This window comes from Pagrus major, chromosome 9 (genome assembly GCF_040436345.1).
Source record: "Pagrus major chromosome 9, Pma_NU_1.0".
NCBI lineage: Eukaryota > Metazoa > Chordata > Actinopteri > Spariformes > Sparidae > Pagrus > Pagrus major.
In genome coordinates this window covers 25885467-25957555 of record NC_133223.1, presented here as the reverse complement: position 1 = coordinate 25957555, position 72089 = coordinate 25885467, and the positions used below count along the sequence as shown (strand labels likewise).

Genomic DNA, 72089 nt, shown 5'->3' with positions numbered 1-72089 from the left:
ATATAGCCCCTTAAACCGACAATGATGAGGTATTTGTTTTTAATGCCTCCTCTGTACACTTCAGCACCTCAAGTGCACTGCGGCTGAATTGTGTAATTAGTATATTTTTCTTTGGAGATGAAGAGAAGGAGGGAGTTGCCACACGCAAATGTTTTATGAGTCACATAATGATTCAGAGGGAATATTAGTCTTCACTTGAACAATGTAGCTAAAAGGTGAAAGGTAACAGTGAAATTTTAGCAGCAGTCGGTGAAGCGTCCTGTGATTCTAGGTTGCTGGAGTGTAAATCCTTTGCCCTCGGTGCAATTATCCCCTGTGTGTTTGTAGTAAATCTGCACGCATATGGCCCTGCCTTTGAAGACGCAGCTACTAATCCCGTAACCCTGTCAGAGAAAGACAGAGAGGGAGGAGAGAGAAGGCAAAGAGAAGGGGGAAAGAGACCAAGACAAGGGGCAAGAGAGCACTCACTTGTAGCTCTGTGAGGATGCCTTCTCATATTTAAACAGCTGGGCAACATAACAGGAAAAAATCAATAAAAGTGAGCTGCTGAAAGTGTTCCAGCAGATGTGTTTCTGTTTTTATTATTTTGAGGGATTTCAACTGATTCTTCAATATTAAACACAAATAATGGAGCGCAAGATTGTGATTTTTTCTTTTCTTTTATTTACACCACCACAAAATGGCACGCAAATAAAGGATAACAGAAATGGCCAAAGGGGAAGGCCAGGTCTTTAATATTTGTCAGGAGAGGGAAGCCACAGGGAGGGTGTTTCCCTCTGGCCCAGGGGCCGGTGCTGTGGTGACCGCTGCCTGCCTGCCGGGGCCGCCTGTTAGCAACGATGTTTGATCCCGGGAGCCCGAGATCCCTGAAAAAGCTGAACTCCATTTGCCTGGGTTGGTTGACTTCTGGAAGAAGAACAGTCAAGTCAGCAGCGGATTGGCCCCGATTCTGTGCAGCTGCTTGGAGAGCGAACACCACGAGAACCGCTCAAGGAACCGCTCGGGGAACCGCCACGGAACCGCGTGGAGAACCTCGACATGTGTCATAGCCACAATTTACAGAGTTGTGTGTTGTGAAACAGATATATGATACCACGACACTTAACAAAGTTATTTTGGAAATGGTATATAAGTCCTACCGACTATGAGCTTGGCTGCAGCCATGTGGAGTTTCTCATTAAAAGCGTGCTCTCCGCTTTCGTTCACATGCAGTTGCAGTAATTTCAATTTATTTTTTGCAGATCACACTGTCACAATGCCTTAAGTTCTTACCAAACAGTGCAGAAACAGTTATATGTCATGGATGAGACTGCTCTGTGCTAGTCTACCACACTTTAATGGTCACTGTATTAACAACACGGGGGTGCTCTTGCATGCTTGCAGAACATGGTCGAATAATTCACTCAAAGTCATGTTTACATGTTGAATGTAACTATTTTTTACAGTTTGCATCCGCTATGGATCACTAATACTTCTCAGGATAGGTCAGCCATACCGGTCTGTGGTAATACAAGACAACACAGAGACTGCATGTGCGTGTTGTACTCATAAATTACTGATTATTGATGTTAGACACACTGGCATTGTCGAGCCTTTTGTTGTGAGTGTCTGCATATGTTACTGACAGTGACAAAACATCTCAAACTGAAATTATAAAAATCAATAAAACAAAGTGAAATGGGAGCAATTAAGTTAACTTAATAATACGAACAATGTGTTTAGTTTAAGGGGCAATAAGCAGTCATCCGGTGATTATGACATGGGATGTCATACCCACCTCTACCACAATGAACACAAGCTGTCTTTGAGTCACGCTGTTGCTACATGGGCAAACACAACACAACTAAACAAAAGGAAAAACAATGGAATTTATTACGAATATTTCCAACTTAAATCAAATCAGAAATGCTGTAAGACATAACAGTTAAAGGAACCAGACATAATTTGTTAACTGTGTGTCCTGAGAGACAGAGAGAGAGAAATAGGCGCCTACGGATCCTGTTTTACATCTGTTCCCCAAAAATGTAATATATGACATATGCCCCTTTATCAAGAGTGATGCTAGCATATATGTTACCTATAAGGCAATATATGATTATTACTTACATGTATCCTTGAATACATGGGGATACAAGTTTATAACATATATGAAATACCCATAGTAAAATGTGTACATCTAAATATATATAAAAAAGTCTATATGTTGAATTTCTTTGTGGTATTAAACATTGAGGCCATACATGTTAATTTGTAATTCATAAATGTCAAGATATAAGTTAATAACATACCTGAAATACACTTAGTAAAAATTGTAAATGAAAAAAGTATATATGTTGAATTTTTATATGGTATTGTATGCTGAGGCCATACATGTTAACAACATATATGTAATTCATATATATAAAGATATACATTAACAACATAAATACCCACAGTATAAACTGTATATTTACATATGTTAGTTATTATCTACTACGGCCATACATGTAAACAATATATATATGTAATTCATATATATGTAAAGATATACATTTATAATGATATATGAAATGTATATAGTAAAATTTGTATATGTACTGTAGAATATATGTAATTAATTTTTCATTTATGTGTACATACTATTCTATGCATATATGTATAGTTGTATATAACACATTTATACAGATAGAATCATAAGTAATTATATACATGAGATATATGCCAACATATGTAATTTACTTACCAAAACATACGTATTTGTATGGGTTGGAAATATATGTCAATGTATGAAATTGTTTCTAACAGGGTTCATATATGTTTTTTTTCTTTACATATATGTACATATATTTCATACATTACATTTACGTACATATATTACATTTGTGTATGGTAGAATTTGCATGCGTTTTTATTGTGTTGCATTTAATGTCTATAGAAACAATCCCAACACATGCTGTCATCAGAAGAAAGTGAAATTCTGATAAAAAAACAAAACAAACATCTGACAAACACATGAACATACGAGGAGAAATCCATATGAATACAGTAAAAGAGATATATTCCCAGGGAGATTGATTGCGATGGCGGTGTACCATTGGGGGTTAGCAGGGCAGCTGTTCCGAGTATCACAGCAAATATTCCCAAGCCATCGTCATGACACACAAATACATAATGATCAGTATGGCCACGTCGGCCCATCAAAAATCATACTGTAAACACACACATGCACACACACATGCACATATACACTCGTCCACAAGGTTCCCAGACATTCTTGGTGATGCGTGGAGCCTCATGCCCCCATCACCATGTGTTGAAGTAACGCAGAGGCGACCACATCAGGGTCTTTTGCCCCACCCTGCTCACCCACAGCATCCAACACAAACACAAGCACAAACACACACACACACACACACTCCTGTGAGCCTTTTGTAACACAGATGAACATTAATATGCAAGTACAACACACACTGACAACAAGTTTAACTGTATACATGCAAATACACTCTCAAACCACATAAACACAGAGAAACAGATGCACACTCAGGCTGACCGTCGACATATGGAACCATGCAGGGGTTCAAACCAATAATGTTTTTCCTGCGAAGAATTTATGCTGGTTGAATCTGGTTGATGTTACTGTGGCTTTGGTTGTTTCTTTAGAAATTTTAGGAAATCTAAAAAAAATGCCGTGGGAAAGGAATGCAGCTAGAATTTGAATCATCATCAAAGAAATGCGTAAATACCATTTTTCAAATGTTTAACAAATGTTGTTTTGTGTATTCTGCAGCTGTCTCTGCTACTGTGTTCTTTTTCTTGACTCAGTGACAGAAGCTCTGTTATGCTGGACTCGCCAGTCTTTGCATTGTTTGTAGTCTTACTCAAGATCCTAATGTATCCTCGATGTTATTGGGGGACTTTGGTTTTTGTTTGGTTTGGTTTTGGTTTATTTGTTGAAGTGTTTTTCTTCTTACGCTTCTTTTTCTGGAGTGGCAACACCTTGTCTGTTATTGCACTATTGGATGATGTGTAAAAAACTTAACTTAACCAGAACTGACAAAGTATTTGAATCAGTCAAACTAAGCATACAGAAATACAAGGTGTGTTTTTCACCTACAGACCACCCAGGGCCTCCTGACCCACTAATTAATGCTACTAATAACTATTTTCAACAGCAATAAATGCTTGAGATGTTACTGTGGCATGTAGCTTTTATATTAATTTACATGCATTTGTTCATGAGCTTCACTTTATATCAAATACTGTATTCCAAAACACCCTTAGACCAACATTTCTTTGAAACAAGCTCAAAGTTTTCATTTACGCTCTATAACGGAGTCCAACTATCTTCATTTTCCTTAATGTCTGAGAAATTTACAATCATTAATCATTTATATATAAATTATATTGATGATGGATTTAGCTTCTGTGGACGTTTTACACACTTCAAACTCAAAAGCTCTGAGGCTGTCCGTCCACCTCAAATTCCCAGGCCCTGAACTCATTTTGTGAAGAGTAATGGTGACCCTCTCTGACCCTGCAGAGGACCTGCAGGGGTCATACCTATTAGAGTGGTTATAAAATCTTCCTGGTATTCTTTCTGTCTGTAATTAAAGCTATAAATTACCTGCTGATAGTGGCAGGGTGTTAATGGTGACTTTGATGGGGCCAATAACATGCAGGTGCTGCCTTTGGGCAGTTGTAGATGTCTCATGGACAATGGTTTTCAAGCACTAGTGAAATTATTTTAGATATAGTTTACTTTTAAATCAGTAGTAGTTACTTTATTTACTAATTTGTTTAGCTCCAGCCCACATACCTACATTACCCACAATGCAACTTAGATACTGAGTGACAACACTTGAGCCGATTTATCAGATTACATGCAGCTTCCTCTGGAGCCATTACAAAAGGCCTTATACTAAGTTTTTCACATGTAGCAGTACTCCTCAAGACCTGCAAACACACTTTAATGTGTAAAATTGGTGGAGTTACCCTTTAAAATAAGCTCTATGAACGAATATACACAGTAATTTATGAGTTAAACTCTTGAGGAGATAATCATTGTAATCTTTCAGATAGTGTTTCTTAAGAAAATATTTGTATAGTGCAGAAAAGATTGAAGAGGAAATGGAGAAAATAATGAGCTGAAATGAAAACCACAACTCTAAACTATCATAAAAAATGGTTGTTGACTAATTGACTAATACATGTTTAAAATAAAAAACTATTTTACAATTGATGATGGTGGATGATTAAATTATCTGCAAAATATCTTTTGACATAAACACATAAAACCGACATTCTTGATTCAAACCCGTTTTTATTTTCTAAATCTTTATGTAAGTGTATGATATATGCACTGTCTAATTATTATGCATGTTTGTTTTATATCTACTCGTAATAATTAAGTCCTAATTATTATATGTTCCTCAATAGATTTCGGTATGTGTCTCTGTCAGCTGGCAGCACTCCAGGAACAAAGCCACACTAGACGGTAGCTGAATGTCAGGCCAGTGTAGAGTGAAGTAACCGTTTGACTTAATGGAAATATTGACCAAGTTGTCAACGTCTCACCCCTCAGTCTGGACCTCTAGTCCGCTCGATAAAACCTTCCCATGATACCACATGTGCACACACACACACACACACACACACACACGGACACGGACACACAGCCATGATCACATTTTCATCAGCGTCTCTGTCTTGTATGGTTGCTATGGCTATGAATGGCCCTGATTTCAACCGTAACCAAACCTCACAGAGGTCCCAGACCAAAAAAACATCATGATAACCAGTGACTGTATATTTCAGAGACAGTCAGCTTTGTTCTTCTTTCCAGTGCAGTGATTTAAAGTTCAAAATAACACGAGGAAATGAGAAAAGATGGAAATTACGCTAGAGGGCTGGCTCGTTGCTGGTATGTTTTACTCCAAGTTAGTGCAAAATATCTTTTTCAATGGAAGGCCTACATGAGAAATAATGTTTCGTTCTGTCCCACAGTGTCATCGAAGGCATCATCATTATTTTTCCTTCCATTAAGGGTCGATATGTCTACTTTCTGAATTGGACAGGTCATTTTCAACTCATCATTATGTTTGAAGGCTCCATTTAGGCAATGAAAACAACTTTGTTGAAAGATACGATGACAGTTAGGAACCCAAGACCACTTAAATCATTTGTTCAAGGTCAGGGTCGGGGTCAACTGCATTTCTGAACAGCAACTTGAGTCACAAGAAAGATGTAGATGCTTGAGGCAACATGAAACATCAATCCATTTTAATTTTACAGCCTTTTCACTCTGCTTTCTTGGTGTCCACATTTTTCTTTTGTGATTGATAAATCTTTTTGCACTTTTTTGTAGCTTTGACACAATATTTGCATTTCAATGCATTCTGCTCACAGCATGAAAAATAAGGTGTCAGTTGCAAGGAAATTGTAGCTCCAATGACACGTTTGGTTTAGTCAGAAATGAAAAAGAATCATCCAAATCAGCCGTACTACAAATCTATGACACAACCTAGGCAATGTTCTCATAAGAATGATTTATAGTACTTCAGTATTTCAAGCTAATGTTATTTTCCACTCCACTCCACATCAAAGGCAAATGTTCTACTTTTTACTCCATTACATTTGTCTGAAACCCTAAGTTGTTAGTTACTTTCCAGATTTAATTTTGTCATACCATTTCTCTCCTGTGATAACCATGTACCTCCAAATTTGGTGTTTTTTAATTTGATGTCTTTCTGATAAACTAAACGTTAAAAGTGTTGCTTTATGTGTTGAGAAAAAGTCCACCTAAAAATGAAACTTCTATGGACCCTCATGAGGACTGTCTGGACCAAGCAGATCATCCAGTCTGAGTGAGAAAGGGCAGTAGCAGTCTCCATCCCAAAAGAGAAGAACTCCAAGACCATCAACCAATTCAGAAGTGTAGCTCTACTGAAGATTTTCTTCTCTGTGATGGCAAGAAAGATGACCACCTACCCGATGGAGAACAACTATATTGACACCAGATGCCAGGGTTTTCCAGGCTGCATGGAACATACCTCAATGATTTGGGAACAGATCCAGACCGCTAAGAGGGACAAAAAAGACCTACACGTCTTTTGGCTGGACTTGGCTAATGCATACGGGTCAGTACCACACCAGCTTGTTGCCTTTGCACTAGACTTCTTCTACATTCCATGCATTATCATGGCCTTGGTAATGAACTTCTTCCTGGACATGCACATGTGCTTTGTGCTGCAAAAGTTTACCACCAACTGGCAACAGCTGGAAGTAGGAATTGCAATAGGATGTAGCAGGATGGATGCTAAAGCCAACTCTTCCATCTGCAAATGGCAAGGGCTCCCTCGATCCTTCTCAGCAACAGGCCTTTACGGGTGGAGCCCACTCCATCTACCCCTAAAATCTATCACCCTTGGGTACAGACAAGAAAGGGCAAGACTGGTGATGGAATTAAGGGACTCCACCGACAGGGCAGTGAAGGACATGCATGCCCACGTAGTGACTGGACGAAAATGGAGGGCTGAGGAAGAAGTCCAGAAGGCCATGAGCAGACTGCAACACCAAGAGGTGGTGGACAGGGTCCAGACTGGGCAGGTGGGCCTCGGATGGGACAACCCACTCAGCCTATGGTCCGGAGCAGACAAGAAGAAAAGGACCTAGTTGTTGCAGAGGTTATCAGAATGCAGCTGGAGCAGTACAAAGTACAAGCTATGGCACAGAGGCGTTGGATGACATGCAAGGGTCTCGCAGGTCAAACAATTAGTTGGGCAGACTTCTGGAAATTGCCACAGGCCTGACTCAGTTTTCTCATTAGGGTTACCTATGCCACCCTACCCTGCCCTCACAACTTCCATCAGTGGTTTGGGACAGAGCAAACCTGCAACCTCTGTGGGACCATCAATGCCTCCCTCCAAGTCATTCTGGCAGGGTGTAACATCGCACTGACGCAAGGTCGATTTAGATGGCGGCACGACCAAGTGCTCAGGAAACTGGAAGAGGTGGTGGAGAAAACTAGGCAAGAAGCTAACAACAGGAGACAGGGGAGTCCAGCAGGGAGCCAACGGAGGATCGAATTTCTTAGGCAAGGGGACCCTACATCCAATATCAACAGGAGACCAGCACCCAAGGTCCTGACACCAGGCCTGGAGTGGAAGATAGAGGTAGACCTGGGCACACAGCTCCATTTTGCCAGTGAAGTCACCAGCACCACGCTGCGTCCAGACATGGTACTGTGGACCACAGCCAGAAAATCAGTGCTGCTAGTGGAGCTCACAGTGCCATGGGAGGAGGGGTTGGAGGCAGCCCAAGAAAAGAAGAGGGCAAAATATTCTGACCTGGTCACCAAGTGCAAGAAAGGTGGATGGAGCATGCGGCTCTACCCAGTGGAGGTGGGTGCTAGAGGTTTTGTGGGAGCCTCAACACCACAGTGAAATAATGTACTTAAAGAAAGAGATTTGTGGTTCTCACAGGACACCAACGCTACAAACATATGATGATCTTATAGAATAATGATGTGCTGTATATGGGGAACAGTTTACTGTTGATACTTCCTTAAATGTTGATGATAACACGTATGTTTACTCAAGGTTTTTAAATAAAGGACTTTAACTTGTAGTGGAGTACTTTTACTAAAAGTAAAGGACCTGAATATTTCTTTCACCACAGCCTGATATTGTAGCATGGGTTCATTTGTTTGGTCAACAGATGATGAAAGCCTAATAATGCTGGTTATCTCAATCAGAAGCTGGAAGCTAACGGTCAGTTCTATGCGTGCATGTATAAAAACAAGTAAAAAAAAAGCTGCTGTGAGAAAATACTTTAAGAGTTCCTCCCCTCCATCACAATCATCTGGAGACAATTGTGTCATTACAGCTGACTCCTGTCTGCGAGTGAGGGCCTGTTAAATACCCTGATGATAAGGCTTTGCTTCAAACTGAGCTTTTATTTTCTCAATCCATTCCCTACTTGACCCCCTGACTCTCTTCCTCTGTATCCAATCTCAGGAGCCACACAAGACGCTTGCCAAATACAAGAAAGGAGGTCGCTCCAAGCGAGGCAAGTGGGACCTCGTTTGACCTTTGACCTCACTTTGTGACTGCCTCTAGAACGGTGACTCAACACAGACACAGATAAACACTTACCGTAACTCAAGGCTCTTGTTCCCGTAACATTTGCAAATAAGTGAGACAGCTTGATTCTGTGTGTAGCTGGATGTCAGAGAGCAGCTGCAGGAGTTTTACTGGAAACCCTAATGAAAAAGCTGGTTTGTGTAAAATCACCTGGTTTCAAATATCTATACATCAAGAACAGCGCATGGTCTTTACTAGAGTGCAGCATAATGATTCCTAGAGTGCAGCTTTTGAGAAATAGTTTATATAGACCAGAATCTTCTTACCATAATGCCTGTAATCTTGACTTTAGTGAAAAGAGACAGGGTGCTATCTATTCTTACCAGATTGGTAACTTTAGCAGAGAAAATGACTCAATTACTGCAACATAACTATAGAGATTTTCTCATTTTCCCTCAGCGTGTTATGACTGTGCGCTTAAAGTGTTCATTTCATGCAAATTAGTGCGACCATATGGGCACACTTATGTTTGTGAGTACATGTGTGTGTGTGGATCATTTAACAAATAATCTTCTCTTGATCCCCAGAAGTGACAACCACTCATTCACCTGATCTGGGAGTCAGCCTCACCCTATTATTTAGCTACAGCAAATAGCCTGCCCCCTCAAAGCCGGTCACTACTAACTTCTTCATCTAACGACTCCCAAGTCATTACTTAGTCCGCCCCGAGAATCAAAGACTTCATCCCACATGTAGAGACAATTTATAGGCATTTCAGATGTCTTAACGGTCAGAAAGATTTATACTGGCGACCCGTTATAAATATGGCAAAGACTGGTCAGCCAATAAGCTTCGTAAACAAAGCAGACAAGCAGTGTACAGAAGATTTGTTTTTCACAAAGTTTTTCAATCTGGCACCTATATTTAGGAAATACAGTCTCATCCTGGGACGCAGGCTCATTGAATCATACAGTTCATGTGGTGACCCACCAGACACAAGCCTGTGACTCATTTTGGATCTTGGGTAATCCAGTGGGGTGGCTGGTTGTTCTTTGTTGTTGCTTTTTATCAACATTCATTTAAAGTGTATAGAATCTGTAGATTTAATGAAATATCTGTACATTTTTTCTGTCATTGTCGTCCTTGTGTGATCAACATGTATGAAGCTTTATGTTACAGACCTATTTGACCTTTTTTGGGGGGATTTACTGGAGAACTGCGGACATTTCCAGGACCATCTCCGTCCCTGATCGTGGTGACCAAAACAGGTATTTTAAGCCAAACCGTTATATTTTCCTAAGTGTTTTGTGCCTATAACCTAAAAGCATAAGCACGACGTTGTGACAAGAGAAAAAGAAGAGACATAAAGAAAAATTCAGTTTTAATCTGTGGTTTAGCGGAAACGTACATTATTCTGGCGATTGGGTTTTATTTTTAAGCTAATTACAATGTATTTTAATTTGAAAACATTCAAATGTAACCAATTGCTCTTATTCTTACATATAATACCACCACACTTTATAGATATACTTATTAATCAGATCTTTGTAGCAGCTAAGCTAGCTGGCTGTAGTTGTTGCTAAAAATAAACCCTTTATTGTTGCGTTTGTGTCATGAGTTGTTAACTCGTGAACACAATTTACTCATTTTTACGCTAGTGGTAAAAATAAATTACTACTACTACTACTACTACTACGGCTGACACTGGCAGGCTTTGTGAAACAGGCATGCGAACATCAAATGAAAAAAAAGTTTTTCCTGTTTCCCTCCTTCCTCTTCCCAGTAGCTCCTACTGCTACTGATTAACAACATCCTGATTTCTGCGTGTGTGTGTGTGATCAGTTCTGGTGTGGGATGACAAGGCGACCGCTTTGATCTCACCGTCACCTCCCATGAACAGACACAGCTGGTCACGGTGTGTGTGTGTGTGTGTGTGTGTGTGTGTGTGTATTGTATGTGTGTGTGTGTGTTGTACATGCTCCGCTTGAATGAAATTTCAATGGAAGTCTGATACATAGCGTGGACATGTTCTAGTAAAGAGGGAGGGAGGTTGGCGGGGGCTCATCCCATTGATTCTTTACAATGTGATGTTTTTCAAACGTTGGAACGGTGAAATTGAGGTCAGATAACAAACGTGTGATTCAGCACGACCGTTTCAAAACATTATGCTGCACTGATCCTTGTCGACATTCATATCATAAACCACAAAAGCCTCAAAACAAAGCACGTTGCAGTCAACTCATTATTGATTTGTGCCTCTTGGCATCAAGGAATCAGGAGTAGAGGTACTACAAAAAAAAAGTACAAACGTCTCTCTGCTTAATTTGCTTACGACTAGTGAGCCGTTTTGTTAGCCTTATCAAATGTTTTCTTAGTTCTGTATGGTCAGCTTGCATTTTGCCCCATTGATTCAGCTCTTACAAATCTACACATTGTTCTACCACTGTAACCAGATACAAAGGTCTCTGTTGCATTGTAAATACTGTCCTCAATGCAGCATTATGCCGTTGGAATGTGGAATAAGCTACACAGTGCCTGACAGAAAACACACACACTGCTGCTCACTAGGTTTTAATATTAAACATTTGGTTCAAAGGTCTTTTATTCCTTAATGTGTTATCAGGAATATATATGACAATATATTAAGTCCTGTTACTTCTTTCATTCTGCTGAACAAGACAATACATTTAACGTTTAACACACTTTTCAAACTTGACAAATCTGTTGTCATCCGTCTTTTTTGTTCCAGACAACATGCATCTGCGTCTGCCCTCCTCCAAGGCCAAAGTGTGGTGGTAACACACTTGATACTGTTTGGTAACTGCCACAAAACCTGCAAGAAGAAATACTTGTGCGCTATAAGCAGTTTAGGTACAACCATGGCCGCATTAAAGCCACACTCCAGACAGTGTTAGCTACTTTCCTTTTCCTGTTAACCTTCTTTCTCAAACAGAGAATGGGGTTTAGATAACAGTCGGACTTAATCCATTACCGTGGAAGCTATATTTCTGTTCCTGTTTGCATGTCATGGTTAACAAAATGTGCATGGATAGCAAGAGTGGTCAATGAGCTAACCCAGAAGCACAATAGGCTAGCCTCCTCTGCAACAGATTCTAGTTCAGCAAGCCATTATCTTCTGGTTTTGCCATCGATGTTCCTGGTCAGCTCTGCCTCAACCCTCTGCAATTCAGTTTCCTGATTTACAGATAGCTTTACATGTTGGTAAAGAAACTGCTGCTAACTGTAGCTTCCGTTAGCTAGTTAACTGACTTAGCTGTGCAGCTAGTGGTCCTCCAGGGAAGCATCAGGGTTCACACGCATGATTTTGACGTTTAACCGCGTTGTTTATTCATAAGACTTTAAAAGCTAAGAGAGCTTGTGGAACAAAGCGAACTCGCCACTCGCATGCATTTTTGGCAACAGTGTCCAGGAATAAATATGAAATCAAAAATAAAATACACTAGAGTGTGGTTACAACGTTCAAAGATGGCCACGTTCATTCATTCCTTCCGTATTTTTGGACCGGTAGAGAAAGCGCACTAAAGTCTTTCCACAAGAAAGCCAGTTGAGAGTTTGCATGTCCAAGACTTCCTTTGTCCGAGCCAACTTCCTGTGAGCGAGCCACACACATTAATGGGCTAAAGCAATAGCACATGGCTCTGTTACACTCTCCAAATGTCACTGGACAGATGGAATTCTGATAATACAAAATAGTGGGTTCAGATTTGGGTTGTTTGTGTTTTTATTTTCTTTTAAACCATTTTGCTGCTCCTTGAATGGGAAAAAAATTCATGTTGGGCCGGTGTGCCATGTGACGCTGCTGGAAGTTTCCAAGTGTGGTCATTACGCAAAATCACCTCACAGCTGAGCACAGTTCCCGAGGGCTTGGTTACAAAAACAATAACAGTTTAGATAGCTTGTTGCCCATCAATTATTGAGAGAGAGACAGGTTTTTCCTCAAAGGCTCTCAGAAACAGCTATATCACAGTCTACAATGCTACAAACAAGTAAGCAGTTCTCACAGTTCAGCCATAATGAGAATTGTTGGCCCCTGTTAAAAAACCTTTTGCTGCCACCGCCAACCGAAGGCGATGTAGAACATATGACAGATATTACCCCGCTTTCTTTATATAGACCTAGCCCTGCCCAAAGCTTTCCTCATGGCCCGAACCTGAGAGGCAAAAAAGTAGGAGACAGAGAGAGAGAGAGAGAGAGAGAGAGAGAGAGAGATGCATTAGGAGATGGAGTAACTAATAAACTGTTTCTGCGAATGACATAGTCGCTAAAGACAGCGAGCAGGAAGATAACTGACGGGGAGATCAGAGAAGGGGAGTGAGACGGACAGAGGGAGTCTGGATCAGAGCTCTGTAGAGGAGGAAACCACAGAGAAAACCTCTGTGGCCAGAGCATCCATCATCCTCATGTTACTGCGATGGGAAGAGATTGCTGACCTCACCAGCAGATGTGCAGCCTGCGAGCTGGGCTGGGCTGGGCTGGCCAGGGTTGGGCAGGGAAGAGTTGGACTGATGCATTTACATGGATATTCCCATCCAAGTTCTTCAATGGACATTTAAGCTAGAGTGCTTATAATTGAATGGTCATCTTACAGGAACGCTTATGATTTAACGGTCAGCCCGTACTTTGATGCTGAGGGACGTGATTATTTTCTTTGTTAGGGTTGTTTAGGGTCTGGAGCACAAATAGCTGAGGCTAATGAACCGGAAAAAATGGATGAATGTGTTCACAGTCGATGTATTAGATTTGTTCTGTTCACAGTCATGTTTTGGAAACTCAAATCACTTTAATTTTATGTCAATGGTCGGGAACGTTTGTGGTTTGATTAAATATCTGAAGCGGTCAACGCTGATTTGAAGCAAAGTTGACTATTTAATTACTCAACCAACCCCTAACCCTAACCACTCTACTCTAACCTTAACCAAATGTTGCTGGGATGTAGGACTCAAACCTCTGTCGTCCTGCCAGTTCTTTTTATACAGCCCAATATCACAAATCACAAGTTTGCCTCAAGGGGATTTATTATCTGTACAGCGCACAACTCCCTGTATCCTCAAGGTATAAAGACCCACTGAAGGCGGATCGCTTTGCAAAGGCATCATGGGATTCACTTGGCGGTCTACTCACCAGCAATACAAATACATCTGAATGAGGTTGAACATTTTTAACTTTAAACAGGTGGAAATGCAATGGGAAACTTTATACTGCGGAAAAAAGGACAAAGAAACAGTGATGGCAGGAAGTTTTGAGTTAACATATAGTAAATCAGTTGATCTGTCTTTATTCTTTCTGTGGCGGCAGTGATGTTGCTCAATTTGCTTAAAAAAGGGGTCTATTCCATTAGACCCTCAATTCAGATGAGGAAACTCAAGCACACCATTCGCACAGGAAGCAGAGGTCCAACAACCGCAAAAAGGGAGTAAGATACAAAGACTACACGCACAAAATGTAGAGAGACACTATAGAAGAGGCTGAAATCTCCTGAAGGACAAAGATCCACATCTGAACATCTGGAATGAGGCACCAACAGCCACGGGGAGTGTCAAGGTCCTCTGTTGGAAACAATGGCCAGGATCAATATGTATTTGCTCTGTGCTAGAGGATGTAAGGCTAATTTACAGTATGGAGTATATTATCACTGAAACCTGAAGAGATAAGTTATGACAACAGAGAAGATCAGCTTCTCTTGAGATCTGTGCAAGTACTAAAATCAAGAGGATAACACTTGACCCCTAAAGGCCCAGTGTTCATAATGTTCTGTATACTGATATCTTTACACATGAAAATGATAAAATCTTCAGTCAGTATCGTCAGATCTGGATTGAACTCTGCAAGATCAAGAAACTGTTTTCTCAACAATCCGGCAATAACTGAATGGTGCATTACATTCAGTTATAACTCCTGAATAAGATATTATTTGCCTCAGTTACAATCTACATTTCTATCTATTCTATTTTTACCTACATTTATTTAGGCCGTCAGCTTGGCAACTCTGACTTCTGCATTTTGTTCATTTCTGTTTATATGCCATCCACACGGTGTAGTATATTAATTAAATAATAATAAATATTGCCTTAGATATGATCAGCATTTGCAGACAGCTATTTTCGCTCATTTTCAGGCCAAATTATGTTCAAACTTTGATCAAAATACTAAAAGTTTTTTATTTGTCTCCCTCTCCATGCTTTTGCACTTTTCCTTCAGTTTCATCTGCCATACGTTTCCGCCGTGCCCTAGTCTCCACTATCACTGCAACTTTTCCCCCTATTTTGTTCTTTCTCTCATCATGCGTCTTTAAACCACCTTGCATTCTCTCCAGACTTCCTTTACGTCCCTTTATCTCCCCCCATCTCTTGATCCCACCGCTCTCTCTTGCTTCTCTACTGGAAATTCCCCAGAGTGTAGCCGTGCAGCAGGAGCACCAGGAGCTGCAGCAGCAGTGTTTGGGTCACACTGGTGAGGGGAAGGCACGCCACTGGCAGCTGGCCTACCACATTAGAAGACTTTGGTGTATGCATGTGTGTATGTGCATGTGTGTGTGTGCTTGCATGTGTGTGAGTGCATGCATGTGTGTACAATAATAAGAGCCCTGCTGCCTGTCAGCCACAAGGCAGCAGCTGCTCAGGCCCACAGATTAGAGGCTTGCACTGCACTGGATGCCCTTAGTGAGTGGTTAGATGGATGGATGAGTGAACGGATGGATGGATGGATGAATGGATGGATGGATGGTGGTGAGAGGCTGGGAACTTACCGTTCGCTAAGACACCTGCCAAGCTTTGCATTCTAGCACAGCATGTACGCAATAATAATGGTGGGAAATTTACCACTTAAAATTCATCATGGTTCTTGGGTGCCTTGTTTCAGACAGAAGAGGTAAAAGGCAGATTTCTCAAGTCGATAATTTTGCCTCAGTTGTTTCTAGCGAGATATTTAAACTTTAATTCCATTAGTTGGTTGAAATCTTCATCTTCAAAACACATTTTAATGTAACCAGCTGACTATTTTAAAAATTACAACCTGCTGATGGGTACGTACATAATATCATACTAACTCAGCCCTTTTTAATGGTGCATTAAAAGACATGGAAAAATAATAAGCAGCATTACTTTGTATTGCAGGGTAGAACTAGTCAGCTTTAGTTTTATTACTTGCTAGACTTCCCCAGATCCAATAATAAGCAGGATAAAGTTGCTAATGTTAAACTCTGACATGGGGCAGGCCAGTCCTGAACAGGGCTTTTTTCAATAAAACCAGTAATGCACTCAAACCAAACCCTCTAGAGGGATAAATAGCGCTACAGGTAAGAGGAAAAAATATGTTTTTGATTTGGGGTTGAACTGTCCCAGCTACTTAGCTGGATATGCTAACGTTTTGTATCAAAGTGTTTTCAAGAATTCGAAGGTTCAACGGACCTGATGTCAATACAAAGTTTTTAACCTATGATTGGAAAGTTGCTGCATAGGTAGGGGCCAGCCAAAACTATTCACTGGGAACTGTAGGCACAAGAAGAGTCATATGATTGTATTACATGTTGGATTCAACATATGTTAAAATTATTGCATCTTTAAAAGGCCTTTGGGAGGACCAGTCCCGTTTGACACCATTTCATTAATCGTGTAAAGTAGCAGCTGACAAGTGACATTCCCTTTTTCTTTCCTTTCCTCTTTTTTGACTTCTTGACTGTCATGAACTGCACTGTCAAAGCACGTTCAAATTTTCACTGACAGCCACAATGTGGTAATTATAGTCCATCATCGGCTTTTAAAAGTGTCACTTGAAAATTGGCCTCCAGAGGATGAACATCATTGTTGGTCATTTGTTCAAATGCTTCCAACAACCTGTGTTTTCCTGACAAGCGACTTCTTGCAGTGTCTTTGAACCATGACACAAAGACCAAAAGGAGGTTAGGGTGCACACTTGCAGTGGGACACTCACGTGTACCGTAACAGTGATGTTTTCCTTCCCCTCTACCACAAATATATTACATGATATTCTTTTTTTTTTGGCATTTTTGTCTTTATTGGACAACATTAAAGGAGAATTATTCTTTTTGCTTGGGTTGAACCTTTTTTTTTGCTGACAGCTTTAGCAATTTTGGATTTTCACAATTAGAAAATTTGATCAGGCGAATGTCTAAACCAAGTTAATTGTTTGTTAAAAGTTGTCTTTATTTTTTGTACAATATAATACTAAGAAAGTGATTTGCGTAACTCAATATCTGCCGGCTTTCATTGAGGTAACTTGCACCTTTATTGGAATATCTTCCTGCTCCTTGAAATAAATTAAACACAGGGTAGAGCTTCAACATCTGCAAATCTTTCTTTCAAATTTTGGGGATTAAAAAGTGGATTTATCTTCACTCCTGTTTATCAACCCGACTGCAGCAGTGATCCACGGAGGTGACCGCCGTTGTCGGATGTTACTTCCAGAGAGGAGTGGAGAAAAAGAAGAGAGAGAACCGGAGTCTCTGGTGAGTGCTGAGTTTAGTGATTGACAGTAATCTTGCTGTTTGGGGCGAATAAACACAAATGATCCCACGGTTGTATTCACTTTGAGTGAACACACCACAACAACAGACCATTGCTGATAAAAATCTACCCGAAGTAATTCAGGCACAAATGTTCACAGAAGAGGCAATGTTTTAAATTTGTATTCATATTAAGTTTAGCATCATTCCCTGACTTAATCCTCACTCTCTCTCTCTCTAAGCCTGGAAAAATATGGAACAAATGGATGGATTTCACCAGAGAGGAATTCTTAATTGCTTTCTTTCATCTTGCAGCAGCAAAAAACAGCAAAGCTTCCTCTTGGCTTGCATATTATCTGTACCTCAGCTTGACACAAAGACCCATTCTATTCCTCTACCACAAAAAAACAACTAACACGGTGTAATTTCTTCGCACAGGCTGACTGCCAAATGACTAAATGACTAAACCAACCCACAGAAGTTGAATAAAAGACTTGCTTCACACATGGCAGTATAATTATACCAGAGCTCCAGGTCATACGCAATTTTAGGTGAGATGAAAATCCGCCCTCACTTCAAATTTTTCATCATTAATTTCAGACAGTGCCGTCTGTTTAAATGTCTCAACAAAGGCTTGATTCAGTTAGGAGTCTAATCCGCCATTGCTCATAAAATACTGTAACTGCAAACAAATTATGACAATGTAAGTGAATGGGAAACATGCTTAGTGGCTCATTTGATGTTTGAGCTTTTCCACACAAATGTAATCTTATTTTGGTGTAGCGCCAAGTATTGATATAAAATGGCTCAATGCGAGTAAAAGCATCACTATAAAAATAGGACATAACAATCCACAAAGACCGTTTCTCACTCATTTTGCTTTGATGACATAGCACAGCAGAGTCTTGTGTAAATGCTACCAGGCCAAATACCTGTAATTAAAAGCTGTTCCTTTGGCTTACTGTCATTGCTGAAGTCTAAAAAAGCTTATTATTTCCAGCCAACAGTTAAAACTTGGATTCTATCACAATTATTTAGACTAGCGGAGATGAAGTGGATTCTACCAGCAGCCGAAGTCAAGTCGTCACACATCAGCTGCTCCTCTGCAATGACAGCCCAGTCACCAGAGAAGAATGTTGGCTTTGTACATTCAATTTGTACCTTTAATGTTAAATATCATGTCACCGTTTGTACATTTCATATCATATTATGTTCAGATTACATGCATGGTCTCTCTTACGGCTGCCCCGTTAGAGATTAGTGTTCTCTTCCAGTATCAGCTGGTAATTTTAGCAACCATCAGCCATGTTTTTGGTAACAAAACCAGATATTTTTAAACGAGTTGTCGGAGCATTTTCCGGCTGTGTTTGTGATGACAAAACAAGGTATTTCAAGATCCGTTCTTACTTTATAAAAGTGTTTTTTACTGCCTGTCCTCATCAGAAAAACAACCATATATGTCGACTGTGAAAGCAGCTATTTATAACGCATATTTACACTTCTTGTTAGGCGGAGACCGCTAGAGGCTGTCGTAATTATTATAATTTCAAAGGAGGAAGTCAGGTAAAGTAGTATAACGACTGACAAAGTCTGCAGAGGAAGGACAATGGGGTCGGTTGGGTTAAACAAACAGAACTCACATCCAGGAGACTGCTTCTCGTGCCCGGTGTGAAACCAAAAGTCAACTGTGGGTTATTTAACTATACGTCACAGACATAACGTAACTTAAATTTGCTATAGACAAGTTTTCTGCTTTAACGTATCCTCATGACGAAAATGTTGATTGCTCAATGTAATGGATATAGACTAATAAAACCATCCACGGTTAGATTGGGTCCCTTGAAACCTTGCTTTTACTCAATTTTGTCTGCTACAGTGCACGAAATCTCCCAGGAAAAGGAAGGTTAACTGCCAATTTATTCAGGTTGGCAGCCTGGCACCAATTCTGTCTGCTTTCACATTTCTATTATAGACTAAATGATTGAATAAACTCAAGATTTGTCCTGAGTTGTCTTTGCAACGAGTAGTTATCTGCCTTACATCCCACCTGTGCATAAAATCAGTTTTTAGGGTGGAATTCCCCTTTAGGCGGGCGGTATCCGTCATGTGCCAGTGAGGTATCCCCCTTGATCCTCTGTTGTGGTTTCTCTGGGTGAGATGAAGGCTATTGCTGTGACACTGGGAGGTAGGCGAACTCTTAAACGCTCCCTCCCTGTGTCTGATCTCTTTGTTCCCCACACACCGGCACGCGCGTACATGAATGCAAATCCACAGACACCAATGAACAAATGTGAGTACCTGCGAGCGCACACAAACTCGCATAAACTCGTACACACGCTCATGAACACACACGCCGTTTGTTGATCCCTGTAAGAGTATACTCTTTATGTCATAACCCCAATAAAGGCACAGCCCTCCAGATGTCTGGTGTGTGTATCATTGTATTGGGCTGATCACGCAAGATGAATGCCCACTAGTGACATCAGACACACACACACACACTCACACCATGCTGCCAGAAGGTGCGATCATCGGTGGCTGAGAGGTGGTGAGATACCTGCAGTGGTTGCCTCATACAAAAAGGAATGCTGTTCATGAGACATCTGGTGCAGGTAGGTAGGTAACATGGTCAAAAAGTGATGTCATCATGTTCAGGTGCTGGCGATAAAGAAGGGGGATGTTTCGTACACCTCGGGCTTCTCACTCAACACACAATGACATAAATAGTCTTATTGTCTTCGATATACAAGCACGTACATGAAAGCCCTGTAGATCATTTCTACATGTAACATTTTGGTAATACAATGGGTCCTGTTTTAGCCATGCCAGCAGCAGGGCTCTAACCCCTTGATTCCACTGGTTTTGTTTCATCCTCCACGCGACTTCATATCCCACCTGGAGTGTTTCAGGAGTGGAGGGTCATGCCTGCCTGATGTTGTTGACTTGCGCAGATTGTGTTTATTTCATCGTCTCTCCTTGATTTTTGTCTGTTTTTAGTGTGTGTTAATATTTCCGACTCCGTGGTGCTGTAAATCCAGAGTCCGCACAGTGTGTTTTATTTTGAAAATTGACCGGATGCACTGTTGTGTTCCACTGCCTGACTTCCTGTCTGACTTCCTGTGCTGAATGATGTGAGAGCCACTTCTGGAGCGCTGCTGAGACGAGCAGTTTGATGGAAACATGAGCATCGTCTAGAACAGCCGTGATCAGCTCCGGCAACCGTATCGCCCCCGTAATATGGGCGTAAGGCTTTATTCAAACCAAATCAGGCGCAGGGTCTTTTCTTTCAATTTGAATGTGGGGAATGCTTACTGATAAAATGCAGCAGCCCCGTGGCAAAAGGTAGAAACATCTAAATACAGCCTGCTTCTATCACACCGAAGGGAAGTTTTTCATGTGTTGTCAAAAGTGCTGGATGACGTTACACATTTGTTGTCAGGGTGAAACAGATACTGTCATATAGGACGATAGACCCATGCGCAAACGTTCAGGGCTCTGCCAAATTGCTCCAAGTTTCTATTATGTTGATTGAGGCCTCAAATGACATCTTGTTGCCACAAGGCCACAGCCACAGTGGAAGAGAAATACTCAAACTTGCTGTGGATGTTGAAAGCCTCTTTCGAAGACAAGTTGTTGCTCCCAAGTCGGAAGCTGGAAACTGGGCACTGTCCATTTCTTGGACCAAATCATGATACTCTCCCAGTTGGGTGACAAAGTCAACTTTTGTCCTGACTGAAATGTCTAAACAACCACAGGATGAAGCCTATTCCCCTCGTTAATCTAAAACCATTAGCAGGTAAAAGTTTTTACTGATCCTGTGAAAAATGTCTATTAAATTGGCACAACATTTTGTAATATTCATGGTTCCAAGATGATGAATCGTAACTGAAATGATCCCCTTGACCACCATGAAACTGACACCTTGTTTAGAGGGATATATCTCCACACCTTTTGGATTGATTGCCATTGAATGTTGTACACACATTCATTCATTGAACTATGATCACTATAGTTATCCCGACCATTCATCCTGCAAAACCAATGACATTCCCGTTAGCCTCAGATGTTTCTGCTAACACGCTAAACTACGTTGAACCTGATGCGCAAACTTGCAAAGCATTATCAGCGTGAGCATGTTAGCCTGCCGTTTTATGGTCAGCGTATCTCTGTTTATGCTGGAAGTATGGCCTCACAGAGCCACATAGCTGAAGTGTTGGCATGTAATAGCCCCTTAAACTATAATGGCTTTTAAAGTGATCACAGTTGGGGCCCACACAAAGTTTGTTTCTTAACATTTGTGCTACACAACACCCACTCCATGAAGCCATTATAACCTCATTTTCAGAAAACCTTTGTTTTTCCTTGTACAGTCCAACACAAGCTTCACAAGCCTCTCACCTTCAGATTTCAGCCTCATTTTGGGGGTGGATATGAAGGATTTAGTGTATAGAAGGCCAACAGAGAAAAAGACAATACCTTGACATATTTAGCAACTTTTGTGTAGCTATTAATGACTATCATTAATGACAACCCTTATCCAAACACAGATTGTGTAGAAGTCTTTGCCTACTTGTGGCTCAGGTCCCATCCTCCCACTGGGAGGTCTGCAGGGATACATTCTTGTAAAAGATTGTATATGTGTGTACATGTACATATACAGTACATGTGCACACACACACACACACCCGCCTTCAGCATGGGGCAGGTTTGAACACCGCGGTAGCACTGAAGCCCTGGCACTCCCCATCTGACATGTTCAAATCTGTCCTCATCACTGATTCTCCACTTAATCTGCACCTGATCACCTCAGTCTGTCACATCAAAAAGAGCAGGGAGGAGTGTCCCTCTATTATTTAATACCAGAGGTCAATAACCTTTGAGCTCGCCCGATAGAGAAGGGCGCAGCATGTGCAGGTTAAAGTGGTGGCGGTTGCGGTGGGGACATGAAACAGGAGTTGTGAGCGCCAGTCACACCTGTACGAAACAGAAGGTGAAAGTTTTAAGCTACATTCCTTTACACTCTCCCCTTTAGTTAAAGTGGAATGTACTGTATATGCTGTATGCATGCAAAAAGGGAGAAGCTGTATGTTTAACATAGTTAGCAATTAGAGGCGCAGTCATGCACGTTGCAGCCCAAAGATAAGTTGTTTCTGTTGAAAAAAGCAAAATATAATAATAAAAAATAAGTTTATTTTAATTGGAAAATTGGACAACTATCGTCAGAGATAGTGATGTGTTCTCAGACGTCAATGATTAACTGCATTTCTCAGCCTCAAACTTTGAAAAGTAATATAAAGATTTACGGTTTTATAAGTAGAACCAGTGAACGTGTGTGGCAAAGATAGACGGAGCTGAGGAATTTAAGCACATAGTAAGTAAAATAAGGCCAAGTGATCCAGCTTGTTCCTGGCATAGCTACCCACGTCGTGCACCACAGTCTGCAGACAGGGTTGCCCTGCGGGATCATGGGAGAGAAAAAGGAGGGATGGACAGGAGGGAACGGAGGAGGGAAGAATGTGAAGAATGAAGGGTGAGCTCAGACCGGCAGGTCTGTGCAGAGACAGCATGTGCAGTGAACTCTATGTAAGGTACTAGAAATGGCCTCAGGACACATCTTTGCCTCCGCCTTGACACAAAGAACTTGCTACTGATTAACCTACATCTAATCAGCTCCAACGCCCAATGTTCGACACTGTCTCCGTCCGCAGCGCTCTCATTTCGACTGTCAAGAAAAAAGGCGGGTGATTTATCTGTCTGTCTCGACAGCACTAAATCAATTTAAGAAAGAATGAATTAAAATGTACTGGAGGGAAGGTTGGGTGCTGTACTTGCTCTAAAGCACAATCATTACTGTAACTTGCAGATTATTTTAACAACATGTCTACTAGAGGTGGGAGAAAATATCGATACAGCAATATATCGTGTCATTTAGGTATAAAGATGCGTTGGAAGTCCACGAGAAGTCCGCGAGTTTTGAGGGCTGTCCAAACCCACAATTTATCCAGCCCACAAGGGCTCTCAAGTGCACTTTCTACAGACTTCCAGAGAGTCCACTTGGGCAATGGACTTCACCGGACTACGGCTGTGACAATGTAGAACTTATATATAATCTGTAAAACAATTACTTTATTGAAATGTTACTTAATCGTCTAGGCCAGAAATAATATTTAACCGCATCATGATAATATGTAGAAGTAAAGGTTGTAGAGGTTTTAGGGCTACAGTTAACATCACGGTGGGTACAACTGAAGTCCAGGTCCAGGGTGGAGACTTGGATGCAGCCAAATTTGACCAGTGTTCTGATTTGTTGAGGAAGCTGTCGCGTTTTATGCAAAAACAGACCCAAACACAAGACACACACAGAGGCAGGAAGGTAAAGGCACAAAAAAGTGAGGTTTAATGTTGATAAGCAAAGTCCAAAATCCAAGTAAAATAAGGGCAGGCAGAGGATAATATCACAGGAATGCAAAAGACTAAGGACAAACAGGCACAGGAGACAGGTGGACAGAAATGGGAACCAACAAAGAATGAGGGACCAACACTAAACTAATGAGTGGATGAGGTACAGGTGGAGGGACACTGAGAATAGGGCAGTGCTAACAAGGCTAATTAAGGTGATGCAGTGCAGGTGTGGAGGGAAAACAGCCTGGGGAGGAAGACAGGAACACTGGAAACAGCACAAGATAACACAAAAACCAGAACACACACGAAACACAAATAAACGAAGACAGAAATGAAGGACCATAAAACAACCTTGTGGTGGAGCTGACAGTACTTATTGCATTACTTGCAGCTGACAACTGATTGTGATTAGGACTCAGTGGCAAAGGAATCCTCTTCAGAGCTGCAGTTTTAATGCTTAAAAGCTTGGAGACCTGGAGGAGACCAAACATCAACATCGTTTTAAAGTCGAGCTTAAGCGGAAGATGGTTTTCCTTGTTGCTACAGCACCCGATGTTGCAGCGACTACTGTAGCAACACGTAAAGCCATCTGTCAGCGAGGGTTCAGGCAGAGCAGCTAGAGGATATTAGAGGGAAAAACCAGAAAACAGTTTCCATTTTTGATATACAAAATACAAAGAAATTACATTTTTGTATGTCATGACAGTAGGGCAGTGGAAGTGATCTCAAAGGGTTAAAAAGGCATTTTTCATTTCAGCTCAGCTTAAAGAATACAGACCCTGATTTTTGTCAACTATGAAGACAAGGAAGAAAACTTTCTTTTAAGTCCTCATCAAGGCCATGTATACAGCTGAGAACAGTTTTGGTAATGACCGTGATTGAGGCCATTGTCGTGAAGTCAACGATAAAGAGTTTGACCTTCATTGCAACGGATAACTGGAATTCCTCTGCTGTGTTGATCTCCAGCAAAACTGCACCATAACGTCTATATGGCACCGTCCTAAAAAGATCAGTTGGTATGACGGTGTCCTCGCTTATCTGTCTGATGAGGATGTGAATTAGTTCAATTTAGGGTTTTCAAGGTGCTACTATGAACAAAATCTAAGCAAAACAGCCATACGTGTGGTTGGTTTGCATGTTTATGGTTGCATATAGATGGTTACATGGTGTAACTCTGGTTCCTTTAGCACTTGGAGCTCACTTACTCGTGCTAAACAGTCCAAAATATGCAATTTCTGCTGGATAAGCCAATCATGCCAGACCACCAACTCTGCACACACCACTGAGTCACTTTAACTCCTCCGTTGATCCTCAGAGTTCATTATTGTCCTTTGATGCACTACAGGTCACAGGAGAATAAGTCATTACAAGGCTACAAATGAGAAATCACCAACAAATGCAGTCATTTGGCTAACCACTGGCTGTCAGATCTGTCTACAGAACCATACACACCCTTTCTCTGAGGCTTCAAGTCTGGTCTGGTAGAAGACCGTGGGCTGCAGTCTATCATGGGTCAGTAGAAGTAAAGAAGAAGGTAGGAGGTGGAAAGGAGAAGGGACATAAAACAACCCTCTGAAGAACTGAAGATTAAAGGGTACCACTGCTTGTCCCTCGTTGCGTTATTAATGCCGAAATTACTAATTATACTGTCTCAGATGTTTTTAAGGCTCGGTTGATGATGCAGCAATTTAGCCTGTTTGGGGCAGATAAGTGATCAAAGCGGGACGACCGCCAGGGTCGTACAGGGGAAGGCTGTGGTCCATACAGCTATGAGCAGAGAAAAAGAGAGAGAGAGAAGGAAGAAGAAGAAAGAAAGAACCTGTAAATGTATGAGACAGTTTAGTTTTCAGGGTAAAGCTGTTGAAATTTCTGTTGTTTGTAGAAGATTTGATTGCATCATTAATGTGAAGTCAAGGCATCAAGAAACTGAACTTAAAGCTTGAGAAGAAAGGGTTTTTTTAAGCTAAAATGTGCTTAGCTGAAACGAGAGTCCGGTACGTTTCAACCTGGGGATTAATTGTGGCCATTCTGACTAATGGAGCTGGTTAACTTTGCATTCGTTACTTGCATTGTACAGATTTGTGAAATGCCAAAACATCACACCACAACCCTTAAAAGTTATGACTTTGGTTTAACTCAAGAAATTACTGAAATTAGATTGGATTACCTTTTGTGGCTACAACTACAATATATCTCCGGGGCAACTTGTGGCTAAGCAAGCTTACTGACTATTAATCTGCAGTAATAACAAAAACTTATTGCATATTATTTCATACATAGCATGCGTCAATTTCATGAGGTAAGTAAATGAGGACCAGACTTCTGAAAGGATTTACGAGCATTGTGTGGGTTAAAGTGCAGCCAGGCTCTGTCTTATCTTTCTGGCTAATTCTGGGGAGGCGAAGCATAGTAACCACTGAAATGGTTATCAGAGCAGCAAATTGTTTTTTGTAACAGCTGGGATAACATCAAGTCTTAGAAACGGGTTTCTTTTATGCTTCTGAGCTTTGGAGAGCGATGACCACAGAAACGTCACACACAAATGCACGTAGTTGAAATGATATAGTGAGGTAAACAAGCTTTGGGAGTAATATACTCGTTTTGCTGGAGGAAGTGGCAAGTGCAAAGAAAAGTATAGTGAATGCACCAAAACTATGTGGTTAGGTTTAGGAAAAGTTCATGGTTTGGGCTCAATTAAGTACATCAGTTAGGTAAAAGTTATGTTACGTTCATGATGTAATTTATGAGCGTTTAGTTAGTAACAAAACAAAAAAATCAGTGTTGACACGAACAGCGGTCTTCAGGGTCAAAGTCCTGTGTTTGTTTCCATCCACCCCACCTCCTCAATCTTAAAAAGTTGTTCTTTATTCTAGATAGTCCGACGTCCTCCTTTGCTACCTTCAAAAGTACTAGAGCCACTAGAGGTCGCTTCCTAGGAATAAACGTTAATATGGAATTAAGACCTAAACTAAAAAATATCTGAATCGTCCTTTAACTGCAAAGTTTTCCCCAGAAATAGTTTTGTGCTGAAGTGGCGTTACCTGAGACATGCATATTGTCTACCTGTCAACAGTGTAGGAGGCCAGAGGGTGCTTTTGCCTGTTGACTCACAAGTTTCTAAAACACCCAAGATTCTTGAACATGAATAGCATGAATAGTGTGAGATTAACACAGAAATGTCAGTTCAGCCCTGTCCTGTAAAATATTAAAAAGCCCACTTTAGATACATAAAAAAAACAGTAGATGGATGTTGATGAGGGCTTTAATGATGCCCAGAGGAAGGTTTCCAGCTATTCAAGTGAATGCATGACAGATGAGGAAAGAATGTAGAGATAAAAGCCCAAACATTAATGACCAAACATCAAGTACATTCCTTTGTTTGCGGGCAATAATCAAGATATCAGTCTCAGATGTTTGTTGTTTTTTTTTAATTCAGCTGAGACTTGTCCTCTAAGGTCAAAGAAATAGTTTGACATTTTGAAAAATACACTTATTAGGTTCAAGGTGATTTCTTTCTACAACCCTGGGTTGCATAATAAAATGAAAGATTGTAGACTCCACATGTATACAGTTATTTATATACATTTATACATTAACACATATACACCCAGGAAATAATTCTGTAGTGTATTTTATAAACTTGCGTCTGGGTGAATGTAGACAGCAACAAGGTGGTAATGATAGCATGGTCGGCATCTTCATATTAAAAGTTCAACATCTGGGAAACAAGTCCATTTACTTTGATTGCGTGTGAACACCAAGCATCAATGATATAAACACAGAGTCCACCTTCCCTCGTCCCGCTGTAGTCCTATGCCCTGTCGGCTCAGAACACAAGCCGCACGTCGAGTGCACCTTGACCTGAGATGTTGTGGTGGAGCCAGACCTCTGTAAAGATGTGGACACAAAGGTCTCTGATTTCGTGTTGTTTGGCTAGCCACATTTGTCCATTTTATTTTCCTGTGACTGGACACTAGCCAGGAGCAGCCTTAAACCCAAACTGGATTAGCATGGCTCCCATTCTGGATCTCTCCGCTCTCCTCCTTGGGGCAGTGCAGCTGGTCACATTGGACGGTTGAAGTGATCGTCTCAAAGTCTGCTGTTCTTAATCCAGAACCCGCACTTCCTTCTCCAATGCTGGTGGATTTATTTATATCGTGGGTAATCTTGTTTCAGCAATAATGCTGAGAAAATAACAGTTCAAAAACAGTTACCAGCTGCTCTATCTGCGCTGTCATTGCCAGAGAGAGAAAAGCTTTCATTACGACTAGAAACAGCTCACTAACTAAATGGTTGCGCTTAACACATCCTCATTCCTAAAGCCCGAATAGGTTGAATGCCAATCACTCTCAAAACAACATGACAGTTGCAGCAACCAGAGAAATAAAATGATACATTCTCCAGCACTCTCTCGGAGAAAGTCTTGTGCTCGTTTGGCTAAACCATCTATCCCCAACCTCCTCCCTATGTGGACCTTCTCGCTCTGTATACTACTTTGCCTGGCTTCCTCCTTTGCCGCTGTAATAATTTCAACATAAGGTCGCTGCCTAAAGAAAATCCTAAATATGGGTCGTAATAAACAGATTTCACTGTCCACCCATATGGTCGTTTTTCTGATGAGAGCTGAGCCATGGAATAAGTGTCTGAAATAGGCCTTTTTCAATCTGCATGCTTATCTATACTTCTGTCCTCACATAAATATAAGTGCTGTCCTGATTCAAAGTCCAAGTATGGCCATACTTTGCTGTGTTGTAGGCTACTTTGTTGAGCTCAATGAACAATATTTCAACCAGTTCTAGATGAATCAGTGGAGCTTAAGGTTCCTCCTGGGAAAATCTGCTGGACCACAGAGGTTGGCCCTCTTCCATATATAGCCGTTCTTGTGAGGAAATGTTTGACCCTCGCTGATCAATATTTTAGGAAATTGCTCCTTGTGTCAGTCCCCATCTCCCGAGCTGACAGGGACGTGATCGCAGTATGTGTGTGTGTGCGCATGAGGCTTGAGTTAAAGTGAATCCGTCAGCAGGGCCATAGCATTTCTCCCCACCATCTCATTCCCTGTCAGGCTTCAGGAAAGTGGAACTCAAATCCAATGGAGCAAGTGTCAGCTTAGGTCGTGCGGAACATGTTGCAAATGGTGTTAAAAGCATGTACTCGTTGGCCTCCTTTCTCAATAATTAATGCGAGAAGAACCACAAAAAATGATCCCTGTTTCCCCTTCGATCCTTCCCTGGTGGAAGAGAGCATGAATTAGTAACACAGATCAAACTGCAGTGTTAGCGCAGATCAAGTATTTGTAAAGAAGCTGAAAGGACTATATACAAGAGAGGCCCTATGAGATAATGTGGTTGTGCCTTGCTGTTCCCTGTTCCTGTCACATTGAATTTTAATTTGGAATGGAGCAATTCTACAAGGTATAAGAATGATGAATTAGTTATCAAAACTCAGGACCTATCTTTAGACAGAACTGCTTGAAAAAGAGTTTTAAGGAGCTGTTTTCCGAAAGTTAAAACTGAAATATACGCATCATCGGTTTGCTGGAGATTATTATCTTTAAAGTCATTGAAAAATCACTTTATAGAAGATAGCTTTCAATATTCAATTATTATTTTGTCATTACACAACACAGGGTTGTACAACAAAGTTTCAGTTGTAGTTGAAAGATTATATAAATGGATGAACCAAAAAATAAATCATTGAAGTAAGTAAGTAGCTATTACTTCCCGTGGGGTGCAGAGGATGACTTTCCCACATCTCAGGCTAAGGAAAGAAGCACTGTAGTCTGGTGGTATGGCAGTGGACACTTCTGTAATGCTTGCCAAATGGCAACAGGGTCAACAAACTGTGGCTGGGGTTGATCTGATCTTTTAGTATCCTTTGGTTCTTTGGCCTCCGTGCCAGACACAGATATCACTCAGTGATGCTCGTTAGACGGGTACCCCTGAGGCAGAGCCTTCCCGTCCTCGGCTGTGCGCATACCATGCCAGTTTGTGATGCTCTTCAAACTGATTTAAACTCAGAGGGTTGGTCTGCTTTAGCTAATTGGATTAAACTTATCCACTTGTGTGGTCCTTTCTGATCTAGCCTCAGTAAAGGCCATCGTTGCTAATGTGGTATGTCTAAAATAACAGACAGGGACAGCAGTGCTTCCAAACTCTACCATAACATGCATTTTAAACATTCCCAAGTGAATTCGGAGTGACTGGTCATGAGCAATCCATTAAGAGTAAGCCATGCAACAGAAAAAAAGCATTAGCAAATATTATAGTACTTTGCTACAACTCCCCATATTGCTTGATGGTTCTCTGGGCAGCTTAGTGTGACCAGTTTTGTCATGGCCTGTAACGAGGATACAGGTTTTTCCCCTTTCCTTGTTTCCCAGTGTTTGTCTCTCTTGTGTTTGTCTCTCTTGTCTGTGTGTGCTGTAGTTGTGTGTCTATGCACAAGGACTATCAAATTCATCTCACCTGGTCCAATCTACTCCCCCTTCTGATTGCATGAGCTCACCTGTTACTCATCAGCGCATCAGCCTGCAGTATTTAAAGCCACTCGTCGCCAGATTGTTCGGTCTATCTATGTGGTAACAGACATTAAGCCCTCCTGGTGCTTTTTGATTGTTTTGTTTTTGACCTTCACTAACTGATCAACAGCGCTCCAGGCCCACATCCCATCCCGCTTGCCTGCCCACTGATCTCCACTGCTTGCCTGCCTCTTATCACTTCAACCTTTATGGACAAAACCTACAGACAACAACATCATGGAACTATTTACATGATTCCTCTCACTTTCCTGGCAGATATTTGTAGCTAGAAGTGGATAAAAAAAAGTAAAAGTAAAGCCTAACCAGTTTACTTTATTAACCACAACTGCCTGAGGAGATGCTACATCTTGGCAGAACCAAGGAACCTAAAAAAGAAGGATGGGAGATTACGTCACCAAGTCTAATCCTAACATCTACGTTGATGACTTCTGATGAAGAAACGGCTCCAGAAAATGAAAGAACACACTTCAGAGAGTAGGTTAACGATTTTGTCTGGGAAAGGCTTCGGTTCAGCGATATTTGGTCAGACTGGCCCCGTTTGGTCACAATATTATCAGCCCTGTATATCATTTGGGAGATAAAAATCAGTCATTAAGCTACCCTCTGAAGTGTGACGTTACATTTTTTGGATGCTTTTCTTAATCAGAAATCATACCATGTAGATATGTTGGGTTTTAGCCTGTCTCTCCATGCACCTCCCGTAGACTTCATTACAACTGTCGCCACAGTCTGGCACCAAAGCGAGATTTGGTGATGTAATGAGTCTTCCTTCTTTTTTAATTTCCTTGGGCAGAACAAGGAAGTCATTCTTACACCAATGGTCAGATGATCAGTCACACACTGTTGTCGCCTAACGTGATACTGCTGATCGTTAATACTGCTGCTGTTGTTTTGCATGACTCGCTGTTTGGTGCATATGGCACGCACCCTTGGCATAATGTGGATTACTGTTATAAAACAGTATTCAATGTTCTTTCTCCTGAGTTTACTTGTAGGGACTGGTCCCTCACATTTGTTCTTTTCAATCCACCCTTGAGGGAAAAGGCAAAGGGAACATTTATGCCCCATCAAGCTTGTAGCAGCTAGCTGCCTGTCTGTCTCCTTATCTTCAGCTTCCTGCACATCTTTCTTCATCTTCATCTTCACGCCTTTCTCTTTGTCATATTATCTGCTTGCTTGTACTGTAACTCTGCCTGACCATCACCGTATTGCTCTAGAGAGCCATTCACCAAAGAGAGATTTGGTTTACTTCACTGCAGCAATGGACCGCCTTAGTCTTTTGGATGGTTTCATGCATTTTCTGGTCAAAGTAACAAAAACAATTTAAACCACAGAAACCACCAAGAATGACAGATAAGTCACTGGATCTGAAAATACTATTCACAGAAGCCACAAATGCACACATGACTACAAATATGTATAAAGACTGGCATGCATAAATGCTCACGCACACACACATGCACACAGTGTGAGGTATGCTCTCTCCTGCTATTTCTTGCACACATACTTGACATAAACATGCCCAGCAGTCACAAAAACACTGATTACAGTTTTCACACTGTGGTCTTGTTGCTCGTAGGAATATGCAAAATTTATGCCTTTAATTAGTTTGTTTACTCAGAGGATAATTGAGTAATAAAAACGTTTTTAACACTCATCTCAGAAAACAACAATAACAATTAAGCAATTAAGGTTAAGATTAATGAATATATTCGTTGACAGTTAGGTATGCAGCGCCAAAGGACCAAACATGTCAGTGTCCTGGGAAAACCGTTTTGTTTTCAGAACAAACTGAGCAAACAAATATTTCGATTTTCGCAATCGCAACTTACCGTACAGATGTTGATTTAGGTAATGCACTGGTTTTCCAAGCTGCTTTCGCTCTGCACCGTGAAGACACCCACGTCACTCCATGTTATTTACATGCATAGTGAGTGTCCATTTAGGCGTCATTGCAAAACAGCCCGACCTTGTCCTCGAAAAACGTTTAAGACTGTTTAACAAGTGATGCAGACCTGCTAGTTCATGCCAAGGGATCATAAGATAATAAATCTCATTCACCAGCATAATGTTGTTTCAGCTCAAATCTGCAGTCACTTCGAGACCTGCTCTCTATCAAAATAACAGCCACTGTTCAAATAAACTCAACACACAAGCCCAGGCCTGGTGTTCCTTTACAGGCCAGAGCTATTCTCATGAAGATGAATGTTTATTTTATTCTTTCACGGTAATCTGATATTAAAGAAGTATTTATCGAGGATTACAACATCTGTTCAGGCACTGAATAGTTATGTGATCATTTGACATTTGTTTCTTACCATGCGAGATGAAATCATTACAGCAGATACAAAACAAGTGAGTATTTGATTCATTTCAGCTGAACTTTGATTTGGCTGCCATTTAAACCTACCGCTGGAAGAACCCAGCAGGGATCTCAGCCGGTTCTTCAGTGTTTGCATCAGGTCGATGTCAACGCATAATGCCGAGCACACCCTGCCACTTAAACGCATGTGTGCCCCGCAAAAAGTAACACACATGCTTGCATAAACAAACACGCACATGCAATTGGCACACGGTGTTGCCACCACCAGAACACATCCGCGCATTAACTATTTATACACGTGGAGAGGGAGATGAAGAGCATGTTCACTTACATCAGTGCACTAAAAGATTCACTATGCTTGCTTAAGTCAACATACAGATGGTGCACCAGAGAGGAGGAGAGGCAAAGGAAGCTGTCTTTTTTTCTCCCTGAATGTGAGCAGTATGTTTGGATAAGAATAGAACCGCATGATTCTGAAATAGCACCTTTTTACTGCACATCTGTTTACTTTGAAAGTGTATCTCTTGCATTCTTACACTTGACTTGGTGACTTCATCACTTCCCTCAGGGCACAGAATATATAAGTGAGTCAGGACGCTCAACAGGATTTCTCTCTGCACGCAAGCAGCAACTAGTAAGGGAGGGTCTGCACTTGACCACAGACTTGTGGTCTTATCTTGTCTGGGTATATCTTTCGAACCAAACATTCAGGCTATGTGCCGTGAAACGTAATTACTGTAATAACTGTAGTTAGAACGGAAAGACCACCTATTCCAATGTGAGTGTTTTTTTCTGTTGGTTTTCAGTCGGTTTGGAGAGAGTAAAAGCTTCTGCACACTTTCTCCGCAGCAGATTTGTTGTTTATCAGCTGATCTTCCTGTAAAAGACCTTTTAAGGCATGCAAAATACTTGAACCCAGAATAAATACAGCATATCCTCCCTCAAAAATGTGCAAAAAACAGATATATACTTGTGTCAAATAAGAGGATCTATTCTCTCCTTTTTTGGATTGTTTAGACCATAATCATGTACATGTAAAAGAAGGGCGAGACGTTTTACATTTACAGTTTTATAATCAATACTTTCTCACTCCCAACTTCTCAAATTCTGCAGCTTGGTCAGTGGCCTTAAGATTCAAACTATGACACTCTACTCACCCCTAACGTCAGTTTTGCACCTAAAATATGTTATATGCAATGTCCAGTTACTCTTTTGAAATAAAGGCTCAAGTTAGCCAGAATATGTAATATACAACGTTCGGTTAGACTTTCAAAATAAAGCTTGTGACTTCTGGAAGGTTAACGTTGTCAAACGGTCACGGTTTGGTTAGGTTTATGCACAAATACTACTTGGTTAGGATTAGGAAAAGATCAAATATGGGGTAAAGTGCCTAATATAGTGCCTTAACTCGCATAACGTACGTAACATCATTTATGTAATTAACAAACGTTCACTTTCTGATGTTATATTAATTAAAAACAAATTACTCTTGACACTTGGTCACAAACGGGATGCCAAACCCGCTTTCCAGAAGGAACGTCCTGTAAATTACCTACCCAACTACACCCTGACTTGGACTTTCTCGCACTTTATACTAGTGCACTAGAGGGGTGTTTCAAGAAGTGATGGTATGGGGATAACTACAGTGTCAAACATAGAAGCTTCAATTATGTGACCTCATGTTCGCTGTGTTATACAAATTTTAAAATAAAAGCAAAAAACAGACTGCACATTGATGTCTTCTGTTGCTCTAGAGGATGACACTGAAAATAACCATGAATATGTCTTAAGGGTTCTGTTTTGGCTTGGGAGACTACACATTTTTAACAGAAAGCCTGGGTTACAATTTGGAGGTGTGGATGTTGCGATAGCCATGCAAGATCTAATAAAACTGATGGGTTGTATTATGGTACAACCGGGATCCAGTTTATCTAGGGCCTGAGCCATAGAGAGCCGAGATAAAACCGGATTCTTCCAGGTTCTGTTCCAAAAGTAAGAAAACCAACTACCAACAATTTATAACTGAAAAGATAGTTTTGGGACTCCCTCCCTTATGTGGCTCCCTTCATAGGACGATTACTTTTGAACCAAGTGACGATGACATATATACGCACATTTTTCACGGGATATGGTAGTTTATTCAGTGCTCACCAAGTCATTATTGTTTAACTTTGTTAGCAACTGCTGTAGTGGATGACGTTATCTTCTGAAATGCTGAATGAGAATGACTAGTGGAAAAGAGGCTGACGTCATGACTTCGACTCTCTATACTTGAGACAAAAAGTCAGCATACCTCAAACTGTGCTCATTCTTTTTTATTGCATTTGTCTTTTGTGAGTCTGCTGAATCTCTGGAGTGCACTGCCCTTCAGTAGGCATCAGAAATAGCAACACAGTCAGTCTTCAAGGACCACTACAGGTACCACTGTACTTGTAACTAATGCAGGAAGTTAGAAATTTGATGTTTTTGACAGTGGACCGTCTTTATTTTTTACTGTTTGACAACTTTGTTTCATTCCTTTTGTGAGTAAAAGATCAGCTAATAAATGTGGAATCTGTGATGGCAAAACTGTGAGGAAGCTGTTGTTGTGCTTAAACAAAATAACCTTGGTACAATATAAAATAATAATTATTCTGAATATGTGTGTTCCCACAGGAAGGAAAGTTCTGACCTCTGAAGTAATACTACCATAAATATACAGGCATAACGTACCTGAGGGATTCATCATCATTAGTGTGTTGACGTCAGCTGACAAAATAAACATAAAACTGTTCTTTTACCAAATACACTGCTTTCATGTATTTTATTATTCATCACATTGAAGCCCCTACTGTATGGCCACATTATGGTCTTTCTTTATTGTCTTACAAATATTAAGTTATCCACAAAAATAAAATAACTTAGATAATAACCATATTAAAACATAAAAATACATACATACATTACATTTATGACATGAAAAAAATGCATATTGCTGATATCTCCCAGAGTTTTCCTGGACACAGTTCTGTATGTGCAAACTACTTATCAGAATCAAAATAATCTGTAACACTGGAAACATAATCCCAGATTCGTTTTTTTTTTCCTCTGCTTTCAACACAGAAACATATTTGCTTGAAATAAATTACGCCATCTGATAAGGAGCCTCACTCATACAAGATTCTCGAGACCAAATACAATCTTCAAAATGTGCATAGGTAGAAATCCATATCAACTTTGCTATTATATACTTTGACATCAGATTATCCCTATTTGCACACATCGAAGAAGTGTGAAGAAGGTGAGTGTAGATATATCACAAGAAGCTTACAGTGTTGCACATAGTACAATGCATCACAAAACAGGAGGACTGATGAACGCTTGGCATGTTTATAGTGCGGGGAACTGAAAACTGGCACTTTAAATGTATCACTTATTTGAGTGCAGCATTATTCAGTTTTATTTACAATGCTGTTCAGATCATGCTGAAGATGCAAACTTGTTGAATTAAGGTCTACTGTGCACAGTACTCTGGCAGTCCTCTTACATTACATACCACAGACAACACGTGGGACATTTTGGACAAATATCAGGACAATGGATCTGTGCTGTGTTTGAGGGAGGCTGTAGTGTACTATTTCAGGTGTACGAGCTCGGGTCACAATGGTTTTCAAACAGCAATTTTCACATGGATTTCACAGAATTAACCTAATGGTGTACAGGGCAAGTGTTTGTTTTGACTCTACTGGAAGCTGTGTGAACTCTATTTCAACACCCTCTATTAGTGGAAAGGAAATGCTTTCGCTGTAAGGGTCTGATGAGGAATCCCAGGACGCGGCACCAACAATCAGACCTTTACCTTCAGCTTTCGCCACTCTGATTTGTCTTTGCTGTGACGTCCTCCTTTGCAGTGACCATTATTTAATAAACATTTGCTCCTTTAATGCAGTCTTCTAATTAAAGTAGTCCAGTCTGTAGGGGTGTCACGATTTTGATTCTCAAAATTAAAGGCAGTATCGGCAATTTATTGATTTGCTCCCAGTTTGTTTCCTCAGGACAGGTTTTACGAACTGAATTTCTATTTTTTGTTATAAATTTTTCCCACTGACTGATAAGGTGGTGACAACACAATGATACCAGGTACATCTAGCTTTTTACAAGAAAGGACGCTCACTATCTGCTGAGTGCGGTGTTAATTTACTGCTCATGCAAAGACGCATTTCCTACAGTTGCAGCTTCACATTAAAAGCATTTAACTGGTGAAACACAAATTTACTTTTATTTTGGAGTACGCTAGTCATAGGAAATGCAATGTGTTTAGTGAGTTTATGGTCATTTTCTGCATTTGTTGACAGCTGATCAAATTTTAAATATGTCAGGGAGTACTTTTATAAAAGTCTGTGGGAGTAATGAAACAAGGAGTTGTTGGACAGGCTGCACACCTCCAACTTCTCAGTGAGGTAACCAACTCTTTTCCCCACATTTACATTATTAGGTTCCCTGTTAGCACTGGGTTTAAATCCTAAATATTGTCAAACAATCCTCTGCCATCATCTTGTCAGTCAACTCTCTGTCCTCTCGTCATATTGCAGCTGAAATGTGATTCCAGTTACAATGTGTTGTGACTCTGCTGCTGGCCCTGCTGCTGCACGGAGTAGATGCCTGTGACAGTTTGTAATTGTAATGTCCGACTAAGTATTTATTTAAAAGAAGCGTTGAAAATGTAAATGACAGTTGTCAGGGCATAACACCAATGACGTGTTGATCTTTACAAATCCTGATGCGAGTTAAACAATAGCATGGCCGTCAGTTCTGAAAAAAAGAAATGAATCCAAAAATGAATTGAATTGTGACCTTAAAAATCGAAAGTCAAATTGAATCGTGGATTTGAAGAATCCTTACACCCATTGTCTTTTTTTTTTCTCTTATTTTTTACCAAAATGTGTGAATGTATTGATTGGGTTATACATGATGCATACAACATAGTGATAGTGATTGATACAGATGTAATGATTCCCTGATGTACTTGTAGCTGTTACATGATAGTTGCTATAAACATTGAAATGTCTGAACTGCCCTTGAACAAGGCACTAAATCCTTAAGTGCTCCTGGCTGTGTCAAATCCTGTGCATTGTGAGTCCTGATGTGTGAAAGTATCTACAGTATGTGTCCCCGTACGCATTAGATAGGAGACATGGCAAATACTGTGTAACATTTAAGCTGTAAGTCATTGTATAGTTTAATGAGGGACTACTGTATAATGTATGATCTGTTTGAAATCAGATCAGATGTCTTCCCTATTGTTTGAGCTTCATGGGATGTAGACATCAGCTCTTCCACCTAACATATTGCTGGTGCTATGAAGCAACATTATTTTCTTTCTGCATGCAATCTACTGCTCATTCTCAGCTTCCTCTTTGCTCACCTGAATCTCATGCACGTCAGTACGTCAGTCAACATATGCTGATGAAACAACAATAATGTGTTGTTTTTCATATCTGGAGCTTTCGGGCATTTATCTGATTTAACCGCGTTCCTTTGTCTCAAGAGGAAAGCAGTAAACATCCAAGCACTCTGAGTTGTGGCAGCTTTAGACATATGCCGCATGTGCACTACCTTTACCAACATGCACATCTATCTTTCTGCTGGCTCAACTGTTTCACACTCTGTCCCTGTTCTTCTGGAAAACAGCAGTCCACCGCAAATAGGTATGGGGCACGTATATTACAGTCATATTCCCCTTTCAACTTAAAAGTCTTGATTTAAAAAGGTCTCTTTTTCTTTGTTTTCTTTATTGTGTCCAGTCTTTTAGTGTGTGTTTCTTCATTTACAGACACTGACCCACTCTGTTATCCTGCACTCTTCGCACACCACGTAGCAGCACCAGTGAAACTTGCAGTTGCAGCGTTCGCTCCGAGTCTGCTGCAGGATGTTGTGGCCTCTCCCACAGCAAAGACTCTCACAGTTGTCCATGCCAGGGCTGGTCTTGTTGCAGATCCGGCCCTGCGTGCCCGCTGAGTCCGACCCCAGGTCCCGCTCGCAGAAATCCGGCGACTTTTCAAAGTAGACCAGTTCGTTGATGCTTGGCCGCCGCCGATGCGTGTGGTGGTGGTGATTGTGGTGGTTGTTCTGATGATGGTGATGGTGGTGGTGGTTGTGATGGTTGTGGTGGTTGTGGTGGTTGTTGTGGTGGGAGTGGTCGAGCTGTCCGGTGTTTCGGTTGTGGGCCTTGATAAGCGTGGCGATGTGGAAACGTTCTTTGAGGATGGAGCCCACCACCCGGAACTCTGGGGTGACCTGCCAGCAGGTCTTCAGCTGGCAGCTCCCTGACGTCCCGTGGCACTTGCATTTCCTTCTCATGTGGTCAAGCACCACCTGCGAGAAACACAGATGGAGAGGGACAAAAAGAGAGAGTAGGTTGGAGTGAGGAAGTGAGAGGAGGAGGAGGAGGAGGAGAAGGGTGGGGGGAGAGAAAATGAGAAGGATTAATGACTTTCATGATCCCTGGTTATATTTGAAGTTTAATGTATACAGTTACGGGGTGTTGCAGACTGCACGTCATATTTCATACTGCGGCTTTACTTCTATTTATTTGTTCTTCTAAGCAAACCACCATTCCACTGTGTGCTGAATGACACATAATGCCCTGAAGGAATATTGGTCCCGCATTTAAAGAGCCAGGTGGTCTGAGCCTGTTGTCAAACACACTGATATCAAATAACACAGATGGATGCAGGCATTACCAAAACAGTGCAGTCATTATTCATCGTTTGGTATCAGGTAATGACTCCAAGCATGACACACATGTAGCGGCACATTAGGCACCAGAGCACTGCAATATTTACATATTTTCACTTTAATGGTTTAATGCCAGGCAGTGGAACCACAGGCCAGTGTTTATCTAACTAGGCTCACTGTAGGCCCTGATATATCAAAGTACTGCAATTTAAATCTTAAATATAGTCGATAAAAAACATGAGTAGACTGATAAAAAAGTAATCTCTCTCAATCATCACTTATGACCCAACAGAAGTGTGTGGCAGTGTCTGCATCTACAGAGAGCCTGCCGTCTGCCTGTGTTTTCTTATTTCTTATTTTGCTGTGTTCAGAGCATTTCTGGGCATCAACCTTTGGGAAGTAATGTGTAGCCACCACTCAAGATCGGGATCGCATCTCACTGATGCTCTTGATCTCTTATGGATGTATAAAGACCAGCAGGTCTATGTGTCCGTTTGACCGAGGGCAGGGTGGGGTTAAAGACACACGTGGGCAGAGCAGAGAGGCAAACAGCGGACAGGATAAAGTGTTTACTTTTACTACGGTGACACAAAATCTTGAGGGTTTTGCAAAAGTATGGGCATGTCTATTTGTGTTTTATTTGTGTCGTATTTAAAGAAACGTTTTTCTATCATGTTGGGTCGATGAGTATAAATAAAATAATTCAGTTTGATTAAATGAAATCAGTGCCGACTTATACATTGACCTGATGTGTTTATTAAATTATTGCATATCCAGTTATGGGGAACTTCTACATAAACGTCTTTATTATTTGAGTCCTATACATAAAGTTAATGTATTTCAAATGTGTTATTCTGTCTCCTGTAATATATCACGCATCAAGTTATTTGTTTTATACACATTGACTCAACATGATACAAAACCTTTGCATTAAATATGACCCTTTACGTTGGACTTCTTTAATCGAATTAGATGGGAATTTAAATGTAATATTTGAAGTCACTGTTTTAGGGAAATTGTTATTTTTTTGAGTGTATTATGCCTTTAAGATCTAAAAGAACGTTCCTGATTATCTATAGCACATCTGTTTGCAACACGCATAAACAGAAAATGTCCCATCAACACTGCAAGACCAACTCACTCAGCAGCACACACACACACACAGGTAAAAACCCACATGGCATAAACCCGTTCATCTAGTAATATTTCCTCAAAGCTGCTTGAATGCATGTGTATTTATTTATATGTGTGTGTGTGCGTGTGTGTGACTGTGAGTGTGCATGTGTTTATCTGTTATCACCTGTTCTAAACTTTAAGATCTAATTACCAACAGGAACAGCAGGCCACCCAGAGTACTGACGGATGCTGCTGCTGTTGCCGCCCCTATCAACAGGCACACACACATAAGCACACACATGCTGGACACTTGCACAGTTAAACACATTCCACACATGTGCTAGCAATAATGCTCCGCACACACACACACACACACACACACACACTCAATATGTCTGCGACCCACACACTCAATGCAGAATGAGACAAAAAATGGCGAACTAGGTCACCAATTTAAGGATTTAAGTACTAAAGCATGGTATGCATATGGTGATATTTCCTATATGTATGTGTCTATGGTTGTAGGGTTATCTGTGCAGGAATAATGCGGTAACCTCTTGCTTGAAACAGCAGTAGGAACAGAAGAATAGAGAGGAAAAATAGAGATGTGAGATATCTATCATGTATCTATTGAGGGAGAGAATCCAGTTATCCACTTTGGGCTACTGCCAAAAATCACTTCACTTTTCCGGTTTCCTCTTTTGATCGCATATTTCTCAGAGGAATCACGAACAAGTTGTCGAATACAATAAAGAATTAGGTCTGCATGCTCCGAGGCTCCATTTCATGTAGTGCAGTGGGTTTCCCAACGGAGCAAACCATGCAGAGAGTAAAGAAAGGAGAGGGAAAAAAAACATGTTTCCTTGCTCTGGAGCATGAATGAGCAAAGAGGTGGATGAGAAATAGTGATAAATGGAGCTACTTGACTCATCTGTTTGGAATGAACGATTGAAAAAGAGCAGTAAAAGAAAACACCACAGGGCCAAAGTTAATAATGATCAGTCACAGTCTAAAAAAAGGAGTGAAATCAAATATAAACATCAGGTGACTTTTGCAAAACCTGCAGAGCAGAGAAGGTTGTGATGCATCCATCTAGAGCTGAAGTGCAGTATTGGTCAGACTTAAAGGACATGTACATGTTTTTAAAGAGTGAGGGTTACAGTATGTAAATATTGGTGTCTTACTATTTTAGTCAAACGTATGCAATCTTTGTAAATATGTTCATGCTAATGCATGTTTATGGTACTATCACTCATCAAACCTGCCAGCAATGAAGAACATTTAAGAAAATTAAATGTTAGGAAACACTGATGCTGCAGCTTCCCTTCATTTTCATGCTGTATTATAACAATTACGCACAAACAATGCAAAATATTTGAAGTCCTTGCATCACTGCGTGTTTTGCTCATAACGTGTGTCTGGATAACAGAAAGTGACAAAGAAGTATGCCTTTTGGTTAGACGTGGTTCCACTGCTGTCGAGAGTGTTGAAAACAAAGTTGAAAGAGGCTGTGATCAGCGGTGAGGAGATGCTAGAGGCTGTAAGACTTTATAGTAAACAACATCATAATAGCTCAAACAGCACTTGCACTGAGTCCAGATTGCAGTGTTTGGTTCAGTTTTTTACATCGGGGCAGAGGCAACCCCAGAATCACAAACGTGCTGGCCTTAAACACACAGCAAAGTCTGTAATCATAAAACTCTCCAACCCACTTAAACCTTAAAGAGACAAACTGGCCCAGGAGTCATAATTGCATCCATATTGCTACTGTTCGAGGGAACGCTCGCAGCAGGATCGGGGCTTCAAAGGACAGTATAACAACAAAAACAGTAGGAAAAAGTGTTATATCTAATGACATTTTGTCATGCAGGGGAAAAAATAGAAACCAAATTATTTTGAGGGATAGCAGCATGTCTCGATTTTTTTATGTGCATCAGAATAGAGTAGTTTACATAAGATTTTCCTGAGGCAGGAGCAGCATATGGAGATGATCTTACTAAAACTGTCATGCCTACAAAACCATTGCTCTCCAGTAGTCCAGCATGTCTGGCCTCTGTTGAGAAAATGCAGCAAAATGCAACTGACCGGTCACAAAAAACCTCTCCCTCGTACAGCAATGTCCAATCATAGCTTAGCAACAGTACCTCAGCAGAGCAGCCTGTCAAATAACCTTAAAACTGTGAATTAAAATAGACTAGAAGGCGGAGCTTTTGTTTGAGATGACAACTGTTGCTGGCAGTTTTTTTTTTAGCTAACGTAAGATTCAGTTGTTTGCATGACAAAAGCCAGTGAGGTTGGAGCTACGGTCCAACTTGTTAACCAATGGCGAGGCCGGCGACGGCTACATTAGAGGATTAACATGTGAGTTTTATGTCAGAGTGGATTTATCTATTAAAACACATGAGGCATGCTACACACCCTAGGCTCTGACTGGGCTGCACTTAAAAGACGTTTGCAGGCTCCTTAAACTTCAACAAAAGAACATAACTCCAGGTGATGAGCACTGTGTGTGGGGGGGAAATGTTAAATATTCTTTTGACGTGTAGTTAAAAGGCAAACGGATAAAATCCAGACCCAAAACAGGTAGCAGGAAAAAGGGAATCTGTCTGCTCTTGCTGTATTAGAAGTGGTCTGTCAGTGTGACATGTGGAGTGCTGATCCATATGACAGAAGAGCTGCAGGGAAACACTAGTCGAGTACATTTTGTACAACAGCGTAAAAAGAAAAAATCATGCACAATTGGGGAATTTGATAGGAATGTTTTAAATTCGGATTCATTTCCAATGGCAGTTCAAAATGCTGGAAATTATAGTTAATCCGATAACCATGGATCAAATTAAAGCTTGTTGATTTTTCTAATTAAGCGAGGATTAAAAAATAAAATTTGAGTCTCTCCTGATCTCACATAACAGACTTCCAATGACTTTTCAAAACCTTTGGATTGTCTTTTTCCAGATCAGGATCACGCTAAGATCCAGTGAGATTAATTGATGATCAGATGAAAGGTTGGGATTTTCTGGTTTCTTCCTGTTTTTTCATCTATGCCCGGGGCTACAAGAGACGGAGAAGAGACAACATGGAAAAATGTGTGTCTGTCTCTTTGTCTGTGTTTACGATATCCAACATGACTACTGTGGAAAAGGGGAAGAAAACTGATGCAGTGATTTATTGTTGCCTTATTATAGATCTTGACAATTAGCCCTGAGGACATGCAGGGCCCCGTGGAGGAGGGGAGTCGGGTGGAGGAGCTGAAGGGGAGCGTGCAGTGAATGCACAGGTGAGGGGAGGAGAGAGGAAAGGAGGATGACAGGAGGAGGAGATGATCTTTGGATTATCTACTTGCAGTCCCTGCACCACTTGCCACACAAAGGCTGTTTGTGTCTGTGACGGTGTGTGTGTGGGTGTCCGTCTAGCCGATACTCTATCTAGGCTCTGTCATCGTGTCCTGCTGCTATTAGCCATAATCAGCGACCCAATCTAACCTGCCATCAGCTGTGATTGTCTTGGCAGCGTGAGCCGGAAAATATACAAATATTGTACGTCTCGCACAACATGAGTCGCTTTGTACAAGCTATAAAAAGCTCGCTTGAAGGGAACACTTTGCGTAACACACTCACTGTCAGCTACGGCGGTGCGTGTTAACGTGCCGACTCAGTGGAGGTCTGAAGTCTGGGTTTCGTAAGAGTAAAATAGGTTAAACAAGGAAAAGAGCTGATGTTTTATGAATGAAACAAGTGACAATGATACAGAATGTCCCATTCTCCAAGTCTGCAAGTTCTTGCCTTGTAAGTTAGGTACACTCTTAGCAGAGTACAGATACTACTAAAAAGTAGAGTTCTGGTTCAACGTCTTCACTCAAGTAAAAGTAAGAACGTACTGGTTATGAAATGTTCTCAAAGTAAAAAGTTTCCCTCTGAAGGACATTTCTACCGGCCATTTCTGTGCAAAGTGAACTGAACGTCACGTCATATTAATATAATTCAAAGACTAATAAACTTAAAGGTAGAATCAGTAGGATTTGTCCCAGCTGTTCGTAAAAACACCAGAAAGATAGTTGATTATTGAGTCTGATTCCCAGGATGTCAAATATGGACATTTTGGGATGATAAAGCATCCCGAGCAGCAACAACCTGAGAAAATAAGAAAATCCAGGCAGAGGGCTGCAGCGTCTCTGCAGATACAAGACATTAACTCGCTTTTTCTCCCCATTGGAGTCTCCCGCTCTGTCTGTTCCTGTCTTATTGCGTCTTTTACAACATTTTCTCTTGCTACTCCTGCCGTGCGTGATTAGGCACTGATAGGCTGGAATCTTGTGATATACAATAACACTAACTTCAAAAACTGTCCTTAAAAACACGTGGTATGGGACAAAATGGAAACCTGCTAATATATGCTTTACACATCGGCATACATCGCACATACACTAGAGAGATGTAATTGCTTGAAAGTCAATGGTGGACCACAGTTAGAAACACACATCTGGCAAGTTTTAATTGGCTTAGAGAGTAAGACAGAGGCGTCTGTAAAACAACCCCAGACGGAGATCAAATACAACATGTTGGTGGCAGATTAGGACTGCAGGCTACGTAATACAGTAGAGTGGAGAAAAGTACAGCGTACAGGATTAGAGAAGCAGGCTAATTCGCAATTAAGAGAAGTGGACGGCGTAAAGTAAAGACCAGAGCTGGTGTCTGGCCTCGTAACCACAATGTGATGTTGAAAATGGCTCAGAGTGCATTAATTAGGTAGAAGTAAAATATTATTTTGCCCAGGTCCCTCAGTCAGAATTGAACCCCCCACTGCTTCTTTTGTTGTTTGTTTTACACATGACCTAATGAAGTCATCAGTTGACATGTTATTTTCGTCATTTAACATATGTTTTTTGTTTTGTCTTGTTTTGACCACGTCCATTACAATAGCAGTTTTTCATTCACAACATGCAAGTGCCTGTTGCAGCCCTGTCATAATGATAATAAAACAAACTGTGATCCATGATTGCAGTATGCCAAAGGTAAAGTGTTACCACACTGCTTTGAGTCTACTGTTACACCTGACTTTGTCATCCTTACTGGATGTCCAAAATTGGCTGAGTCAACACTGACTCAGTGGTAATTATAGATCTGGTGATGACTGAGAGCTTTTTTTGGTCGAGGGAAAGTCCTCTCGCATGTCATACATAACACCACCAATCTCTGATGAATTGAGCAATTAGCTTTCTGTCCTAGCTTGTAACAACGTTTTTTTGAGAAATCCCACACAAGAAATGTTGTGCATTACTCTGTGCTGTCAAACGTGGCCTCAACCTTGTATAATCTTATAATGTGTTATAGTGCACAAGCAAGATAAGTCTGTAGTTTGTTATTTTGTGAAAATCATTTTTGTTTCAATATTAATTATAAGACTATTATAAGACTCATATAATACAGGAAATGTTCATCATGTGGAGGTCAGTGCTCCCATCAAATACAGCAGCCTGGTCAGTTGCAATACTTGCAATAGTTCAAGTTAGGGGTTGGTCGGGGTGGTTGGGTGGTTCTTACGCAGGACTTTCTCGTTGGAGATTGGGGTTTGTGTCCCATGAGTGACCAAGACTCAACATTGGTTCGTTTTTAAGTTATGTTGTGTAAGTAAGTTAACTTACATAAATGATATAATGTAGGTGCAAGTGGAGGGCTAACCCTAACCCTTGAAGCAGGAGGTTTCCTAAACCTAACCAAGTACTTTTGGGACCTAAACCTAACCAAACATGGGCATTTGACTTCAATAACAGTCCAAAAGTCATAAAGTCATAAAATGTTTCTCAGCTAGCTTTATTTTGAAAGTCTAACCGGATATTGCAAATAGTCTTTGTGCCTAACTTGACCACAGAGCCCTTTCACATGCAAAGCGCATTGACTTTAATCGCTGGCCATTCGCTGTGTCATCACCACGAACCGCTGTTGGCAAAATCCTAATCTGATGTCTATGTGTCCTACAATCGACCCTTCTCGCTGATAAACAGCAGACTAGTCTGCACGCTGCCTTGAGTTTCATCAGTTCAAAGGAAATCTACTAAAGGACCTTTAAAGCCAAGCAGAAAGCCAAGGCGATATCAAAGCACACAAACAAATCCCACAGCAGCACATTAAGCCCAGACATCACTTTAAACAAATCAAACGCCTTGCTTCAAAAGAACAGTTAAGCGTACGCAGACAAACACATTACATGCACAATACGTGCACACATGCAAACACAACGACATGCAATTACTGAGAAATGAATATTTACTGTATACAGTTAGAACGACATCGGAAAGTGTCTGTTTGTGTGTGTGCGTATGTGTGTATTTACTCACTGTTAAGTGCACACAATGTCCACAGCTCTCATTTAGAGACTGTAATAAAATGTTATTACCAGCATAAGCACTTCCACCTGCTGGGCTTTTACTACGAAACATTTGCCTCTGTGTATATTTACATCTGTGTGAGTACGAGAGAAAGAGTTGTAAGGACGCATGCATGTGTGTGTGTGTGTGTACTGTATGCGGTGGGTCAGATCAAATGCTCTGGCTCTGTACTGTCAGCACTGAGGAATGCTCTGCACACCGCTGATGATACGAAATGGCCCCTGAGAAAGCACAGGACTAACCCCAGCGCTAATGTTGCTATTTTTGATCAAACACACTTTGCTTTTCGTGTGGGTTCTGAGTCAATGAATTAACGTATATGGGCTCTCCAGAGCAGTTTATCATCGCTCAAAGGTTAAATGAGGCATAAAAGGATCCCAGGAGTCCCACTGTTGCTGGTTTGGATCAAGCCAGAGGGTGCGCTGATCTGGATTCATTGTGGTTTAAATCACTTTTACAGTATGTTCGGTGCTCTGGTAAAACACTGTCATGTCTGAACACATACAAAGAAGGTCTTCATTTAGCGAAAAAAAAAAAACAGCTTTACAAGTATTTAGTTTTCCTCAGTTTAGTTCAGTCGAGGTAATTTCACTCACATATAGTACATTACAATACAATATACGCTGGTGCAGTAGGGGCTGCTATTAGACAAGTGAATCCACCTTTTACCAAGAGGAAGCTGATGTTTTGGTGCAGATTAATCATCCATAATGTTCTTATCTATGAAAGAAGTCAGATACACACTTATAAGGCAGTCCATCACATAATAGTGGGACTAGCCACAGTGGATTCAGCCAACTCCCCAATTTGGACTCTGCGTCACAGCACATTCACATTTCCTTTGCTGCATTTTGCTTTTGCTTGTTGATTTAAAGCAAATTAAAATTGTGCATCATTTCAACAAATACAGCAAATGAGCCTTTCAATTAAGTTGTGACAAGGCTGTGCTTAAGGTCTGGTTAGGCTTAGGCACAAAACCCATCGGTAAGGGTTAGGATTAGAGAAAGAAAAAGCTGATGTTTGGTTTAAGATACCGCATTTTGTTGCAACAACGGCTCGAAAAGGTTGCAACGGTTGCTAAAATTAACTTTTTTTCATCGTGCATAAGTGTATTCTGAAATAAATATGATACACATTGTAGGAATGTGGATATGATATGTATGAGACGTACAAATTTAAATGTACAAAGCTTTGTAAAAAGCTCTGTATATTGCAGCATCTTCACTAAGTGGTGCCCACTTTTGAGTGACACAATCACATATGAAGGATTTAATTCAAATCTGTCTCGTAACTACACTTCATCCACACAGTCCAACACTCAGGGATATATTACATTACAAATACTAAAGATGCTCTCACCATCCTTTCACTTTGACTTTAAAGCCAAACTGCGCTACTGTTAGATCATTACTGGCACACTTACTGCTGCACCTACTCTTTTATGGACTGTGAAGATCATAAAGAGTCAACAAATACCAAATGCCATCATGATTTGGAGTCTGGCAAATGTTCAAAATCAGTTCCCAGTTCTGAACAGGAGATTGGCTACATTACAAAAATAAAATGGAAGGGAAACAAGGTTGAATTGTATCTTTTCCTTCCTAAATAAAAGGGGATACCATCTCCTCTTACTCCCCTTAAGTCATGCAATGATGGTAAATTGTAATTACCAAGGACGCTTTGCCAGTAACATTGAAGAGTCTTGCATAGCCAGCACTGTCACCACCTGTCTAATGAAGAGACAGGACTCGACAGAACCTCGCCATGGCTCACAGCTCTGCAACATGAACGCAGGGAAGCGTGCCAAGCATTTGTTTTGAGGTGTGCACTCCAAATGATTGAGAAGAACGCTCAGCGAGAGAAAAAAAAAAAAACTTGGCTAAAACATTTACTGCGTCGGTGAGGTGTTTCCATGTCATGAGCAGCCACCTTAAACATGTAGTGAGGCTTTTAAAGCCACTCTTATTAACTACTGAACAGTAGTGAGTTTGGGTTGATTGCAACAACACCACAGAGGGCTAAATTCTTCATGGTACATTTTTCATTATTTGGCTGAAATGAAGTATTATAAAGTTGAATAAAAACTTAACTTCTATTGCTTTGCAAATAAACTTTAACCAAATTAAACCATAGATATTAAGTTGCAGGAAATTTATTACAATATATTTATTTTTCTAATTCTAATTCTAATGACTTTTTTTTATTTAAATAAGCAGCAGGTAAATATTGAACTATAAATGACATCATATGTAAATAAACGTCTCGTTCCTCCTCGGTGTACAGCATTATTTCCGTAATCAGTCCTGCTGGAGAGAACTTGGAGGAGGCAGAGCAGGAGCGGGGTGAGAGAGGGGAGGGAAGGAAGGGCGAATCTCTTTCTACTTTCCGCCCCGGTGTTTGAAGTCTAAAATCTTTTGCAGGGTTTTAAACATCTGTTTCCAAACTGCCAGCAGCCACTAATTAGGGCTAAAAACAAGACGGGACGTCGTGAGAACCCTGGGGTGGGCATGAGGCGACATGCACACCCCGCTAAAAAACCACCGCATTCCTCTGCTTAAAGACTACTTCTCTGAAGGAGGGGGAGGGGAGGAGCGGGACAGAGGGAGGTGAGGCGGTGGTAGGTGGGAGGAAAGAGATAGGGGAGGGGTAGGTATTATTTTGAAGGGCCCCACCTGTCAGTGTTTTCTGTTTGATTCTAGGGGCCGTGTGTGTGTGTTTGTGCATCTGCGTGTGTGTGTTTTAAGGTCTTAGAGGGGTTTTGTTGTGGCTTTCTATACCATTTGAAGTCATCAAGGTGCGTTGGTATTTTTACAGTGTAACAGCTCCGCAGTGACTCACAGTTTGTTCTGTCTCTCCCTTCAGTGTCTCCTCTTTCTCTCCAGCCAGGAAGTGCCTCTGTACATTAAAACTCCATTCAAGCACTGATCTGCAGCCAGCTGTATGTCAGCCAGACCCCTCTATGCATCTTTATGTTAACGATGGTTTGATATTATACCGAAAGTTCACACAGTCCCCTAATGCTACGCCCTCTATTTTCCATTTTTTTCAACACCTGATCTATCAGATAAGTAAGTAAGCTTTGAACTCTGCCGAGGTCACTGGGGGTCATCAAGCTTGTATTAAAGTACAAGAGGTACTCAGAACACATGAGTGTCGTTTATTCATGTCATAAATGATGAATGGAATCTTTCCCAAAAATGACATATAATCTCTTTGATGTTGATGACTATGACGAAGTTTCTCTTCTTTGATTGTTGCTTCAGTGTGCTTGGCTGGGTACTTGCAGGCTGGCACACCGAGCACAAAATTTATTGTGACGACTCCGAGAGCCAATATTTAAATATGCCTCTGGAAATATCAAACTGTAAATTAAAATGAGAGTAAGAAGTGACAGTTTTAGGGTGTTTTCTTTGAGCTTCTGTTGCTCTTTCGCAAAGTTTAAAGGGTGTTATTGTATAATCTGAGTTTTAAAGACTTTCTTCAGGGCACTTTACCTGCCAAATGGTAGGATTGGACTGGACTGGGCTGATAAACTTGTTTGTAATGAATAATCCATAAATTTCTTTAATTTGTTTACTTTATTTGCTTTATAAACTTTGCCTTTAATTGACAATATGCCTTTAAAATTTAGCCTTGCGTAATATATGATGTATAACACATCATAGCAACATGCTACTTGACATACATCTCGAGAGACCACTTGTGATCGGATCTCACTTCCCCGCTCTATAAGACAAACAGATATTTTTTTTACACAAAGAAATATCTTCGTGTTTAGCATTTGCCAAATTCACAAGAAGGCCCAAATAGTTAAGGATTTGTTGTAGACAGCATTTCATAATGTTTACAAAGAGTCTCCTCACGCGGCAACTCACAAAATTGAGCGACTTTCAAAGGGAGTCTGGGGATTTTCTCCACAGGTATCAAAGAAGTCGCCTATATTGGTACTGTTTACTGTATTTGTAAAACTTGACATGTTAACCATCAATAAATTGTTGTCTAATAAATGTTGTGTAAATGATGAAATCAGTTGTTGGTAGGAAAGAGACCGGCTTTTACAGTGGTGCCCCAACAAAATGAAAGTTTTTACAAGAAAAGAAACAGCTTAATGTATTATATTTATTGCCGAATTTACAAGAGGGCATTAATAATTTAGAATTTGCCATAGTAAAGTTTCACAAAGTTTATAAAGTTGGTTCTGATGCAACAACTCGCAAAATTGAGCTATTGTCTAAGGGAGTCTGGGGACCTCCTCCATGGGGATAAAGAAGCTGCCTGTATTGGTTACTGTTTATTGTATTTGTAAAAAGTGACATGTTTACTGTCAATAAAATGTTACCTTCTTTCATAAATTTAGTGTTAATGATGAAATTGGTTGAAACAGTGAGTTCAAACAGTTGTTGGGTCAGCAACTCTTAAAAACTTGCGATTTGTAAGGGAGTCTGGGGATATTACGGTTACTAGTTCAAAGGTCAGTTTAAACAGACAGTCATAAGGTTAAGAGAGTCCAAACACGTAGTTGTAACACGTAATCAGACAGTGTTTCCTGTTGTTTTTGTTAAATTCACAACACATCCCGCTTGCCATTGTATTTCTTTGTCGCACACATCAAGCTGTCATACTGCCAGACAGTCAATATGCCAAAATTGATGATTCAGGCTGTATACTTTATCGTTGTCTTTTTTTCTTTCAAAACTTGAGTAGTGATATCTTTCTCCGCCAGCGTTTTGTCAAACTGATCTCTGTAATAGTCATGTGTCACATGTAATTGAGGGTATGTATAATACAAGTGACATTTAAAATACAAGGCTAATGGGTTAATTGGTGTCTGTGTCATCATACCACAGTAAAATGATATTATGTAAGCACTCTGTGACAATGATACTGTATACAAACATCTCCGCATGCATGTTTTGAGGGCAGAATCAGTGGAAAGTAAATATTTGTTATTTTAACAACCATTCACACCTATTTAAGCTTGTGTTTACACTTCTCTTTCAGTACTTCCCATAATCAGTTAGCATTTTTGACATATCAGAGGTACACACCTATTCGAAGGACGTATCACAGTCTTGCCCGAGGGCATTTTGACAGGATAGACGGCTACAGAAGGGCAAACAGTACAAACTCATAATAAAAGATAAAACCGGATCAAACCTGGGGTGTTTTGGATGAGTGACAGTGTACAGGTCACTGTGCCAACAACCAAGGCTGCAATTATTTCGAAGCACGTGAACCACAGTGGTTTAGGTGTAGTAGTGCCTGTTTGTTCTTCGGCTTGCGACATCCAAGCAGGACCCAAAATACGGATTATTCTCATGAACTCATTACTGCTTATGTCAAGTCAGCCCCCGCCCAAAGTTTATACGTCATCAGCTCTGATTGGAATTAATGTCATCAGTCAGTTTTACATCTGTGACTACTTCTACCATTAGAGCTACTGCAGGGAGGCCAGCTGGTGCCGAGTTGGGCTGACGCGCTTCACATTTGTGTTTTGTCTGCATAATCAAGGAAACCAGAAGTAAACTGATGGAAAGATACAGGCCCAAATTACTTTGGAGGAAACAGGGAACAATGAGCAATTTACGGTTGCTTCTTGTCACAGCGCTGGATATCGTCAAGGCTTATCACTGTCATTTACATCTTTCTCGCCCATTGCCCGAGGCAGTAACCTCTGTAGGAACGTGTTTGGCAAAAGGAATTATGCCAAGATTTTAAATTAATACAACTGCTCAAATGGTTAATTACACAGTGGCGTACACTTATGATTTCAATTAATAGTTGCACCTGACATATTTATTTGACGTATTCATGGACATCCCATAATATATCTATAGAAAAAATACAATAGTGGTGATAATGGTTATTCATTATGTCAGAGGTGTCTTCATATGAAACGTCAGTGTCCTCACATGAGAAACAGGAAAACGTCTACGTCTCAGCTGGAAACTTCCTGATATTGAGTACAATCACTCAACTTTTACAGTCATGCCTCCCTCCAGAAGCCGAAAAAAGTTCACGTCCCCCACCCTAGTCATTTCAAATGACAGGGAAAACAACAAATACAAAACGATCCAAGTCAGCACGATATTAACCTTGATGAATCATATTGATTCATCTTAGTTTCACTCCACATTTTTTCTCCTGGTCTTCCGCGCCCCTACCTGTAGCGTCTCTATGAACCCACAGCCGCACCCTCCCATCTAAGGACCACTTGAACATCATGACTAATTTGACACTGCACTGACTGACAGAGCACAGCAGACACACAATCTTATTAGAACAAAGTGCCAAACTGGCAACATCCCCAGTCTATCAAATAGAGATTGACTGACTGATATTACAGGAGTTCCCCTGAAGAAACAACAAAATAAAGATTATTAAAGTGTTGCCAACAAAGCCACGCTATAGAGCCTGACCGAAACTTGATTTTTGGGGCTGATGCCGATACCCATAACATGAAGTAAAAACTTCCGATAATGATATATGGGCTGACACGCACACATTTTTTGGAATGATCCCTCAACTGTTTTCATCAAATACTTGAGACAAAGATATGTAGAGATATGTATGATATTTTACATTTTAACAATACGCTTTATTTGATATTTAGAAATTATCCGAAGCATATTTTTCTGCATTATAATCTAAAAAAATATATAATTTCTGCTAACCGATATATCGGTCTGGCACAAAGACAAATATGGTACCAGTTGAACTACCTGACAAAAAAGTCAACTCAATGATGTACTGAAAAAGCCAATCATAATCTATATATGATCTCTTGCACCTATATGAATCTTCTTCTTATGTATATGAAAAGTAGCAGTAGCAACCAGAGTAGCAGCCTTACCCTGTTTTTCAAATATTTCCTTCCTAGGAAAAACAACTTCTGCCACAAAAAGTTTTCGGGATGGGAACGTATTCAGTAGTTGCTGTGTGTGTCTGTGAAAATATATCTAATTGCCATTTATCAGAACTTCCATTTAGATTCAAATTGCTTTAAAAAAAAAACAAAAAAAAAACAGATTATCTGTGTTTGACTGTAGACAGATATTCTGAAATCTAAATGTATTCCTTGGGTGAGATTAATGTTATTGTACTAATATTTGTGCTCACTAATTTTGCAAGACTTGAAAGACTGTGTACTGTTCAGCTCGGGCAAAATCCCTACAAAGACACACACACAAGCACAGACTCACACAAACACACACAGGGAGACACGGTCTCTGCCAGTAGAAATAAACGGCAGTGTAACATCGACAGGTCACTGCTCGCCAATAAAATCAGATTATGTTGAGCAATGCAGCGTTATCATTGGCCCAGTAGCACTTGACCCACCCACTCTCCACCTGTTTTATTGAGTAATATGTTTTCTTGTATGAATTCTGTTGAAGATCGTGTAATATTTGTTTTCGCACACAAAAAAAAACCCCTGTCAGACTAAATTATTTTCAATTTAAAGGAGCACTCCGGGAATTAAGTATTGCGCTAAATTGAAGCAGCAGTGACTTGACTTTTAGTCCAAACACTTGATCCTACATTTCCTATAATGCCTCTTTGCCTCGTAAATGTCTTGAAAACTTCACACCCATTGTTTGTAATGCAGTCTTCCTGCGAGATCCAACTCCAAGCTGAGATCAAAGATCATTTTTGAAACTTTGGAAAGTTTCCCTTAAGCTACAGAAGACACTATACAACTGTGTTTACAGTCTGTGTAGTACTCCTTGGGGCCAGTAAACTAAGATTGATGTGTAAAATTGGTGGAGTGAGCCTTTAAACTGAAGAAAAAGCCACAAATTGCTGAAGTTATTGAATTCAAAGTGAAGCAACGCTATCAGAAGCAGGTCCTGAAGTTTTAAAAATCACAGGAAAACATTACAAACACAAACAATGACACACGCTTCCCCACTCACCTGCCTCCCAACTCGATTATTATGCAGCCTCATTCGGGCGTGGATGTCCTTGTAGGTCTCGCGGGCGTCCAAGAAGTCCCTCGAGAACTTCTCGCCGAATTCCACGTCGGGGCTGCAGCCGCCCCACTCCCAGGAGTCCTGAGGTCCCGGCAGGTCGGCGGGGAAGTGCTCCATGACGCCGTGTACCATCCCCTTCCCCCGGTGGATGGCCTCCAGTTGCAATCGGTGAAGTTTGATGCGAAAGGCCTCCTCGTCCCCGCGCCGCTTCTCGTCACAGCTGCACGCCTTGAGCTTGCCCATGGAGCAGGCGTTGGCCACGGCGTGCACCACACCTGCTGCCGCGATGGCGTACGCAAAGGCGCTCTCTCTGAAGCCTGTGGGGGCGAGAGGGCAGGATATGAGTTTTGTTTACAGCTTAATGTCGGAGGTTAGAAGAAGTGCGAGGAAAACCTAACACATAGTTTCATAGCTTAGTCCAGCAGATGTTTTCAGTCAAAATGACAGTTACAAGGAGGATGATGGATTTGAAACTCTTGAAACTGACACTGCTACGTCCAGAAGGACATGAGCATCACAGGAAAAGCTGACATGAGGACTGTATACTCGGAAATGTGCCATTTTTTCTTTTGAGAAGCCGCTGTAGGGACCTTTTTCAAGTGTTTTTGTAAAATTTTAACACATTTTCAATAACCTGCAGGCAGAACATACCAGTGTGCATGTGTCATAACCCTGTCAGGTGAAATGAGAAGACGACCAGGTAGATGGAGGACGGAGGATGACAGTTGCAAGATAACAATCCAAATTCAGATTACGGTGACTAAGGTGCTGTTTACATGTGTTTCTTTAGCGGTGGCGCATTTTCTATTTTTAACTGAAACCACATCAGAAATAGCAACAAAACTATTTAATTCACCTCATTAAAGTTCAGCTGTAAAACTGCTGCATACAAGTTTAAGATGTCTTGTGATTTTCCTCGCATTAAAACTCAGTTTAACAACCGCTAAACCAGCAAGACAAATCTTCAAACCTCTCTGCTGGCAACACATGTCGTAATGCTTAGTAAGTTTGCACTTTGCTGATGTGAAAGAACTTCCTCTATTTTGATAAAGACACACAGAAGGGTTTATTCACACTTTCATGTGCACATGTGCCAAGACTCGTATAACCGGGGGAAACATCTGGGACAATGGCAATTAAATGTTCCAAACACTTGCGTACTTCGTCTCTGTGGGCCAGCTGAACGTGAACAGACCCCCACCACTCCCATCAGAGGACTCACAGAGGACTCGCACACTAAACAATGCTGCGTCTCCTCCTGTCTGATGATGTACACATATCATGGTAACACAGTAGATCAGGAAAAGAACGCATATTAACTATTAACTGCTTATTAGCATGCATATTAGTTGCATATTTTTCCTCAGTAACCTCCTACTTACTGATTTAGTACTGATAGTAAGTAAGGAAGAAAGTTTTTGTGCATTAATTACCATCTGGACATGTTTTTCTCAGTATTGGCCTTATACGGTGGTGGTGTATCTGATATTTCCGTGTTGGTGTTGTTCCGAGAACATCATAATTTATGTTGCACCGGGACCATCATTGCACCTGACTGATCATGCTGTTGTGACGTTGTTGTTCTTCCGGGAAAACCATAAGTAATGTCATTTCAATGCATGAAACAGCGGCACAAACCAGATCTGGAGCAAGCTGTTGTGCCTGAATGGGTTAAATATAGGCCTCTCATTGAGTCGACTGGGGTTTGTATCCTATTTAGAACATTTATTATTATTTCACTGCTCACGTTTACTTATTAATTTCTGTTTCTTTTCAGTTTTCTGTCGTGGTTTGGTTAGGTTTAGGCAACAAAAATACCTGGTTAGGTTTTGGAAAACATGATTTGGGTTAAAACACGACAGTGTTTGAAAGAATAACTTTGAAAAATGTGATACTATGGTCAGTTTCAATAATGGTCTCATAGCAACACAACCACGGCAATATCAGATCGTGCTAAGGTGGTAGTACCAAAAGAAAAGTCATTCTCCATCAGTCCAACAGTAACACTTCATAAATATGGTCTAATCTAATGAAACAGAACACAAAACTATAAGTGTTAATAGAGTCTGATAAATGAAGTTGTTCTCACTCATTCAAAAGTGAAGTCAAGGCTTATAATTAATTTGCTAGTAGAGCCCGTGTGGGTTATTAAGTGTCAAGCTACGAGTGATTTCTTTTTTGTTACATACAAATAGACCATATAGGTGTTATTAAGGTAGAATGTTATGTTACTGCCACCTTAAAAGCCCCATACTGAGCAAAACAAATGAAGATCTTATTCCATGTACAGCAACTTTCTTTCCATTAGCAGTGATTAGGCGGTTATTAAGGGAAAGTGCTTTGTTAATGGCGTGGTTGTAGAATATAAAAGAGAGAATAATAGATGCTTTATAATGACTGATAAAGAACAAACAGGCTACTAATACGCATGCTAATAAGCATGAACTAACTACAACACTGAACTAAACATGTGCTGCTGAGCTTCTGAACAAAATTTGTTGGTTACACTCCTTCAGTCAGTCTTTCTTCATGCTCTCCTCCACAAGTGTTCCTGATACCTACTTTAACGTCTTCAACCCGTTCAAGAGATCTTTCACGCAGCCTGTAACCATTACTTTTGCTATTCTGGTTTGACTGGCACTCGGTCACTGCCTCACTTTTCTGGCTGACTAAGTGGCATCAGATGTCTGCAGTTTGATCAGTTCGATCTGATTTTATTGCGTCATATCTCGCGATGAACGTTCGGTGACCAAACTATGTGTGTTTTCAGGTTAGAGAGGCTAAAGCGTTTGCCTTGTAATCACTCTAAATGGGCTCAGACGGACTACTGCATGTAGAGGAGGTTGTTAAAGGACTGCGTGCATGTACTCTCTGCCTACGAAGTGTGACTGCTTCTGCCTTTACGGCTAAACACATCCCTTTCTCCTCGACAGCACGTCTAACTCGCATGCGGCACATGTAATGAGTGCGACTCCACCACAACTGATCTGTAATTCGAGCGGCTAATGTTACAGTGCTCTTCTTTTACGCACACACGCACTGGCAATATAAACACACGTACACATTCACCCTTTACATGTCGATGCTTCTCTGTGACAAAATAAAACCCATGTCCAATTGTGGAATCCGTGAATATTGAAGGATGAAGTGCGACAGCAGCACTTGCACTCGTAGCCCTATGCAGTGTTTGTTGTTAGATCTCAGCTTACCGCCTGTGAGCGTGGTGCCCTCAGGTTCCATAAAAGCAGCCCCACTGGCAGTCACTTACTGGTGCAGAAAACAGTGAAGATTATAATGGAAACTTGTAAAGAAAACATGAAAAGAAACCACTTAGGAGTTTATAGCACGCTGCTTGAAGGGGGAAATGATTCAGGCTGCTTGTTGGAGTCAAATAAAAAGCTATTAACTGGAACTGCCCCTTTCAGTGCTGTTTGATGTTACTTCCTTATTTATATATTCAAGCAAACTTGATATTATTTTCTTTTTTTTTTCCTTTTGGGACACGATGTGAAGTTTGACACCATTGCTGTGATGCTGGACTTCTTGGCTTTTGTATATTTGACACTGTAATCATAAAAAAAAGTCAGACGCAGCCAAATCACAATGAGTACATGAGACATTTCAAATACAAAAAGTGTGTCACTCCATCAGACCATTGTGTGGCTTTTTAATGGATCTGAAAACAAACTTATAATTAAAACACTCCTGCCTGGATGGAAACAGGCAGACAAAGTCGAACTTTAAAGGGGCTCTATGCAACAATTTCTAGCAACTTACATGTAATAATCACTTTGTTATTGGCCACATGTGAGCAGGTTGCTGCCGGACTGTGAATTTCTTTGTGAAGGACTCGGGTTGGATTTTCCACAACAATCCAAAAGATGGCACATTCTCAAGTGCCTCCTCTCAGTGCCTCTCTCCGCTCTGCATACAGTAGCTAACATTAGTTCTTCTAGCACAACAAAGGAGATCCACAGAGCCAGAATTTGAATTTTGAATGATCATTTCCATACTTAAGTTTTGACCTAGAATTCCCATGTGAATCCAACTAAATAAAGTAGTAGCAGTAAAATTGTCTCTTCTTATCTCAATACGATATACTTTATTGTCCCAGTGGGGAAATTTGTCTTGGACTCAAATGCTGCTCACATAAATGCCTCCAAGTTACACTAAAATAAACTACATAAAACAAAACAGCACCAGCCTTACCAGTCACAACAATATGTAACATATCATGCACATATCATATATTGCACACACCCCATAATACAAAACACCATGAAACCATTGTATAATCCCATTGCAGTACAAGTCCAGGTCGCCAGCAGGGCAGAGCCACCGGAAGTTACAGCGACAAAAAAGTCTGGATTCATAATCTCTCTGTTAAAGTCAGAGAAAAGATGAAGTCTGCATTCAGACTGACTTGAGTCATGTGTGAAAAAAACTGGAGCTAGCCCATCACAAGAGGCCCGTGCTGGTGGAAGTGTGCAATGTAAAAGTCAATGGCGTCCTCCTCAGCTGAGCTGTAGCTTGCCTCTCATCCATGAGTGGACGCATGCTTTGTTCTACACGGTGATCAGCGGAGGAGGAAGAGGAGGAATTTTTTGGGCCACAATATTCAGTTAATATGACGACCTTGTTTGCCTCTTTAGCATTCGCATGGAGTATTCTTTGCGTCCACCTGTTGAATGCAAGTCCAGCATTCATTCCCATTTTTAACTCTTTTTTGGTCTCTACCAAATCCTGAAGGAAATATCTGGCTCTTTAGCGGCTCTATGCTCTATTATGTTCAAAAGATAGTCGCTAACTTTGTATGCTGCTTGGTGCTGGAACAGTAGCACGGCCCGTTCCAAAAACACGCATTCTGGTATCACCAACTAGCATACTTATTTAAACCCAGACCATGATCTTTTCCTACACCTAACCAAGTACTTTTGATGCCTTCGCCTAACCAAACTGTGACCATATCACAATGGTCACAAAGTGGGTTTATCTGAGCTTTATATGCTGAAACAACTCCATCTGGAAACAAGAGAACAGTGAGACCAAAACAGTGAAGCCATTTGGCCGTAAATCCAAACAATAAGAATTAAAAACTCTAAAACACTCAGTTAAACTGAGAGTCGGGTGATAATTCTCTGTGGGTTCGTCGCTATGAGCGACCCCTCTAACATAACAACATTCAAGTGGTCGTGTGATCCATTGTTATTGTAAAAGTTATTTATTATGGCAGCTTTTATGTCCAACAACTCATTCAAGGCAATTTTGAATTTGGTTTTATATACCAGCGTAAAAAAGACACACTCAGACACTGAAATTACTCTGACTATAAATATGATTTGACTCACTATCTCACAATCTGCCCCCCACGCCTCCACCCTACCACCTTGACCACACAAGGCTGGGGGGAGTGAGAGGGGGGATGGCACTTAGGCACATCCTTATACGTAGAAAGCCTGTTTTAGCTCTTGCCCCGCTCTGAGCCGGGCTCTGCGACGCAGGCCCCCGGAAGACTGGGAACAAATCAATCTAACAAATAATTCACTGGCTGCGGCACGCCCGGCTGAACTGATGGCAGAGGAAGTGACAAAATGAATTAAAGATTCAAAGGAAACTGTCACTTTGTGTTACAGAAACCGACTAAACAGGTTTATGCTTTTGCCGCCGAGAGTTGGGAAAGTGCTGAGAGCAAATTCACAAGCACTTGCACTGGCAAGGGAAGTAAAAGCATTAGGAGCAGCCCAGCGAGGGAGGACACAGACACAGTGACAGAGAGCGAGTGAGAGAGAGGGAGAAAGAAGAACAGAAAGAGAGAGAGATTCTCCTATTTCTGTCTATCCATGTCTTGCCTGACGTCCTCTTTAGCCTAGTTTTTAATGCAAGCTAAACGGGAATGAACATGGGCCCATAAAAGTTATCAGGATCCATCAGCAGAGAGATACGTGGCAGAGCCAGAGAGGATCTGAGCAACATCCGATGTAGTAAAATTAGACAGCAAAACAAACACAGATGCAGGAGCCCTGAAAAACTTTGTCGAACACCAGATTTGAGAAAGCTCTCCAAGAACATTTGAACAGGCAAAGTTCCAATGCCCGAAAGGTGTTTCATTTTACTAGAAAGAAAGGTTTCGTGTCTTATGTAACGTAGATAAACTTATTGTTAAAAATACCAGTTGGTGTACATAAGCCTCGTGTGAGAATAGGTCATTTGTTTTTTATGAGCCGTCGCATTAAAAACTTGCATTAATCTCTGCAATTCCATCTAATCCACGTCAGTAAGTCTCTCTCAATGGAAGGACTGCCCTTTCGCGGTAGCTGCACGCGATAACGGCTGCAGCACGTTAACTTGTATCAATTTTTTAGCTTCTGTGGAGCGGAACGTATCAACATGTAACAGATGAATCATCCGACTTAAAGAGGTTGTTTATGTCAGTGGTTTGGAGTTTCTGCACCCGAGGCAAACCAGGGATGCCAGACAACCAGCAACTGCCTCTACTAATAATGACAAACAGCCTTTCAATGAGTCAGTGAGGAGTGAAAGTAAGACCAGAGGTGTGTAAGCATATACCGTAGTTGAGAATTGTTTTTTTTTTGTTTTTTTAATTACCACAGGAGTGACAGGAAATAAAGTCCTCAATGAGGCCTACAAAACTGAAGTTTCGTGATTTGTATTGCACGCAGATTAAGGAGAGCATAAATTATGATAAAACCCCTCCAGGAAATATCTGTCGCATTCAATCAGGTTGTTTTTTTATGATGGGGATTTCCATCAACAATTCAGAGCCACTGTCTGAAAGGATTCTTAGAAAATGCTTGGTGGAGCCACTTTGAGCATCATGATGCACTTTCATCCAAACATTCCAGGGTGCTTTCAGTAGAAGTTGATTTGTTTACAACATTTTAGAGCCTTGCCTGTCAGTCAGTTGCAGAGAAAACTATCGACAATTAAAAGTTGGGAAGGCAATTCTTGATAAAGATTGTTAGAATTTGGGGCCGATCACCGACCCAAGACGTCTGTAACTTCCTCTACCTTCCCAACCTATAAGCTCTGACCACTATCTTCCTCCTCCTTTGGTGAATTTGAAAGCAAACTCATGACTCAAACTACCAACGACAATCTGCGCTGTTCATCCATCCAGGAAGTCTCTCTACTAAGAAACTGATGCCTTTTCCAGTCAATAATCTGGGATGAGTCCATCTGAAGGCTTCCCAACTTTAGAGATCCTCTTTCATCCTTTGTCGGCGACTTGCAAAGCTCCAGGCACTACAAAGCGTCAGAGGAAACTGATCTGCATGAGGTTTGGTAATCTCGAGGTGACTAACCGCTTTTGAAGCTACCTGCTCTTTTGTATGGGCTATTGAGGATGTACAGCAAGGCGGTTAGAAAGTGGATACCGTTCTGCTAGTCACTAGAGATAAACTGCTTGGACGACTCAGTTCCTGTGAGGCAACATTGAAGAGTTGTGTACAGTATATAGTGGCAGATGATCCCTTTTGATAATCTTTTGACTGTGTTTGGAGAATAATATTACACCGACGCTTGTTTAGGACGTGTATCTTTGTGGTCACTAATCTTTCTAAGCCGATCCTTTCAAGGTGTTCTATCAAAGTGTGTTTGAGGGTGAAACCACAACCTGTTTGAAGACCAGACTTTTTCAACGGCATGCCTGCACTGTATTGTTCGGTGCTGCAGGTAGCCCATAGTGATATCTTACCTCTGTAGCATACCTCATGGCCCTAAAGGTGTCTTCAGTTCCCTCTAATCAGCTTTTTTGCATTTTGTAACATTTAAAATCTGCGACAGTTTGCTTCCTCAAGTGCTGTAACTCAGATTTTTTAAATGGAAGAGATGTGAAATGGTTACAAGAAAGGCAGATGTGAATTCAATTGAACCGTACAGTCAGCCCATTCCTGCATTGACAATAAAACTGACCTCTTTTGAAGACTATGCTGTCGTAGGGTATTTTGTTCCTAGTCTCCAGGCTGGAGCAGTTCCAGCGGTGCCCTCTGAACTGGTGCTGGCACTCGTGGATGGCAATCTGGATTCCCTGGATTGCAGAAGCTGTCACGTCTGGGTTACGCATGCACACCTCCAGCTGGCGCCGTGTCAAACCAGGCAGCGTCAGACACACCGTGTTGGCATTCAGGATCGGGTCGATGTTGGGGAGCTTCAGGCCCAAAATTTCATTGGAGTCTACCCTGCATGTAGAGCACGAGGGTCAGGTTATTGACGAGACAAATGTTCAAACTCATAAATCTTTTGTCTCTGTTCTAGTCACTCTTGTGGTTCACAGAAGTCTACTTGGGACTTGTTAGGTTTCTTGTTAATGAAGCTGGGTGTCACACCAACGCCCAATTCTCACAATACCAGACAGACGCCCTGTTGATGGTCCCCACTGTAACCGATTCTTGCAAAACCATCTCCACATGCTGCCGAGGAAAATGCACTCCGACAACTTTTTTTTTTTCAGATTTATTACCTTAATGATCCTGCAAAGTTGTCACCAAGAAAATAATAAAAACATAAAAGGTTCAGTGGGCGATTCTGGAGAGTTCATACCGGTTTGACTGCACGCACCAAACCTGCTACAAACTGTACATAAAAGTAGCGTCAACTCAGGCTTTATCTCCTAATCTTCACCTGGAGGTTGACTTAACAGTGCGAGATAATAGTTACACAGTGGATCAGGTGAGTTGAAGCCGGGGATGATGGAGCAGCATCCACTTTGTTGGTGTGAATCCAATAGTTAGCAGGGGAAAAGCAACTTCCCACCTTCGTATCTGCTGTGAAATCAGCAAGCATGTAAATACAGCGACTTTTTTCGCTCTAAGGTGTGTCTCTGCACCCGACCGTCTGCTGCTTCTGTCGCAGATCAATCATGCGCACAGCAGTAATTCGGCTGACAGCGGTCAAAGCTCCTTTTCTACTTCACAGAGAAACAGTAACGGCGGTAACGAGGAAAACACAGGCTGCGCTGATGATGGCTTGAGCGCAGAGAGGTGCCCCGCTTTTTCTTGTCATTATCATTACAAGTAAAACACCGGTTGTGTGTCTGTCTCTGCGTTTGTATGACTGAGACGCACAAGTAAGGGGGCTGTGGGAGCACACACACACACATTTACACACATGCTCAAGCACACCCTGACATGCACACACAAATACCAGGTGTAGGGAGGAGTGTAACACACACAGAGAGAGAGGGACGCAGCTGCAGAAACTTTGCACACTATTTCTTTCCATAGTTTCATCAACATGTGTAACATCTGTACGTTCCTCTTTTTCAAGGACTTCAAAGTTCACAAATCACCTCGTGCTACTTTCTGGGGGGAAAAAAGCGACCGGTAGCTGTGGATTTGAGTTACAATCATAAAAAAAAAAACGTCCAACTTCTGGTGACATGAAAATTGTTTTGTCAATTTGCATGGTGGTGCCCTACTTTCTAGGTGGCACCGCACGTCAAACTGTGCGAATCTGTAATTCCAGTTCGGCTTCTGTTGCTACCTGTTGTGTTTCCTGCTTTGAGAGGAGACCTGTTTCAACAACTGTCCCTCCAAAGGGAAACTTTAAAATTGATTGGCAGCATTGTTTGGTATCGCATGGGAAGCAGATGACAGAGCTTGATAAAGCGTGCAAAAAACACACAGACTACAGATTCACCATTCATTTCTGTAGTTCTTGCTTTGATTTGTTGATTTAAAGCACATTACTGAGGGGTTATGTAACTTTTGCTTGCAGGAAGGAAAGTTGACTTTTACACTGTTGAAGTAGATAATTATTTAATTTGCAGGATTCTCTTTATAGCTTTATGAATTAAAGAACCACAGATGCTCTTTCACAGACACACAAATGAACTCTTTCTTCTTCTTTTTTTTTACTTTTGAATTCATAACTTATTAAACTCAACTCACCTTTTATCCAAGAGACAGATAATCACCAAGACGCATGTTATTCTGAGCACCGAGTGTTCCATTTTGTGCCTTGTAATTATGGAAAACAGCAAAGAAAAAAGTTTTTAAAAAAAGAAAAAAATGAGAAGAACAAGAAGAAGAAGAAGAAGAAGAAGAGGAGGATTTAAAGTCCCATATTCCGCCTTTTTTTAAAGTTTAGAAGATGGGGTGCTGGTGGTGCTGGTGGTGGTGGGGGTCAGGTCAGGTCCGGCTATAAGCGCTGGCGCTGGACTTGACAGCTCCGAGAGTCCCCGCGTCCAGATGTGCCAGCCAGCGGCGGGATACTCATTCAGAAAAAAAAAAGTTTCATCAACCCTCTCAACTGACTGAATGGAGGGAGGTTTGCTACAAGTTTGAGGAAATGTTGTCTCCCTCACACGCATCCGTACACATCCCCGGTTATCTCCGCCAGCGTATTTGCATTAGTATAACATCCGAGAGAGACAGCCCCGAACCGAGATAGGCGCTCTAAATGAAGTCTGCTTGACTAGTGATGTTTCGGTGCGCACCGATAGTCCTCTAAACTACTGCACTTAGCGCTTCGCCAGCCCACTTTTTTTTTTGCGTCAGCCGGGGAGTAGGGAAGCGCCGAGGGAGGTCAAGTGCCTCGTTAAAGCAGGATAGAGATCCTTTCAGATAAGGAACAGCAGGAACACTTAGCCTGCGCCCCCTGTGAGGGAGAACATTTATATTCACTGGAGGAGCGGTGCTGAGGATGAGGAGGATGAGGAGGATGAGTGTGGAGAGCGTGTTGGAGTGAAGTGGAGAATACTTTTGTAAGATGAGGAGGAGGATAAGAAGGAGTTGAAAGAGGAAGCCCATAGTTTTATTTTTTTATTTATTTATTTTTAAAAAATAGTTATTTATGATGATTAGATTGACCTCTTTACATATGTGTGCACTGACACACCTTTTTGTACCCTGCAGTGATGGAAAAGTAACTAAGTACATCTACTCAAGTACTGTACTTGAATAAAAGTTTGAGGTATTTGTATTTTTCTTTCATATTTCCATTTTCTGCAACTTTATACTTCCACTCCACTACATCTGGGAGGCAAGTACTGTACTTTTACCCCACTACATTTATTTGATAACTTTAGTTACAAGTAACTTTGTAGATTACACGCTGCATCAGAGCCAATGAAGCGCATTTTAATTCAATTTAAAAACACTGAAATTATTTTACTTAGGTGAATTTAATATCAGATACTTTAAGACTTTAATTCAAGTACTATTCATACGGTTGGTGTTCACTTTTACCTAAGTAATAGTTCAACACGATATCTTTACTTTTACTCAAGTATGACTTCAGGTACTTTTTTACAACACTGGTATCCTGCAACGACAAACAGAGCTGACTATTGGAGACATTTGATTTTTGATTTTATACTTAAATTCTTCATTTTATGGCAGAAGGGGTACTTTTACATGTTTTTACTTCCATAGAGTTTAGGGAGTGGCATCAGTGGTGAAAAGTAACTAAGTACTTTTACTCATGCACTATACGTAAATGCAATTTTACTTTAGTATTTCTGCTTTCTGCTACTTCATGCTCCAATTCAGTGGGAACCATAGAAGCTACTTTTTACTCCACTACATTTACTTGACAACTTTAGCAGCTACTTACTTTCCAGATTCAGATTAATCCAATATAAAATATAATCAAGAACTTAATTATGATAATATTAAGACTTTTTGATCCTCAGGGGGAAATTCACTAATTTCCCCAGATTATAAAAAAAAAAAAATATGAATATTATCACTTATGATGAGCTCTGCATGTACCAGCTGAGCAGTTTTACACTGTGAATTGCTATTTTTAAGTAAATGAGTCGTGTACTTACCATTATAGAGGCGTATTATTATATATATTATAGCAGTAGAGGTCAAAATACCCTGACTTTTAGTCCCTTGTATTGGTCAAGCTCCAAAAAACATTGTATTTTGCACGTCCTATAGCGCAGGACAATCTTTTCATCACACCCTCCCTGCCTGGAAACCTGTGTTTACATCATCTACACATGCACATTATATAACGTTGTATTACTCGACAAGCACAAGTAAACAAGTCAACGGATACTGATGTGTAAAAGCAGTGGAGTTGTCCTTTGGCACATTTTACACATTTAAAACACTTGATTCCAGTAAACCAGCACCTATTAAAAACATGAAAAAGTGTGTATCAGAGGCGGGTTTGTGAAGTTTGAATCATATTAATGTGAGGGACCCTCGTGTTCTCTGTGAACAAAGTCTCGTGAAAGAAATTAGGGCTTGTTAAAATTGTCGGCTGAGGTTCCCATTGCTCTCTAACCTTGCTTGTGTGTCATGGCCTTTAATCTTTCCATTTAAATGACTATAAAGTCAAACAAAAAGCTCCCTTGTTGATGAAGACCACATGATATCACTCATCTCAGTGCTTTATGAGTAGCCTAGAATAAAGATTCAGAGACCACAAATAAAAAGGTCCCCCCCCACCACCAATGGAGGGAAGCAAGCATTCTGCCAGCGCGGAGTCACCAGAGTAGTAAAACACTACACGAGCTTAGCATTCAGACGCAATTAAGTTGCCATACACAAATTTAGGAGATCAGGGAAACAATCCCACATCAAATTTGCTCCCACAGAGATTTATCACAGCACCCTGATCTGAGAGATTTGGCAGCGACGGCAACTTTGTGCTTAATTATTTCAAGGCATGTAAGGAAAGCAGGCTTGTTAGTCGACTTAGTGGTTTGGTGGTGGTGACTTTGAGTTTGCTTCTACAGCAGGATGTGTTGAGGGCTGTCATCCCCGATCTTTGTGTGTCTCTCTCGCTCTCATCATGACTGATGATAGCATGACTCTCTGAATCACAGTTCCTTATAAACATGACTCATACATTGCTCCCATGTCACCACTTGGAGAATCAAAAACAAGCAGCAGAGACGAGCTCCGCTGTGACGCTTTTGAAACCCAGTGAGGCAGCTCTATAAACTAAATCATGAAAAGGTGTCAAAGATGATGTTTTTCTCTCTTTACCGTAAAACAGTCCGGATGTATGGAACCCATTTAAGGCCAGATAAAAACTCACATGATGGTGGAAATGGAAATTACAAGATAAACATTTTCACTTCTAAGTCAACAGTATGAGATAATAAGTAAAACATTTGAATTAAAGCAAGACTATGTAACTTTTGAAAGAAGAAATTACACTTTTCTTCTCTAAAAATGGTCAGTAAGCTCAGTGGTTGTTGCTGCTACAGCCTTACTTAGTCTGGTATGACCATTAGCTTAATATAAGCTAATGGTAATAAACTTTAGCTAGATATTGTTATGTTACTGACATTAATCAGACTTTTATCCCATTATTGCCACTTAGACTCTCTTTAAGAGACCTGTTTTATATATTGTTAAAAGCAGGTCTATGTTTTATTTTGCAAATTATATCTCTGTGTCTCGTTTTTACTTTCCACTTCCTGTCTTTGTCTTTTTCTCGCCCTTTTTCTACGTACACCTTTGTTGCATTAGTTAATCATTCCTGTTTATTTATGCCTGTGTTTTCCCCTCAGTCTTCGTTGGTTCATATGTGTCTCCTGTGTTCAATTTTTAATTACTCTTTCATTTCTTGAATTCTCGTTGTTGCCTTTTTAATTGCTTGCATTTAGGATTTCTGACTGTTTTGACTTATCAGATTATTATTATATATCAGATTATCATAAAAGATCGCTTTTTGTTCTTTTACCTGCCTGCATTTCGGTTCTTGCCATTTATACAAACCATGATACAATTTTTAGCTGCTACTGTAATTGCTATAACGCAGTGTAACAGGAGCATAAGTGGAGAAAAGTAATAAAGTCATCGAAATGTTGGCTATACAGCAACATCTACCACAGATTTGCCGACATTAGCAAACATTCGCTGGCATAAACTCGTAGTTATGTTGAAACATTAAACTTTTAATTTGTGAGATGTGTTATTTCTTCTTTGAAAAGTGACACAGTCGAGCTCTAAAAGGTCCAACGGTCGATTATTGAGTCTCATTTGAGTATTTGACGAGCTGGGAATGAGTCTCAATAATCAACAATGTTACCAATTGTAACTTTTAATAAGTAAAAAAAAATATGAAACTGTTGTTTTTGTGAGATTTAGTCCAAATTTAAACCTACCTTGACTTTTGTTTATTTATTTTTTAACATGACAAATTATGTAAACAAAAGTCAACATTTTTACTTGCTGTTACTACTTTTGGGGCGTTTGGATATTTGCTTCCATTGAAAATCTACTTTCATGTGAAAGTCAGAAATGTAAAGTTTATACCCAGATTGTCACTGACCTCAAATCATGTACCTAATGAGTCAAAGTGGTTTAAACAAATATCATTACGACCTAAAAGCCCCACCTGTTTCTATTTAAACATTGCAAAATGTGTCACAGCTGATGACTTTGGGGCCTATTTTTTATTTTTTTTTACTTTTAAATGACAAGTGTAGTTCCCAGCAGGCCACGGTAACTTTTTCACACGTGTTACATATTCATGCTATGGGCCTATGTCACATTACTCAAAATGAAAAGTATATTGTGCGCACACACACGCTCACACACATGCAGACACATAAGACACACAACTTCCACATCTGGAGTGGAGTCCTCTGCCAAAGGAGCTGGGTCTGCCGTCTCTCTCTCTCTCTCTCTCTCTCTCTCTGCCTCTTTGTGTGTGAGTTCCTCAGTCGTCCTCTCTCTCTCTTTCTCACACACACACACACACACACACACACACACACACACACACACACGCACACAGACACCTTTAATTGTTTCCCATTCTTCACCGGAGAGCATGTTCCTGTTCGGTTATTAAAAATGATGTGGGAAACATTTCAGTGCTAGTCTCAGTTCGACTCGACTCCTGCGTCTAGAGACATAAAGACTTTATTTTTGTCAAACGCTCATGCCAGGTTAATTTCATAGTTCCATATTTTGTGCCTGAACGTTTTTGTTTTAACATGATTTTCCCGCAGCCATGGAAAACATTTATTATTCTTATCTCGCACCGCTCACTCTCACTCACTCAGCTACATGAAATATGAAGCTGCCGAACATTTAATTCAATAATAAACTAAAACACAGAGTTTTCCCAACAGCGCCGGTATTCTTGTCGAGTTGCAGTGTCTGGTTCAATTGAAACTTTATTGTCCTGCGGGGAGAGACACGGCCGAGCTAGGTTTTCACAGTCTGGTGGCGAGTGCCATGTAAACACATTAGGTCATACAGAATTTATGAATATATAGTTTCTGGTCTTGTGCAATCAGACTGTTAACTTTAAGTGTGGAAGTGTCATGGAACCGCAGTGATTTACTCCTTCAATGTTAAAAACGTGGATATATGAGACTTTATCTTTAAGCTTCTTTATGGTCGTCTTCTCTCAGACAGATACAGTTCTGACAATTTTAATTTCAAGATGGCTTTAAGGCTTTTCTGTTCGTCGTGTGGTCTTTGCCTCAGGCTCAACAGAAAGTCTCTCTTACTAAGTGTGGCGGTCACTTCTTTTTCTTGTAATATTCCCCCGAAATAAATAGCATTTATTTTGCTATGCAATTTTAGCTGATGTGTTATGCAAAGCAAGACACTTTTAGCAAACTGGACTTCAACGACCTGTTTTTCATAATGCAAGTCTACATTTCAGGTAAAGTAAATGTTTGTTTGACAAAATGATTTTGCTTTACACAGTAGCTTGTGTCTACCTAGATAACTCGCACTAACATTAAGTAATCATTTTTCCCAGAACACTTGTTTGTAGGCTATTTTTGATACAAAATCAACTTACAAGATAAAGTTTTCCTTGTTTTTTTGTATGTCAACATTTAGGGTCAATACCCATTATATGCACAGCAATGGCAACATATGAGATAGTTATATAATTACAGACAAAGACACAAAAGACGAAAGTTACCGTGGTTTACAATCAAGTACAAAAGCAGCACTACAGTTGAAGTTTGTAGCAAAAAACACATCTTCCATGTGTGTATGCTACATATGAAGCTATCACCAGCGGCCTATTAGTTTAGCACAAAGAGTGGACACAGGTGGATCATGTTACTTCAGTTTTTGTACGGATTAAACAAACAACATAAATCAGTAATGAGCCTTTAGAGGGAGCCAGCCTCGCTGTTTCCCCCTTTATCCTGTCTTTGTGCTAAGCTAAGCTAATTGGCTTGTGGCTGTAGCTTCATGCCTAGCATAGAGACATGAGAGTTGTATCTAACTTGAGCTTTTTGTGCTTTTTGTCATGTGTTTTAGGTCTTCTTTTGGTTATACTTTAATGGTTCTCAGCCGAGGGGGTCCGGATCCCCAAGGGTGTGGAGTCAACTTCCAGGGGTTGCCAGATAACTGTGGAGAAAAAAATTAAATATTGTATTTGTAACATATTTTTGGCTTGAGAAAAGTTTTTTTTCTCAGTACATGGCCTGTACTAGTGATATCATTTCACTTTAAATGGATTTTATTGAGTGCGTTCATGAGAGACAAAGTGTGCGTAAACATGGCTTCTGATTGGACACAGAAACTCTTTCATTTTGGCGCTTTCACGAAATTGTGAGCTTGTGAATTTGTTTTTGTGGGGGTCGTGACGCAAAAAGGATGAGAACCAGTGACACACAGGAGCCAGTTCATTTACTTCCTGTTAGCTACTGCACTGCTGCTTTCACGCTCGGTTGAACACCATGGTTACTTCGGTCCGATCGCCTCTGTCACACTTGTAAATTCAAAGGTGATATATGAATGCTGATGTATATTAGTGCCTTTTACACTGTAGAGGGTTCCCATTGTGTCCTAACTTTGGTGGCTTTGACACAGTACAGTAATGAGCTTTCATTAGTTCGGAGCGTCCCCTCTTTACTGCCATGAACTTTTGTAAGGTTGACTTCATTGTTGCTGAAATAGCAGAGCGGGTGTCATGGTTACTTTCACCAACACTATCATGAACTCTGACCGCTGCTACTGTCATCCCGGGATCTCATGCATCCCAAATTAAGTAGAAGGTAGTTCACTATGATAGGATTTATGATCAGAAGGACAGAAATAATTACAACATATAGTAATTTAAAGATAGCTTGTGGCTATTATGTAAAATCCCTCATCTTCTCTCTCCGGGTCTCCTGCGAGT

General features: G+C 40.7%; 1 protein-coding gene across 1 annotated transcript; it reads right to left on the bottom strand.

Moving 5' to 3' along the window:
• Positions 1 to 38612: 38612 nt before the first annotated feature.
• Positions 38613 to 64971, bottom strand: wnt10a (wingless-type MMTV integration site family, member 10a). Its single transcript, XM_073473574.1, has 4 exons — positions 64910 to 64971; positions 62934 to 63199; positions 54945 to 55318; positions 38613 to 39164 (listed from the first exon to the last, which is right to left on the bottom strand). The coding sequence occupies exons 1-4, from the start codon at positions 64969 to 64971 to the stop codon at positions 38613 to 38615; spliced, it is 1254 nt and encodes a 417-aa protein (XP_073329675.1).
• Between the last annotated feature and the right edge of the window lie 7118 nt (positions 64972 to 72089).

Excerpts from the sequence above, each read along its gene's own strand:
- wnt10a (XM_073473574.1), bottom strand. The coding sequence starts at position 64,971 with ATGGAACACTCGGTGCTCAGAATAACATGCGTCTTGGTGATTATCTGT. Across the intron at positions 55,319-62,933 it reads CAGCATAGTCTTCAAAAGAG|GCTTCAGAGAGAGCGCCTTT; the intron begins GTCAGTTTTATT and ends TCGCCCCCACAG. Across the intron at positions 39,165-54,944 it reads ATAATCGAGTTGGGAGGCAG|GTGGTGCTTGACCACATGAG; the intron begins GTGAGTGGGGAA and ends TGTTTCTCGCAG.